The sequence below is a fragment of the Arachis ipaensis genome, chromosome B8 (assembly GCF_059453495.1).
Source record: "Arachis ipaensis isolate K30076 ecotype BB chromosome B8, ASM5945349v1, whole genome shotgun sequence".
NCBI lineage: Eukaryota > Viridiplantae > Streptophyta > Magnoliopsida > Fabales > Fabaceae > Arachis > Arachis ipaensis.
Window position 1 is genome coordinate 3,484,452 of NC_142443.1, and position 64,397 is coordinate 3,548,848.

Genomic DNA, 64,397 nt, shown 5'->3' on the forward strand with positions numbered 1-64,397 from the left:
TATTAAGGACTAATACTAGTATTAGTCAACACTTTATTATTATACTATCAAGAATTAAAATTTAATATTTAGAATTTCAAATTTAGTATTTAAAGTATAAAGTGTTAGAATCAATTTAGATTGATGGGTTTAGTAATTAGCTCACTAATTTATTTAAATAAATATCAAATGTTTAAATTTTATCTTGTGCGGCAGTAATTTCTTAAATAAAATTTAAATTTATAATAGATTAATTTTTTATCTATTAGACTAAAAAATATCATAAAAAATAAAAAATATATTAGCCAAATATTAATAAAAAAATAACAAATTTTGTTAAGCATGTAACATTATATTACTCAATCATTTATTAGGCCATAAAATTATATTTTGTTAAGCATGTAACATTATATTACTCAATCATTTATTAGGCCATAAAATTATATCTTACAACATTTGCAATATAAATCTTACTATATTTGTATATGAAGTTAAGAACAATTCCAATAGAATTAATTTTGAGTATCACTATAAATGAACTGATATAAAATTAAAATTTGTATTGGATGTTATTTTTAAAATGCTATTGATATTAATAAAGAAATAAAAGAAGAGTTGCCACCTGTTTAAACACATTAAATGAATACTAATGGTATTATTGTAACATTATTTTATTGTAATGTTGTAATAAAGACTCGGCCAACATTTACTCAAATAAATGAAATGCATTCAGTTGTACTCTGTATTTTATTACTTTATTTTTTTTATTATTTTCTTATCAATTTAATAGAAAAATAAATCCAGATAAGTTGAATATAAATTTTTATCAATTTTACTCTATTTTTTATTATGTTTAATTAGGTAATATTTTAAAATTTATTTTTATTAATGTGTAATATTTTTTAAATATGATATATAATTATTAATTTTATAATTCTATTTTTTATTTTAGTTAAGTTTTTACAATTTAATTAAATTAATTTAAAATAATTTAAATTTTAAATTAAAATAAAATTATACGTTAAAATAACAAATTTTACATTAAATTTTAAATTAAATATTCTAATATATAACTCCACAAATACTTATACTATATCTTGTGAATCCAAAATAAAATAAAACATTAGAGATGCTTTTAAATCTCATGACATTTATTGTCACTCTTATATATATGTAAACATAATAATTAACCTTGTAAAAATGGTAAGAATATATATCGCCTAATAAATTTGACGATACTATTCATGACTAAGAAATAAAAAAACGAACATATATGATATAGCTAGTAAATTTTGAATAATATTTATATTATTCTTAGACAAAGAATATTAATATTAAAAAAAATACTGAGAAAAAAATATATTATATAATAATTTTTTTAATAAAAATAGTTAATTAATAAATTTTGAAGATAATAATCTAATTATTTGTCAAGTAATATAAAGTAAAATTTAATTATTTATACTTTTATATTAGAATTTAAAATATTATTTTAATATTATAAAAAATTTATTGCATAATAATTAATTTTAATGAATAAAAAATGCTCATAATTTTTGTATTATGTACTTTATATTTATTTATGTATTGAGATATTCTATATTTATTAGGATTTATCAATGTTCTTCTTTTATATTAGTATTTAATTTTTATTTAATAAAATATGATAGTTTATATAAATGTGATATATCTAATACGCACAAAATTATTGTGCTCGTTTTAGACCTATCCGTCAATGAGTACATGTTATGAATAAAAGAGAAAATGACAAATCTATTCATAACTTTTTGGTCCGCGAACATTTAAGTTCCTGACCTCTTCAAAATCTGGACACATTTATCCCTAGGTCAAATTTGTCTGATTTAAAAATTTTTCTCACGTGTGCATTCGTATCAACCAAGTCAGTATAATGGAAGTCACGTTTGATTTTGTTTATTGGGTCTGACATACCCAAATAAACATGAGGAATCTAGGGGTGGCAACGGGGTGGGTAGGAGCGAATTTTTACTCTACCCAATCCAGTCTCACCTTACAATAACCCGCATAAAACCCTATTCATGGGTAGTAAATGGTTGAACCCTAACCTACCCCGTAGGTATCTGTTCCTATAATTGTTAAAATCTAATAAATAAAGTTAAATTTCAAAATTTATATAACTTTCATCACATACATAACATAAATTAAAATAAAATTTTAAATATGATAAAATATTATCAATTATTTTACTAATTATTTTATATATATTACACATATTATATATTAAAATTATATTTTATATATATATATCGGGACGAGTAGTACTTAAATCCGGTCCCGTCCCGCCCAAAAACTCGTTTTACTAAAAATCTGCTCTGGTGCGGAACAGATAATTACCTGCTCCGAACGGGTAGGTACCTACAGATTTGGGTGGTGTTGCCATTTCTAAAAAAATTGATATGTTTAAATTTAAAAAAAATAAAAAATTTAAATACATTTTCAAATTTTTAAAAATTTAAATATTCGTAAATCAAGCCAATGAGTAATAACTCAAATGACATAGTCTCTCCATACTCAATTAAGAGGTTGGGGGTTCGAGTCTCCTATCTTTATCTTTGGTTAAAAAAAAAAAATATTCGTAAATCAAAAGTTCAAGAGACCTGAATAAAATGTTTACAATCTCTTTCAAGAAATTCTTCAACTAAAAACTTGGTAACTCAAAACTAATTTAAAGATAAATCAACCCAAATAAGCAATTAAGCACTCTATCAAAGACCTAGGGGCATTCACGTAAAAATCACAATAGCCGCATCAAAGTAAATAATAGACCCTATAGTCTATGGTTAAGGCGCACCGACTGAACTCAACTCTTTTTAATTTAAAAACAAAGTGGCGTTTACCTTTTGATAAACAAATAAAATGAATTATACATAAGAAAACAAAGCGAAAATTAAATCAAGGGATCATAAGGACAAAACCAATAGGAAGGAAGGGACAAGGGTCCTGAAAGAGTGGGAGAATTTTGGGATTTTAGAAATCGGGTAATAGAAAAAAAAAAGGAAACTATTTAATCTTTTATTTTTGTATAGAAGTTTTTGGACACTATCTAATTTAATTGTCATTTATTGGAGGATATAGGACTTTGAATCTTGGACCACACCACGTTCTCCCTCTACTCTTGTGTCTTGTCTTTGTGTGCGTTAATTCTCTCTATAAATAACACCTAATATCCAATCCTCTAATCCTCCCAAGTCTTCTTCACTCACTATTTGTTTTTTTTCCATTATTTCTCTTCCTTGGCTTTTTGCAACATAACATGGAAGACCCCTTAGGTTCCATATTCAATTCCCATCACGAGGTGGGTCATTAATCACTACTCATTTTCCTTCTCATTTTTCACTACCATTCACTCACTACACATTATAACTAACCTCTTTTTCCTTTTAATCACTTGCATTTTCATTTTTTTTTTCTGTGTGTTATTGGAGGCTTTGTTTATTTGGTTAATTAGTTTCACTCTCAAGAATAAATAATTTTGTTGAGAATGGAGTATAGTTTAGTTCTTTCTGCATTTTGTTTCTCATAAAGCGGGTTTTTGTTGAAAAAAATTGTCATTTATATGCATGATTGTGACTCACAATATTTTGAGCCTATAATTTTTCCTTAATTTTGTGTTCCTTGATTCATTTCTCAGATTTTTTTAAAAAAATATCTTTTTTGCTTCTGAAAGAAGAAACTATTTATCTTTGACCCTTATTTTATGTATTATGATTTTCAAACTATAAATAGTAAATACCCATATTACCGCTGTTTCCAAATAAAACCAAGTTTATTATTTCCTTTTTTATTCAGTTAATTAATGCAAACAAAATAAGATTTCTTAATTGTTTATGAATTGAAGTTCCATTTTTGTTCTTCTTTTGCAGAGTGCTGATGAGTTGAGACAAAAGTTGAGCCTAACAAGAATCGAACTGGAGACTTTAAGAAGCGAGAACGTGGAACTGACGAACCTTTTGAACATGGCACAACAAGAGAGAGACGAAGCGAGGAACCAGCTTCAGAAGATGATGAAAGCACTGAAAATGATGAAGGGATTTTGTGTTGACGACAACAACAACAACAAGAACAACAACCTCGTATCACTTGCCGCCATTGCTAACAACACTAAAGCAAACTCAAGCATCACAGAATCAAACAGCCTCTCACGTGTTTCTTCTCCCGTTGATGCTGTTTCTTCATCACCAGAATTCTCAAACATGAACGTTAACAACGTTGTTGACTCTGGTTGTTTCTTCTATGAGAAGCCTGATCTTGATCCTGCAGATGCATTGATTGAGTGTCTCGCCAAGGGGAAAGTGTTGCCGCAGCAGGGGAAGCTTCTTGATGCTGTGGTGGACGCAGGTCCATTGCTCCGGTCTCTCATTCCGGCGGGGCCTCTTCCCACGTTTCGAAACCCGCCGCCATTACAGGACATCAAGGTTCCACCACTTTCAGTCAAAGGACTTGATTCCAGTGGGATCATTGAGTTGGGAAATTCCTTTGCAACAACAACAAACACTTGTTCTTGGAATTCACCTTCCTCTGTTCTCAACTTCGGTGGTGGTGGTTCTTGGAACAATGTTTTGCCGTTGACTTCAAATGTTTCTGGAGTCATGAAGTGTGCCCCGTCAAGGGTTGTGAGACAAAGGATTTGATTTAGCGAGTCTTTTTCTGTAAATGGAATTTAGAAACGATTGGTGTAAATGGCATACCAAGGTTTTTGATATAATGTAGTCCCACTCTGAACCTTTGAGTTTATGGAGACTTTTATTTTGATATATATTATTACTTTAGTTTCAAACTTTTGACTTGGAGTTATATCAAAGTAGTATACGGAAATAACAATGTTGGAAAACAACATTTTAAAACGGTGAAATCAACTAAGACAAGGCGAGTTATTATTTCCTGAAAATTATCTCCCACATTATACGTCCACATTTGGTACTTAGACATTATCTCCCGCATTTTTACTTAAGCTCTCTATTAAGTTCAATTGAAGGCCTTTACAAACTCATCAAGTGTTACTAATCTCTCCATTAAAATGTGTGATGGAAGGGAAGGATAGGGAAGTACTTTGTTTATTTATAGGCTGCTGTATTCTTTTCCTTGTAGTCAATTTCTCCGACATTCTCTTGTGTGTCTTCTTGAAAGCATACCGTTTTCTCATTAGGTGTCCTTCCTCCTCGGAAGTTAACCCTTCAAGCTCCCCTAATGATCTGCAGCATCATCAAGTTGTCATTGAGTCCTTCCCTGATATCTCTTCTCTACAAAGCGACGGCTTAGACAGCTCCGTGATAAGTTCTCTTCCGGTGTCGGAGTTCGAAAATGTGGGAGACCACAAGTCTATTAACGCAGATTGTGTCATTTGTCTCGGGGAATTTGAAAAAGGGGAGAAGCTTAAGCTGCTTCCTCAATGTGCTCATGCTTTCCATGTTTCTTGCATAGATGCATGGTTTCAGTCTCATTCAAATTGCCCACTTTGCAGGTCCCAAGTCCATCATGTTGAAGATGCTATCGCCGGGTATTCAGTGTCTTTGTATCCATTGCTGGAAACTCTGAGGAGGGAAGACTTTTCCCGAGACAGCGATGAACTAATCCGATCCGTTCGGTCCGAGGTCATACAAAGCTGGGCAAGTAGACCACACACACTGTAACCACCAGCCAGCCACCTTTGATTTGGATGGCTCCAGGTACTCAAACCATTCGGATTTGTTTGTTTGTTTATCAAAGTGTTGTGAGCCTCTTACCATGGTATCAGAGCCTACTCCTTGACTCATTATTGCTCAATACAACAAAATAAACATATGTATTCCAACCTTTATATATTTACGATTAACATAGTCATCTTTAAATCATGGTTAATCCAAACTCTACTTTTGACCAACATGTGACAACTCAATTTATAATTTTTACATTTTAATTTAAGTGTTTTTTTTTACCCTTGGAAAATAAATTTACATAGTCACAACTAGCAAGAATGATATGACGAGGATAGCAAACTTCTTATAATAAGATGTGTAGAATAAAATATCCCGAAAATTGGAAAATGATCCCTGCTCATTTACTCATCGGAATTGATATTGTAACGAGTAACTTAATTCAAACTGGAACAAAGTACACCAAATAACAAGCAGCAAAAATTTAGAACTAGGTTTTGTTTCAATAGTATCCATCAATTACCACCATAGCTAATATCTAAATAAAAAGTGATCCGGGTAAAGCCAGGAAACACCTTAGATGATTCCAATCTTGTTTGCTACATCCAAGGCATCATAATCAGGTGTCAACCTAACATAAGCCTTCTTGGTTCCATCAGGCCTACAACAAAGTAATACACATAAATTTATATGAAGATAGGTGATTTGATTATAAACAAATTTCAAATTACTAATGACTGCATAAAGGCTCACCTGATCAAAGTGTTTACTTTCTTGGCCTGGATGTCATACATTTTCTTCACTGCATCCTTGATCTTCTTCTTGTCAGCACGCAAGTCAACAATGAAAACCAAAGTGTTGTTGTCTTCAATCTTCTTCATTGCCGACTCGGTTGTGAGAGGGTATTTCAGAATTTGATAATGGTCAAGCTTGTTCCTTGGTGGGGCACTAATGCGGGGGTATTTGGGGTTCCTATCCTTCTTCAAAGTCTTAGGGCGATGGAATGTGACCTTTGTTCTGATCTTCTTGGCCTTCTTCTTAAAGGTAGCACCTGACTTCACTGCCTTAGCAGTTTTCAAGGCCTGAGCCTTTGGATCAGCCTTCTTTGAACTATCAACTGCATATAAAACAGAGTTATCAACCCATTGTAACATTCTTAATCTAAATCTCCACTTAAACTAAAAGCCTCAATGTAACTTTATGAAGGTAACCACATGATAATACAGCATAATGTAGGACCCAAATTAACGCAACAGAGTATTCTTTGTCACTAAAACTTCAATCATAGTTGCCACCAAACAAGTTCTAGTTATAATTTCATTGTAAATATGCAATTTGAAGTAATGCTCCAAGGTTAGAATCTACTATAGAAGGGGGTAAATATGATTCCCTACGGTTGGACACAGCTCATTTCATTTCCCCGAAAAAAATTGCATTTTGAAAAAGAAGCAGCAAGGCACAAATCTATAGCGTCAATTCGGTACAAAATAAGAATATTGATTGCTCAAGAGAAAGTAATGGTGACGAAGAAAATACCTTTAGCTGGGGCCATGGTTCTGCGGAAGATGAACGAACCTTACCTGTGGTGGAACCCTGAAAGTAAAGAAGAAAATGAAGTTAAGGTTCAGTGAAAGATGTTCAACAAAGCACAGGATAAGTTATGGTGTGCGGCAAGGTGAGACGCACCTGCAAGTAGTAGCTAGGGTTTGAATCGGGGAAGAAGAAGAAGAAGAACCACCCGACTCTTATACGAGTATCCACTACCCCATTTCTGGTTTATTTTTTATTGGGCCAATTTTATTTGGGCTACTTTGGGCTTTACTCTTGAACTATGGGCTTAGCCTATATAATGGTATACTTAACAGTCCAAAAAAAACGGGTCTGCTTGTCCAAATCCAATAATAGACGATGCTTGGGACCGAAAAAAAAGACAATGCTTGACCGAAAAGCAAGACCAAGAGAAAAAAAAGAAGCATTATTATTTTTCCGAAAAAAAATAATCATTAAACAGAATAATAATGATAACTAACTTGGGTTGGGTTGGTTGAGTGGTTAGTTCACTTGTTTTTTTAAGCAAGTATCGGAAGTTCGAATCCCACTGCGCGCGCAGTATTTGTGTATATGTTGCATACTTTTTTGCGAGGTTATCGTAGCTTAACAATGGTGGGAATAAATTTAGAAATACCAAGTAGGAAACTGTTGCATTATTTTTGAAAAAAAAATATATATGTCTATCAATGAAAAATGTGTTTATTTGAGTAATACAATGTATACAATCATGAGAGATGAATGCCATGAATAATTTATTGTTGGGGGTGACACCTTTGAAACAATTTTGTAACAATGGCATAAAAGACATCTTTTGTTGCAATAAATTTTGTGTAGACTATACTATGTATTCTCTTGTGAGTCTTGTTTATTTACAGTTGAATCATGGTTGAATCCAGGTAATGATCCTTGTAAATCAGAGGCATAAACATGACCCATCTTTATCCTTTTAGTTTCGAGGTATCGCTTGTTTTCCTCCGTGATTGGTGTCAACACAGGAACACGTCCTATGACTGCCAAACCATACCCTTTTAGACCAACAAACTTGGCTGGATTGTTAGTCATTAGCCGCATAGTTCGAACTCCTATGTCTCTCAGAATCTGCACATTTTTTTTTTTCATGGTATTCAATAAGTTTTTCATGGTTTTAGATACAGTATCCAAACAAGAAAAGTGAATGATGGACCTGACCTGGGCTCCAATCCCATACTCACGAGCATCAACGGCTAAACCAAGTTCAATGTTGGCTTGGACAGTGTCATGTCCTTGGTCCTGTAAATTATAGGCTTTAAGTTTGTGACCAAGTCCAATGCCTCTTCCTTCATGACCTCTAAGATACACAACTACTCCTCTTCCTGCTTCTTCTATTAACTGCATTGCCAAATCTAGTTGGTTTCCACAGTCACACCGAGCTGATCCAAATATGTCACCAGTTAAACATTCTGAATGCACTCTCACTAGCACATCTTGTCCATCTCCTATCTCTCCCTGTGTTTACTTAATCACTCAGTTTCTAACTATATATATTCAACATGTTCAATCAACTTTCTTACCTTCACAACAGCCACATGTTCAGTTCCATCTAACTTTGAGCTGTAGCAATATGCTTCAAAATCACCCCATTTCGTAGGCAACCTTGAAACACAAGTTCTTACAACCAATTCTTCGCGCTTTCTCCGGTACCTTGAGATGAGATTAGTTAACACACACAATCACATGATTAAAAAATTAACTGGGTTTAGATAATGCTAAATGATGCCTCTATATATTACCTTATCAAATCAGTGATTGAGACAATAGGAAAGTTGTATTCCAATGCTAAGTTTGTTAGAGTGGGCAAAGAAGACATGGAACCATCCTCATCATTAACAAGAGCTGAAAGAACAGAAACTGGTGGCAATCCAGCAAGTGAAACCAGATCAACTGAAGCCTCAGTGTGACCTGCTCTCCTTAGAACCCCACCATTTCTGTACTTCAAGGGAAACACATGACCTGGCTTTCTAAAATCTTCTGAGTTAGACTCTGGAGATGATAGAGCAAGAACTGTTTTCGCTCTGTCCGCGGCTGATACGCCTGTTGAAGTTCCAAATTTTGCATCCTACTCAGGTGAAAACAACATTCCTTTTAATGAAAAGCATAATGTTATGGTTTGCAAAGTAGAATTAGGCCTATAAGACTATGATAACACTTTACCACTGTGATAGTAAAGGTTGGGGCTGAAGAATCTTCATCTTCAGTTTCTGGTGACATGAGAGGAAGGTTGAGTCTTTGAAGATCCTCTTGTTTCATGCCAACAGAAACAATCCCTGATCCATGCCTAATCAAAAAGGCTATATCCTTGGTACTAGTCAGAGATGCTGCCATTACAAGGTTTCCTTCAACATCACCATTTTCATCATCTACCACAATCACAAACTAATAGAAAAAAAATAAAAATGAATGAGTTAGATTAAGAACATTAAACATAACACTTGATATAAATCTGTTACCTTTCCTTGGCGAAGTGCATTAAGTGCTTGCTCAATGGAAGAGTAACCCTTAGAGGGACAATCTGGATCACCTTCAGCATCACTCACAAAGAAATCAGTAGTTTCCTGTGTTATTTCAGCGTTCAATGTTCCAAATGGTGCTGAAGAAGAAGAAGAAGACGAAAACTGTTTTGAAGCATCACCTAAGAGGGACCCATTTTCATTGTTCCTTTTCAAGTTACCATTTTCATCAAAGAATTCATATCCAATAGCACAAGAAGCTGAATTCAACAACCTGTTGTTCCTCCATATGCCAAATCTCCCACTGTGATTATTATGATGGCTGCTATATGATCGTTGTTGCAAGCTGCAAAATAATCAAGAATAATAGTCAAGCTTATTTCAACTTTGAACTCAGCAAATTAATCAAGAAAAAATAGTGACACACATACCTTGAGCTGGTGATGACGTGGCCAATCAAAGGATGAGGGAAGAATGAAGCTGAGTCCATAGACTCTGTTCTGTGACTTTAAAAATACACAGATTAGTGCTCTTGTTTCGCCATGCATAATAATATATAGAAAAAAATATATATACATATATAAAAAAAATGTGGACCTCTAGTTATGGATGTGTTCCAAACGTAACTATATTATCCAACAAACATTTTCAACTTCTGCTTTGGAAAAGTATAGGTAATCAACAATACTTTTGAACAATGTGTAAAAAATGTGAATTAATAGAGTTAAAAGAGTAAATTTAATTAATAGCATTAAATTAGGGTGTAATGTATTTTTATTTGATTGGTAATTGTTCATGTTGTTTAAGATAGTCATTGTTTACCAAACACTCGCTTTGTGCTTTTATCAATCATTCAATACTAATAAGAAATCACACCGCGTTGTCTTTTTTGTTCATCATAATAATAGAGGAGAAATACCTACATATTTTTAAGACACATTAAACATGTAGTTAAAAAAATATTTATAATCACTTATTCATATTTATAGATAAAGAATAGTGAAGAATCTATTTGCTGTAAAAATTTTTTAAAAAGATACATAATTTGCTATAAAATATGTTTTATTTTTTATTTATGAATCAAACAACAATTACATGAGATGAATTATGTTACATAAAATATCACATCCAATTCAAAATATTAAAATGAAAAATTTTAAGGAACTATAGAATTTATTATTTTTAGTCATCACTTAATTATTAACTCAAATTTTTTAGTCTAATAATTTAATAACATATTTTATCTCATATTTTTAAATATTAACTGAGGACCATTTCTCTAACATTTCTCTATTAAAATATTAAATTTATAAATCTTTTCTCTCAAACTTTTCTTTTCTTTTTGTCTTTGATGTGGAATTAATCTTTCACATTTATTGTTCAACAATTATAAAAAATATAAATTTTTTTTTTATCGTATATCCTTTAAATAAAATAAAAAATATATAAGAAAAGATATTGTACGGTAAAAAAATAACTTCTTATAATATATAAATTGTAGATAATTTCAAAGTAAGCAAGCATGTGGACACCATTAGTGAAATATAATGAGCAGCAATCTTCCAAGTTGCAAGCATTAGTGTGGGCCGTTGGGCCTTTGAAGAAAAGAAGCAGTAGGCAAGAGGGGGCCCAATGGTGGGTAGGTAAATAGGGTTGACGAGACAGAATGGGCCCATGAGGAAGTCAGAGTTAGCAAAGGGAAAAGTACCATGTTGTTGCCAAATCCAATGGTGGAATGGTGACGTGGCATGTGATTGAATATTGCAGAATACTTTGCCGGGGAATGCGACTCTCTTGAGGCTCTGCAAACACCATCTCCCTCATCTCTCTTTCTCTCAGCTCAAACTGAAAACAACGAATCAGAAACCAACTAAACTCGCTTTCTTTCTCTCTCACTCACACACTTTGAGTTTCTCTGTCAGTGCCACGCGGGAGTGGATGCCGTTTGATCCCCAACCTTAGAGGGGGTCCCACATTCGCTATTCTTATCTCAGTCTTCTATGTTCGAGTCCCACTCCGACTTTGGCCATGGCGGAAGAATCAAGCTCTTCTATTTCAGCTGATTCCAGAGACACTAACAAATTATGGAAGGGCACTTTTGCTGTCTCTGGTATCATGGTTACCCTTGTCACCTATGGCGTCTTGCAGGTTCCCCCATCAACCCTCTTTTTTCTCTCTTTTTTCTTTCCCCATCTTGCACGATTTACAGCTCTAGGATCTTCGTATCCCTGCAAAAAGTAATCATTTTTACTGCGTAGCTATGTTAATTTGATTTATTATTATTATTGTTCCAATTCAATGAGGTAGTTTGAAACCGATTAAGGTTAATTATTTTGTCAAAAGTTGGTATCTTTTTCCCCAATGAATCAGATTTGGGCTTTAATGGTAGCTGTAATTAGTTTGCATATGCTGACAATCGGGGGTTTGTAAATCAGAATATCATAGCTGCTATTGTTTGAATACAAAACTTGAATTGGTTTAGTATTGTTGTAGAAAGAAGAAAAGAGAAAGAGTAGCATAGGTAATCAACATAAGTGGGTTGCCAAGTGATTAAGTCATTTGGTTTTAGTATTTTTATTTCCTTGTAATTTGAGGGTTACTGAGGGTGAGTGTAGCTGTAGTCTACGTAGTATGAACAGATTCCTACACATTAGACTACAATTCTTCTTTTTTGTTTGTTTGTTTTCTCAATCGATGCTATATTAACATCAAAGCGCTCTCAGAGCCCATCATTTATCAAATGAGTTAATAGATATTTTTTATTGCAGGAAAAGATCATGAGAATACCATATGGGGCAGAAAAGGAGTACTTTAAGTATTCACTCTTTCTTGTTTTCTGCAATCGTATCACAACATCTGCTGTTTCCGCTGGTTCTTTGTTGGTAAGTAAATGTCATATACAAAATCAACAGATGCAGCTCTGACACATTTTCTTGTGAATGCATTTGCTTAGCCCCCAATTATTTGCAGTTTCATAATTTTCAACCTTTCTTTCAGGCAAGTAAAAAAACAATGGACCCTGTTGCTCCCATTTATAAGTATTGTCTCGTCTCGATATCAAATATACTGACCACAACTTGTCAATATGAGGTATTCTGTGTTCCTGTTATCTCATAAGAAGCTGCTAAGATGCCTGGTAGTTAGTTGCTAATCGTGTTTTCTTGAATGTGCATATTTCTTACCCAGGCCCTCAAGTATGTTAGCTTTCCTGTTCAAACTCTTGCAAAGTGTGCAAAAATGATACCAGTTATGGTAGGTCAAACTTTCACTGTACTCAATCATATCAATTTCTTGTGTTCATTACTGGCTAATTTTTATATTCATCAGATTTACCTTCTGGTATTTGTCTTGTATGATGGATTTGTAACTCATTTTTCATTTTCTCAGTGATTGCAACTTTTTTATTTGATGATGTGTTGGCAAATATTGAATATTTCATGCTCTATTTTCTTTCTCTCTGTCCAATTGCCATCATTGGTGGCTGTTTTCATTGTTCTGATTGTGAGAAAGCCATGAATACTAAAAGTCAAAGATATGGTGAGATAGTAGGAATTTGTTATTTGACATCACAGTCCTGCAATTATTTACAAATCCTGAAAATTTGGCTGAACATAATTTTTTAATTGATCGAATAGTTCTGCTGATATCATATAGCTACTATTGTGCCATGTTGAATTGGGTATTTCACGATTTGTGTGTTCAACAGGTTTGGGGTACACTCATAATGCAGAAGAGATATCAGGGACCTGACTATATGCTGGCTTTTTTAGTTACCCTTGGCTGCTCAGTATTTATCTTATATCCGGTAATTATTGGATCTTTGACCCTAATTATTTTGATATCCTTCTAATAATTCGGTTTCTGTCTTGTGATTCTTTTCTTCGTAGAAGTTAGAACTCGCAATGAATGTTCACCACTACTATATTAGTTTTGTTCAGTGACTGATGTTGCATGTGAGTGGTCCTGTGATTTCTTTTAATAGCAGAGGATTAGTTTTATTCCGGACATGACAAGAAGGTTGCTTGAGATAATATATTATTATCCTTTAGACAGAAACAAAAGGAATGGCAGGGCCCTTGAGTTATCTTGAACTGGTGTAGACAGTCCTAAGAAGGCCGCTATATCCACTATTTTGTCACTAAGTCCTTGAAGTTCCAAACTAATTCGTAAAAAGAGGGCATTCTTGATTACTTAGACATACCAAAGCAAATAAACTAGGGCTTGCATTTGCAAAATTTTATCATTATAATGAATTCTTAAACTAGTTCTCCTGAGTCCCAAGTGATATTCAAGCTTGTGTCGATGTTTTCTGCAATCGTTGTTGACTAATGACTACACATAGTTGGCAGCAGGACCCGATCTCGACAATTACAAGTTCACACATTTCTTTAATATGTTGATATGTAATGGGACCTAGAAGGGAGAGAGGTATTGAACAATTGAGGTCACATTTCTTTGATATCTTGATATTTACATGTGCCTACTGACACTGCCTTTTTGTTTTCACGTTCCCCATAGAAAGCATACCATATCAAATATTGTTTTCTTACACTTGATTGATCAAGCAGTTACTGATACTAATCAGCAGTGGCAATATTATGTAATAAGTTAAATTCATTCTTGCATGTCTTCATTGTAGGCAGGATCAGAAATAAGTCCATACAGTAGAGGAAGGGAAAATACGGTTTGGGGCGTTCTTTTAATGGTTGGCTATCTTGGGTATCACTACAGAACTTCAAGCCTTATTTTGAACTTTTTTCTTGTTGATTTAAGTTGTACTGGATGTTCAATTTGCACATTAAAAACCTTATTTTGAAACACTTGCAACTTTTTAACTTGTGAATGCACTAATTGGTGCATTTAAAATTTTGTACTTTAACTTATTATTTTAAGAATTTATCTTCAACTTGGTTCATCTACAAGTCTCTCATTGAATGAAGTTGTAATTTTTGTGTAATAGGTTTGATGGCTTCACAAGCACATTCCAGGATAAGCTGTTTAAAGGCTATGACATGGAGATACACAATCAGATATTTTATACCACATTGTGTTCTTGTATTCTTAGCTTCACAGGTAGAGTTTTTGGAAAGTTGCTTTTATTTTAGCATCCTTTGATTCTTTAGGCTAAGTTCTGGTTCTTTTCCAGCTTCATGGGTGGAAAATACATTCTTTTGACATTGTGAACATTTTAATTTAGGTCTTATCTTGCAAGGACATTTAATACCAGCAATAGAGTTTGTTTATCACCATCATGATTGTTTCTTTGACATAGTATTGCTTTCAACGGTAAGCAAAGTTCTTCCCTCTGTTATAATATGAATAATGTTGCAATGAAAATTGTTTTCACTTCTCTGTTTTTTTCTGAGATTTTGTAAGGAGTAAATTGCACTGTCCTCTCTTAAGATTTGATTAGGTGATATTCCATACACTGTTGTAAACATGACTACCTTTGGAAGGTTGTCAGCAAATATTTGACAAATTGAGAGTGGGTGTATGTAGTATAATTTAACTATAGGAGAGGTCACTGTAATTTAGCCTTTTCAAATCTATAACAATCCCTAATGTTACATACTTTTGTTTGAAAAAGAGGGAAAATAAAACAAGATTAAATGTTACTTCTTTTCTTCATCTTGTACTGAAGAATTTGTCATATTGTTGTCATAGGTTGCAACGGCTAGTCAATTTTTTATATCCTACACAATTCGCACTTTTGGTGCTCTAACATTTGCTACCATAATGACCACAAGACAGGTAACCATTGCATACAGTAATCTAGTCTTCAGTTTCGCTAGTACCGTATATGTTTATATTGCTTGGCATTTTATTCGATTTTCGTTTTTCCTAATATTGGCAGTTGGTGAGCATTATGCTTTCATGCATGTGGTTTTCGCATCCTCTTAGCTTGGAACAGTGGATTGGAGCCGTAAGACTCACTTTTACCCTCTCCGGACACCAAAAGTTTACACATTAAATTTTGCCATTCAACCATGTTCTTAATGATTGTGTTTTTGAGAAGCATTCTAATACCACTGCATTGTCAGGTCATTGTCTTTGGATCCCTTTATGCGAAAAGCTTCATGAAGAAACCACCTCCAAAAACAACCTCATCTGTAGCACTTGTTCAAAATGGAGAATCGAGTAATTTGAAAGTTAACCCTTGATTAAGATGAAGTTAACTTGTGCTGAACTGACACCTGTGCTTTCTTAAGTGACGAGGTAGCGTCAGAGCTGCACATTCAACATTGAAGGTTCATGGATAATTTCATTATACAGATGTGGCTTTGACTTGAAATCTGAACAACACCAACTACAGCTTGATTCCGGATTTTGGTATCACTGTCATAACAAGAGAGGAATTAAAAGGATATTGTCCCCTCTTTTTTCCATAGGGGAGATCAATTATAGATTGACTATAAGGCAAGAGAATGTTTATAGATTGAAAAAATGTGCAGAGTTTGCACAAAGTTGTTTTTATTTAGTTTTCGAGAAATGTGTAGGAGTAGGATGGAATTCAAGTATTCAACGATGGGTTTATGGCAATTTCCAAGGCTCATCATTCACTTAATACCATAACTAGCAATTTACTATTACGAAGAATAATCCTACTACAAAAAATTATAATCAGTTTAATAGTCAATTACAGTAACCTTGATTCACAATTAAATGCCACAAGCATCATTTTGGTGACCATAAAATGCTAGTAACAAAGTTGGCAAAAAACATATCCAGCATCGTTTAGCTAATAATAGATTGGCACTCCCTGTTTGGTTCGTTATCCAGAAGAATGATAACAGACTGAAGCAGGTAGCAAAGTAATAGCTGCAGCCATAGAAGCATCATGAATTCATTCCGACCATAAGCTGGAAACTCTGTTCAAATCCCATTGCACTCTGACAACACCGACCTTCAATTCGGCCTCCGCAAATGTGTTACCAGTGGCAACTGACGGGTAAGGTAATCGCAACCCTTTATCAATCTTAAGCTCACTAACATCCACAACACAGGTTGATGACTCCTCCAAACTTTTCTCATACCACTTACCATGCATCTGAAACACCTTTCCCTTACCAACCTCATCTCCTGCAGCATCTACAATCACCACAACTTGACCTGCATTGCATGGAACAAATTGCAGAGAACCAGTACTAGCAAATCCGGCAACTGAAGGCCCCGAATTCTCGCTGGAAGCTATTTTTGCGAGACTGTGATCTCTTGTATCCAAGGCATCACCTGGACTGTCAGGTGAGTCAAAGGATCCAAGTACTAGCTTTGTTGGCTTGTCTAAGATTGGATTGTCAACATTTGCAGCTGGTGCCGCTCGAACATCCTTAGCTGCTCGAGCTAATTTAGCTTTTCGATTGTTCAACCTGATATTGACAAAAATTCCAGCATGGATCAAACCAGATGAGAATAAATGGACCAATCTATGATGCACAAGCAGGCACTTGATATATTGATGCTCCTGGACCAATCAAAATTTTAATGTAAAGATACTAATATAAAATTTTCTATATATATAAAAATCTTGATATTCCGAATAACAAGATATTATATTTTCCCTATCATAGACCAGGTTCAGAAAAAAAAAACTCGACACCAAAAATTTCTTACATAAAAGCTTAAAGAAGATACTAGTTAATTTTGGCAATCAAACCTAAATGATAATGTAAAATGTTAAGTATCCTATATTGACCCCAGAGGCAAATGCTAAATATCCTGGATTGCTACATAAGAACATGTACAATGAGAAGAGCTCACCAATTTTTAAGCTGTGAAGGTGTAACCTCAGAACCCTGTAAAACATAAAGCAGGAATGTTTTAGAACAAAAATGTCAGCAAAATATTACTCAGGGTTTATTTGCATTTCACCTACATGAAAGCATAATTTTTCCGCCCATGATTGAAGTGAAGCTGCATTTCGATGCATATCAGGCTTATCCAAGAGAGCACTCTCAATCAATGCCACCTGTTTATCATTCATTATATTTCGCTTCCGTTTCCTCTTCTGCACAGTGGCAAGCTTTTCATCCTCTTTATTTTCTTTAACTGCAACCTTTTTACGATCCTCATTTAATTTTGAAAGCTTGCCATCATACATATGCTCAAAAGAATTCTTTCCTTTTGCAGAACTAGTATCTGAACTGCTTGTATCAGTGTTTAGAGCATCCACATCGATTTCTCTAGTTCCTGATGCAGATATGACGTTATCTTCTTGATCTTGCATATTTATGTCACTGCCTTTATTTATGTCTTCAGCTCTGGTATTAGGTTGGTCTATGTCTGGAAATGCAGCATTCTTAGACATTCCTTCCTTTGAGTTACCACGCTTATTAAAACAAGCAGGCTCTTTTCCAGTTAAAGGTGATGGGCATCCCCCTGCATTCTGAGCCACCTGTAGGAAATCAAATTTTACATTAACATCACCATGTTGAGGAAAATCTACATGGTAAAGAACAACCGAATTTGAAAAATGGAGTACTTTTGTCATTTAACATTTAATGGCATTCTCTAGTTCTAAAATAAAATCAATTTTACATATATTTGTGTTAGCACACTGTTAGCCAAAAATAAACAAGTTGTGAGCTTCGAGGTAGTGACCAGCTTCATGGGAGCTATCGAGGAAAGCTAATCGACAGAAGTGAGGATCTCGATAGACCAGGACCCATCGAGAAAAAGTGAGGCAATCGAAGATGTTGGTTTATGGTATAACCAGAAATATTTAGGACAGAGATATAAGAAAAATACGTAGGTGAAAGGAATGGGAATCACACTTTTTTACTTTACTGAAGCAGTACATTTATAGGATTTTAATCCATGACACTACCACATCACCACTAAACTAGGAAGTGGGATGAACAGAAACTGCCACATACCCACTAGATAAGGAAGTGGAATAACACAAACTACTTTTCTCCTAAAGTGCAGGAACCACTAATTGACTAAAACAACAAACTGAAACAATAATAAAAAAAAACTTAATGCAGTCCAAAAGCAAATAATTAACACTCCTCCTTGCTTTAGGATCTGCAAACTCCAATTTTCTGCCTCAATAGCTCAAACTTGCTGACAGGAAGTGGCTTTGTAAACAAATCTGCCAATTGATCTTCTGACCTGCAATAAACCAAAGTTATTTCTCCATTTTGCTGCATCTCTCTTAAGAAGTAGAGCTTGATGTTAAAATGTTTAGTCTTGCCATGACACACTGGATCCTTTGAAATCGCAATTGCTGCCTGGTTGTCGATAAACACTTCTGTCTTGTGATTCTGTTGGAGATGTAAATCACATAAGATCTTTTTCAGCCACAAAACTTGATTTACAGCTGCTGTTGCTGCTATGAATTCAGATTCTGCAGTGGATTGTGCTACTGTCTCCTGCTTCTTTGTGCACCATGAAAAAACTCCTGAGCCTAAACTGAAACAATATCCGGAAGTGCTCTTCATGTCATCAATGGATCCAGCCCAGTCACTATCAGAGAATCCACACAACTTGAAATTTTGACAGCTCTCAAAAGCAAACAAAATGTCCGGCCTTGTTGCAGTGAGATACATTAAACATCCAATCAAGCTCCTGTAATAGCCTTCATCAACTTTATCAGCACCATCTTCTTTGCTCAGCTTCTCCTTTTGGTTCATTGGTGTGCTAACCGCTTTGCACTCCTCCATCTGGAATTTTTTTAAGATTTCCTTAGCATATTTTTTTTTGACATATGAACACATCATCCTCATTTTGTTTGATCTCAATTCCAAGAAAATAAGACATAAGACCAAGATCAGTCATTTCAAAAACTTGCATCATTTCTTGCTTGAATTCTTCAACCAAACTTGTATCATCTCCAGTTACTAAAAGATCATCAACATAGAGGGAAACTATGAGAAAATTTTTTCCCTTATGTTTTACATAAAGAGTGGCCTCAGACAAGCTTTTTACAAAGCCTATGCTCAATAGGTGTTCATTTATCCTACTGTACCAAGCTCTTGGTGCTTGTTTTAATCCATAAAGGGCTTTTTTTAGTAGATAGACTTTATCTTCTTCTCCATGCATAACAAATCCCTCTGGCTGCTCCACATATATCTCTTCTTGTAAAACTCCATTTAAAAAAGCTTATTTGACATCTAAATGGAATACTTTCCAGCCTTGTTGAGCAGCAACTGCTAACACCAATCTAATTGTATCTAATCTGGACACTGGTGCAAACGTGTCAGAATAATCAACACCAAAAATTTGTGCATACCCTTTTACTACAAGTCTGGCCTTGTATTTATTGATAGAGCAATCCGCATTAAGCTTTGTTCTGAACACCCATTTAACTCCAATAACTTTTCTGTCTTGAGGCTTGTCAACCTTTTCCCATGTGTTGTTTTTTTGAATCATTGAAATCTCATCCTCCATTGCCTTTTTCCATTTTGGATCCTTGAGTGCTTCTTCACAGCAACTAGGTTCGCATACTGCTACATTGCATCTTTGATAAATGTCTGACAGCAGTCTTGTGCCTCTGATGGGATGATCATCTTCTAATTCATTTTGACACAACTCTGTTGTTTGGTTTCCGCCATAATCATCTTCAATATTGTTACAAGGTTCAATTGTTTTTCGTGGGTTCTTCCAATCCCATTGTTGATCTTCATTGAAATGCACATCCCTAGACACAGTCAACTTTCCAGATTGAGGATGATACACTTTGTAGGCTTTTGAAACAGAACTATAACCCACAAAAATACCCGGAATTGCTTTCTTGTCAAGCTTGTCGCGCTTAACCTGTGGAACATGTGCAAAACAAACACAACCAAACACTTTAAGAAAGGTTAGTGAAGGCTTATATCCATACCAAGCTTCAAAAGGAGTTTTGTCTTTCAAAGCCTTGGATGGAAGTCGATTTTGAAGAAAAACGGCTGTGTTGGCCGCTTCAGCCCAAAATTCTTTAGGCAATTCCTTCTCATGCAGCATGCATCTGGCCATCTCCATTACTGATCTATTTCTCCTTTCACTAACTCCATTTTGCTCTGGAGTGTATGGGGTTGTGAGTTGATGTACAATACCAGCTTCTTCACAAAATTGATCAAATTGTGTTGAGGTGTACTCCTTCCCATTATCTGATCTTAGAAATTGTATCTTGCACCCACTTTGAGTTTCCACCATATTCTTGAACTTTACAAAGACTCCAGCCACTTCATGCTTGAATTTCAAGAAAAAAATCCAGCACATTCTTGTAAAATCATCTATGAAAAGAATAAAGTATAGACTACCTTGTAACGATGGAGTTCTTTGAGGTCCTGCCACATCAGTGTGGATGAGTTGCAGCTTTTGAGAGGCTCTCCAAACTGTTTTGGGAAATGACACTCTGTTTTGTTTACCAAATTGACAGGCATTACAATTTGGCAAATGATCAGAGAGTATTGGTAGACCTTCAATCATATCTTTCCTCTTCATGTTCAGCATCCTTTGAATATGACAGTGACCAAGTCGCTTATGCCAGAGTTCAGTGGGACTGACTTGGGTGATGTAAGCTGTCTGCTCCTCCACAATTGGATCAAATGAGAAGCTTTTTCCTCTCATTTTAACCCTTAAAATCTCCCGACCGGTAGTGTCAAAGATAAGACAATGTAGATTTTTGAAAAAAACTTTAAATCCCTTTTCTAACAATTGACCCACACTAAGCAGATTTTGGTCAATGTCAGGCACATACAGAACATCTGAAATGGTTTTCATACCTGAGCTAGTTGAAATTACAATTGTTCCTTTTCCTTTTGCAGAAATATAGTCACCATTCCCAATTCTGACTTTTGAGAATTTAGCAGGCTTCAAATCCTTGAAAAGAGTTTTATCATATGTCATGTGGTTTGTACAACCACTATCAATCAGCCAGCATTCAGAACTACTCCTTGCTGAGAAGCATGTTGCCACAAAGATTTGATCTTCTTCATTTTGCTCTACAACATTGGCATTAGCTTCATGTTGTTGAAATTTGCCTTTGCAAATTACAGCTTCATGTCCAAGCTGATTGCACTTGTTGCACTTTGCGTCTGGTCTTCTCCAACATCTGAAGGGTGGGTGACCCATTTTGCCACAATGCTCACAAGGTGGGTAATTTTTCTTTTTACCTTTGTCTTTGCTTTGGCTGCTTTGACTACTTCCAACTTCATGATGCTTGGCTGGTAAAGCACCTTCAACCACGTGATCTTGTCTCATAAGCCTTCGCTGCTCTTGGGCCTGCAAGGCATGTAACACTCCTGCTAAGGTGATTTTGGACAGATCCTTCGTATTCTCCAAAGTAGTTATTGATGCTTCATATCTCTCTGGCACTGTAACTAGAATTTTTTCCACAATTCTAGAATCAGTGAATTCAGTGCCGAGTAATCTAACTTTGTTTGCAATAGAAAGCAACCTGTCAGAGTATTCTTTGATTGTCTCAGAATCTTTCATTCTCTGCATCTCGAATTCCCTCATCAAGTTGAGCACTTGCATGCCTCGAATCCTCTCATCCCCTGCGTATTCTTCCTTTAAATAGTCCCAAATTGCTTTTGGTGTTTTGAGAGTCATGATTCTGGTGAAGATTATTGATGAAACACCAGTAAAGAGACATGATCTTGCCTTTGCCTTCCTTGTTTTTTTCTCCTTGTGCAATTTTATTTGAGCCATGGTAGGATTGTTTGGCAGCGGAGGAATTTCGTAATCCTCTTCCACGGCTTCCCAAAGGTCCAATGCCTCCAAATAAGACTCCATTTTAACTGCCCAAAGGTCATAGTTTTCTCCATCAAAGGTGGGCGGAGCAATTTGTGAGAGACTTGCTTCACCTTCCATTTTCACAGGCCCCATAAGAAGAATGCTGTGATACCAATTTGTTGGTTTATGGTATAACCAGAAATATTTAGGACAGAGATATAAGAAAAATACGTAGGTGAAAGGAATGGGAATCACACTTTTTTACTTTACTGAAGCAGTACATTTATAGGATTTTAATCCATGACACTACCACATCACCACTAAACTAGGAAGTGGGATGAACAGAAACTGCCACATACCCACTAGATAAGGAAGTGGAATAACACAAACTACTTTTCTCCTAAAGTGCAGGAACCACTAATTGACTAAAACAACAAACTGAAACAATAATAAAAAAAAACTTAATGCAGTCCAAAAGCAAATAATTAACAGAAGAAACGAGGAAGTTGACAAGTGAAGTTAGTAGCAGTTATAGACAGCACCCAAAGAGCGGGAGCGGTTACTCATAAATTAATGTACGTGGAAGCTACATTTCAATTTGATTGGTTGAATGTTCTTATAAATAGGAGAAGACTCGAAGGAATAAATGTTGGAACTTTGTTACAGAAAATCACTCAAGCACACTCACATCCCCAGCAAATTTATGAGTCTGCTTAGAGCTTTCTTTTCTGTAGGGTTCCTTCCATTGTCTTTACTTTTCATTTAAATTTCTTGTAATCTTTATTTTTCTTGCAGATTTATCTTTCAAGCAATTTTATCATTTCTGTCATCTTTTAAGATTCAATACTTTTCATTTCGATTTCAAAGTCCTTCGATCTCATCGAAGGCAATTTCTCTGCTTTCTTTAAAGTTAAAGTCATTTCATTTATTCTCAGTCATTTCATTTTTAAATTTATTTACTTTTCTTTTCAGATTTTTCTTTATTATTTTATCCAAATTGAAAGAGATTTTGATGCACTTCGAAAACTGGTGCTCACAAGAGGAGTAGGTTTCGCTCCTAGATTATTAGATATCGAACCAACCCAAATTTGCTAAAAATCGAACCAACCCAGATTATTAGATATCGAAATCTGTATTTTATTTGCCACTTTGAGGAATATTGCTATGGTAACTTCAACCCTATATTATGCACAGGCTAATGGTCAAGTTGAGGCGGCAAATAAAAGATTGATTAATTTGATTAAAAAGCAAATCGGTCGTAAACCTCGAACTTGGCATGAGACTTTGAGCCAAGTATTGTGGGCTTATCGAAACTCACCTAAAGGTTCAACGGCACCTCTCCGTATAAGTTGGTGTATGGTCATTGTTCATACCCTAACCCAAAGCGACGGCCAGGCCTAATTGAGTCCAAAAAGGCCTAACCCAAGGGGTTGGCATTCGCTGATCCATTCGACCTCTTCTCTTCCAAGAGGTCGGACTCGACATGAGCTGGCAAGTGACACTTATTCAGATAAGTAACTGCCTCCTTAAATCTCTCACCCACTTCTAGAAGAGAGATCCCAACAACTCTAAGATAAAGGGACGGTTATCCACCATCAGAAGTGGAACTACTTCAACGGTGGTTAGTGGTTCATCACCTATAAATACACTGAAGTACTCAGGTAAAACTAAGTTCCACTACTTTAAACATGCTTAATCCCTTGCTGACTTAGGCATCGGAGTGTCTTTGCAGGTACCACCCCCTATTCTTCAAAGCATACAACTTAGACGGCGGCTCCCTGACACGAGGCAAGTTGGAGACCACCTTCCTTGAACGCTTGGGTCTCACAAACAAGTCCAATCATCCGGTTCTAGGTAAACCCCGAAACATTGGCGCTGTTGCCGAGGACTTGGAAGATCAACGCACGATGGCAGACGACCAGCAGGAAGACGGACACACCGCATCGAAGTCCGAGCAAGAGCACCAGGATACGGTCAACAATGATAAAGCAATAATATCCCTACAAGGAACAGAAGGACAGCATGACGAAGGTCCCTCCAATACTCAGGGATCAAAAAGGATCTCCTCTGAAGTTCATCAGCTCGGAAAAGATGGACAACCTCACTCTACTGACCTAATAGGACTACTACATGGCCACCAAAGTCGACTCGAACAATTGGAACAAGAATTGGAACGACAGTGTGAAGCAGAACGAAGCCTAAGAAGAGAGATCAAGCAATGAAGAGAGCTCGAAGAAAAGCTCTCAAGGCTGGAATCCAACCTCCAAAATAAGGATTCCCGCAGAGATCGAGAAGACACCCCGTTAGGAGAAGAGGATCCATTTATTGAGGATATCATGAGGGTTAAAGTTCCCAGAAACTTTAAGAGCCCTGACATGGATCTGTACGATGGGACGACTGACTCGAAGTATCACCTCAGTAACTTTAAAAGTCGGATGTACTTATCTGACGTATCGGACACTACTCGCTGCAAGGCCTTTCCGACGACCTTGAATAAAGCGGCCATGAAGTTGTTCGATAGCTTTCCCCCCAAGTCGGTCACCAGCTTTGACGACCTCTCGCGAAAGTTTCTCGCGCGCTTCTCAATCCAGAAGGACAAAGTCAAGCATTCACCCAACCTATTAGGAGTAAAACAGGAGGTCGAAGAACCCCTGAGAGACTACATGGAAAGGTTCAACAAAGCGTGCTTGAAAATCCAAGGTTTACCCACTAAAGCAGTGATAATGGGTCTAGTCAATGGGCTCCGAGAAGGACCCTTCTTCCAATCCATCTCAAAGAGACACCCGACTTCTTTAAGTGATGTACAAGAACGAGTTGAGAAGTACATCAATATGGGGAAAAACGCCAGGCTAAGAGAATCAAGTTGGCGGATAGGGCATTCCCACCAATCGAAAGAAAAAGAGAAAGAGCCCAAGAAAAGGGAAGAATTCGGATCTGAGAAGCCTAGAAGATATCACTCTTACACTCCTCTACGAGTTTTCCTTGTAGATGTATACAGGAAAATTTGCCACATTGAAAAGCTTCCTCCTCCGCGACTCATCAAGAACAAAAAGGGGAAAGACGTAATGAATACTGTGAGTATCAAAAGCTGTACGGGCATTTTACTAATGATTGTTACGACCTAAAAAATGTGATAAAAAAGCTAGCCAGGGAAGGTCGGCTAGATAGATATCTCATGGAAAGGTCGGACAATCACGGGAAAAGAAAAAGAGACGATGAAGGTCACGAACGAAGAAGTCCGCCCCCACAGACCTCCGAGCGACACATCCATATGATATCGGGAGGATTTCATGGAGGAGGGCTGACCAAATCATCTCGAAAGAGGTATCTGAAAGAAGTCTATCAAGTCGGGAGTGAAGGGCCCGACCTCCCGACTATCTCATTCACCAAGGAGGACGGACAAGGCATTGTGCCTGGACACGATGACCCAGTAGTAATCACTATGATTCTCGCCAACGCTCATCTACATAGAACTCTGATGGATCAAGGGAGCACGACTGACCTCTTGTTTAAACCAGCATTTGGCAAATTAGGGTTGGACGAGAAAGAGCTAAGGGCCTACTCTGACACCCTCTTCGGATTAGGGGACACTCCCATTAAGGCGCTGGGTTTCATTTCCCTACACAACTTTTGGAAAGGGGAGAAAATCTAAAAGTTTAAACATCGACTTTATTGTTATCGATGTAGCTTCTGCTTACAATGCCCTGATAGGCAGAACAACCCTAAATCGGCTGGGAGCAGAGGTTTCTACACCCCACCTCTGTATGAAGTTTCTGACACCAGAAGGGATTGCCACCATCAGAGGAGACCAGAAGCTGGCGAAAAAGTGTTACAATGAAAGCCTGAACCTGAGAGGTGGAGGCAAAGAAGTCAATGCCATCAACTCGGAAGAGTCCGAGTTAAGGAAGAGCTACGACCATAGCCCGGAATAAAAACCGAAGAAGTACAAATCGGACAAGAGGTCGAAAAGAATACCAATGTAGGAGCCAATTTAACAGAAGATTTGAAGCAGAAGCTAGTGCAGCTCCTACAAGAGAATTTCGATCTCTTTGCGTGGAAAGCTTCCGACATGTCGGGAATAGATCCAGAGCTCATGTCACATAGATTGGCTGTCCATCCAGGATCCTGACTTGTTCAGCAAAGAAGACGGAAGCTAGGACTTAAACGGGCTCAAGTGGTCGAAGAGCAAGTACAAGCCCTGCTTGAGGCAGGCTTCATTAGAGAAGTCAAATATCCAGCCTGGCTGGCAAATGTGGTGTTGGTCAAAAAACATAACGAAAATTGGAGGATGTGTGTCGACTACACCGACCTAAACAAGGCATGCCCTAAGGACCCATATCCTCTACCAAATATTGATACCCTAGTAGATTCCAGCTCAGAGTATCAATACTTGTCATTCATGGATGCTTACTCGAGATATAATTAAATCCCGATGTACAAGCCAGACCAAGAGAAGACATCATTCAATACTTGTCATTCATGGATGTTTACTCGAGATTTGACCTCCTTGCACTCGAAATAACTTTTCTGGAGCTATAGAAGTCCAAATGGAGCGTTCTCAACGGCTATGGAAAGCTAACATCCAGGGCTTTCCAGCAATGTATAATAGTTCATACTTTGCTTTAAAATTGAAGGCCCAAAACTGGCGTTCAACGCCAGCCATCTGCCCTATTCTGGCGTCCAATGCCCAACGGAGGATTAACCAGCGTCCAACGCCCAAGAAGGTGTCCCTAGCCAGCGTTCAACGCCCTAGAGCCCTCCTAGCACGTGGCTTACTCTTTTGCTCAGCCTAAACACTCACCAAGTAGACCTCGGAAGCGGATTTTCGAACTACAAGCCTAAGCCTATCTTATTTCTGTAATTTCTAGTTATTAGATTAGTATTTAAAGGAGAAAATCACCCTTGTTTAGGGGATCTCCTGGCATTTTTCGAACCTTTTATTGTATTTTCTATCAGTGTGAGTCTCTAAACCTCCTAAATTGAAGGGAGGAGCTCTGCTAAGTTTTATTGATTAATAAAAGTATTATTGTTCTATCTTCAATCCGTGTTTAATTCTCTATTCTAAAATGTATCTTCGTTCTTCATCCTTATGAATGCGTTGAACCGGCACAAGGTTATCTCATTCTATATGGGTTCAGAGTGAGTCTTTCATCGGACAATGATGAACCACTAGCTTGATTATACATCTATTAGACGGCTAATCCACGACTTCGTTGGGGACCTCTCGAGACACCAGTTCAGCCGAGGTATGAGGAGATTAGGGTCTTTGTGGTAGAGGCTAGAACCAAAGGCGTAGCATTCTCTGATCCGGAAGATCCAATCTTGTCTGTGGCGTTTTGAGTAGAATCACTAAGGAGAATGGAGTGCAGGAGCTTCACCCTCAATCAGACTAGATGCGCACTAACCCTGGTGTTCAGCTCTGAAGGAGAATCGGCGACCTCTCAAGAAAAGCGTTGATCACATACAGCCTACCATAGAAGAAATCATTCACAGTTGGAGGAGACAGTAAAACCGAATTGATCCAGAAGAATAAAACATCTCCAAAGCCTTAACCATCTTCTTATCATTGCATTCACCATCAATTGAGTAAGGTTATCTTTATTTTACTTTTATGCGTTTTAAACAACCAACCAATTTTTCTATCCGTCTGACTAAAATCTACAAGATAACCATAGCTTACTTCAAATCACAATCCTCGTGGGATCGACCTTGACTCACTCAGATATTACTTGGACGACCCAGTGCATTTGCTGGTTCAGTTGTGCGAAGTGTAATTCCGTGCACCAAAAACTAAATGCATCGCAAGAATAACCTAAGTCTAAAAAACGGTTCAATAAGCACAGCAAAGTTGAAACGTAGCCGAATAGAATAATGCATTGTTCTGAAAACCGAATCGGACCGGCCGGTTCGACCGGATTAACCGAGAACCGGTCATTTGTCCGGTTCGATTATTGTGAAGAATCGTTCTGCAAAAAACCGGCGGTTAACCGGTGAACCGTCAGAACTGTTTGGTTTTTTTCCGATTCAATGATATATATATATGTTAAAAAAAAAATTTCAAAGGTTCAGAACCCTTACCCACCCCTGCCCCTTTCTCTCCTCTCTCTCTCTGGGCAAACCCAAACCCTAACGGTGGTAGGAACCCAGCCCCATCCCATTGCCGAGCTCTTCTCTTCCGATAGACGGTGTTGTCGCTGCCGACAGAGACAGACTTGGGTGCCGTCTTCGCTCGTGGAAGGTCTGCTCGCTTCTCGATCCTTTTCTCCTCGACGTCGAGTGCTTGCTCAGAACTGTTGGCGACGCCGCGGCGAAGGCTTCTCCATCGTTGTCTCTGCTCGATTTGTTGGTGCTCATCTCTCTCTTCGAGTTCTCTCTCTCTCTATTCGAGGCTCCAAGCTCTCTCTGTCTCTCTCTTTCTCACTGCGACGTGTCTCTCTGCTCGGCTGTGGAGTATTCACCGCGCCGTCACCTTCTTTCCTCCCTCGCCGCCGGTAAGCACTACTGCCTCAATTTATTTTTGGTTATTTTGTTAATTTTTATTTATTCTGATTTTTGAGTTGTTGGTCGTTGATATTTTTGATTCTGCGTTGTTGATGAACATTGTTAATGCTAGAATTTTTTTCTGATTTGTTTATGTTAATTCTGAGTTGTTTATGCTGATTTTTCTGATTCTGAGTTAATTTTGGTTGCTGATTTTTGCTGAATCTAAATTGTTGATGGTGGTATGGTAAATTATTTTTCATCATTTCACATCTTTCAGGAGCACAAATTACATTTCTTTCTTGGACATTTTTTGTTCAAATTTATACTCTTCTTTGAACTTTGAAGTATGCTGGAAAGAGTGTTTCAAATTGTTTTGCATTGAAAATTCCAAGCAAGTTCCTTTGTACTGGGTTTGTCAAAGTTTCTAGTTGTTTTGCATTGAAAATTCCAAGTTCCTTTGTACTGGGTTTGTCAAAGTTTCTAGTTTCAATGTTGGTGAAATTCTCAATGCAAGTGGATAATAATAATAACTCTTGCTTTATGATTATGAATATTTAGTTTATTTGTTGTTATTCTTTGTTTTTGTACTGATTTTTCCAATTGATGTGGTTTGAAAATTTGTAGGAGAATGAGAAGGAGAAATCACAAGCAATTGCATTCAACAAATCTGATATTGCTATTGTAGAACATTATAATTTTTATTGTTAATTTTTTTTTGTTCTATTGATATTTTTTATTTTTATAATTTTTATGAAATTGGAATAATTGTTTGTGGTTGAACATTATTTCTTTGTCATTTAAGGGCATTTTGATTTTTATTAGCTATAAAGATTGATGTTTAAAGTTATTTATGAACTTTTAATTATAAATTATGGATAATTTATTATGTAAAATTATAAAATTTTAAATTTAATTAGTTTAAAAATTACTAAATTTAAATATTTAAAATTATATATTAAATTTTTAATAATTTTATTTTATATTTAATTATACCGGTTGAACTCCGGTTAAATCCCGGTTGAACCTTTGAACCATTGAACCAATCACTCGACCGGTTTAGTGACCGGTTCGGTTCTCGCAACCTTGGAATAATGAAATACGAGAGACACAAAAGCCCATTAAAGGTTAAAAACGACAACATTCCCATAGGAATCTAATCAAAAGTTGAGATTACTTAACTTAATAGAAAGCTTCTCAGAAGTCACAGTCAAACTATCTTAGAAAAGTTTTTCAAAAAGCTTCACGAAACTAAGGTACAAAAAGGTTTTTTCGAAAAACCTTAAGCCATTCAAGGTTTCAAATAAATAGTAAACAAAGCATCCACATGAATAATAAAGCAACCATTTTTTGTTAAAGGCCCTACCCAAAAAGGACCAAATAAGCAAAAGTAGTTGTTTATGATCCTATTAAAAAGTATTAAAAAGGATCAAGTGTCACCAGCCATCAACACAAATATAAAAAAAAAAAAAACAAATATAAAGAGTTCATTAAAAGACCCACAAGCCGGGCCTTAAAAATAGCTTCAATTACTGAGGACCAATAAAGGGGTTGGAATCATCGGCAGGAGAAGTCGATTCAGCCGCAGAGGTCGAATGGGTTGGAGGAATCTCTTCGGCATCAGGAGCGCGAATCACCTCGGGAGCCGAGAAAGAAAACGGCATATCAACCTCACGAGGAGGGGATTCAATTATACGCTGTCCCGCCGTCTTCAACTCGGAATCTGTAGCAGGGTGAGGAGGAGATACTATGGCACCATCAACGACGACTTTGTCAGGGTGCAAAGGCGACAGATCCAAGTCGGGGGCCAAAACCCGAATTTGCTCCTTCAGCACCTCAAACAACACTTCAATCCCCTCAGTCATAGACTCCTCCAACTCCTGGTACCCCTCCCTAAGCTTGTCCAATTCCTCCTTCAATTCTATTTTATCCACAAAAAGGCGAACATAATTTTGTTCAACCTTCTCCTTTAGACCCTCAGTCATTGCACATTGGCCCATCAACTTTTTCTCCCTCTCCCGGATCTGGGCAAGTTCTTCCTTCAGCTGAGCATTCTCCTCCTGCAACTTCCTCTCCTCTTCTTGATATAAAGCAATTCTCCCTTTAAGGTGCTCCACAGAAGACTGGATAGCACTCAGAGGGGTTTTTTCTAGTATATCAAGAAGGGAGGTACAGACCCCAGCAGTCCTAATTCCTTCTCGGATTAAAATTTGGAGATGATTACGGATAGCAGCATCATCCATAGCGATTTGGCTATAAGGAAGGATGTGCTTCCTAGAAAATTTCACTCCGTCAAAGCCGGTGTCCCCGACATTGGAAGCACCAGCTTCCGAGATCTTACGTTTCTTTTTCTCAGGCTCCGAGGAAGAAAGGACTGAGGGAACATAGGCAGAAGGAGGAAGAGGAGGAGTAGGAATCGGATTTACCAAGACTGGCTGAGAAGAAGTTCCCAAACCCAAGCTTTGGCGCCGAGGAGGAGTGGTAGAAGTCCCGACCTCTTGCGCGGCAGCTTGGGCGCGAGCGTTCCTCTTGGCTTCCTGCACTTTTTGGTAAGCTACTCTCGAACCGCTCTTCATTTTTTCTAGAAAAAAAAAAAACGAGATAAAAAGAGTTACTACACAAGTCAGAAGTATCAGCTATCCATTCATGAAGACAAAAGTAAAAACTAGAAGTAAAAGCTACCTAGCTCAGTCCGAACAAAACTCGGAAATTCAAGAAGAAATTTTTTGGTGTCAAGATTGGGAGCTCGTCCCCAAGCCTCTCGAAAGAACCCTACCACAGCCTCCTCGATAGCGAAAACTTTGAAGAAAAAATTTTTAAGGTCATGAAACGACTTGTCAAAAATAGAAAACACCTTCCGACCCTGAATAGCTCGAAAAGAGACCCACTGTTGTTTGTTCTGAGCACTAAAGGGCTTTGTCAAGTGAAAAAGATAGAAAATGACTTTTAAAGAAATTGGAAAGTCAAGCTCTTTGCTAACAAGTTGGTAAATTTTCAAAAAACCCCAGGAATTAGCGTGAAATTGGGTAGGAGCTACTCGGCAGTGGGACAAAACCTCCATCTCAAAATCAGAAAAAGAAAAGGTAACCTCTAAACGGGTGAAAAGACAATCATACATGAAAATGAAATGAGGATCAGACTCAGTAAGCCTCCCACAGCAAACTCTATCCTCCGGGTCTGAGGCTGCTAACTCATGCTTGGGTTCATCAACGTCAAGGACACATCCTATGATACTTCCTAAGTTCAGTTATAAAAACATCATCTACTAAGGGGCGTTCAGATAAAATGGAAGAATCTACCCATTGCAACAAAGCCTCAGGAATACGTGAAGACATTTTCAAAAGTGAGGAATGAATGATAAAAACCTACATTGCTTCATGTATTTTTCAAAGGGACACCTACATTAGTTGATGAATTGGCTCGAAGACAATCAACTAAATGCCCAAGTTCATCATACAAATGTCCCAAAATTAATTTGGCTAAATTGAATGTGTGGTCTTCATGCAAAAGAGCAGCCAAAGGAAGAAATAACTTTTGCATTTGAACACTCCTCGAACAGAAAACAATGGCATTCAACCAGTAGTACAAGAACGCCACACTCTCCTCATCAGTCACAGGATCGTCCCCGTGTTCCATATGGTGATTGATGAAATCACTATAAGAAAATAGAGGAATCTTGTATGATCGATTTGGCTGCATATCGCATGTCACTTCGGAGAAATGCAAGTGAGTTATTACCTTTGTTGTTTTGGTGGTTTAAAGGAAGTTTTCTGTGTCTTTCGTTTTGGTTGCTTTGAGGTCTCAGTAGCCTCGATTTTCCTTTTTATGGTTCTTTTCGGAGAAACCTCAAGAACACTTGGGAGAGTCTTAATCGAGTCCCTCTTTATTTCGTCTAGTGAATGGGTGTACCGAGAATAGTAGTTATTCCACTATTCGACGAAAGATTTTGTGACGAAGTCACTATAGTCAAAAGGGAGGGAGAAATAGTGACTTTGATTTTTGTCACTGACATCAAGACATCTCCGAATTTTCTCCATTGATTTGAATTCTATGTGGCTGAGAGCCTTGCCTTGTTGAGGAAAAGGTGCTGAAAGAGCTTGAGAAAAAACCATTTGTCTAGTGACGTAGTGGGGAACATGAAGGGTCATTTTGAATTGTTCTTTTTTATACTGGGGAATTCCCGTAGGGAATATTTGAACTGCAAGAAGGTTGGCCCAAATGGTATTGCTTAAAGCGTTATCATCACCTTCATTGGAGAGGAGGCGTTGAAACCAGGTTGGACCACAGTTTCGATTCGCAAAAGGGGCAAGTATTAACTCCTCATTTCGAAAAGTTTTACATGAATGAAATTTGGAGAATGCTTCCAAGAAAAGTTCCTCAATCGAGTGGGCATTTTCAAAATTTGGTTGAAGTGTCACTAATCGAAAACCTTCGATGTTTTGTTTGTCCGAAGCAAAAACCCCATCTTGCTTCATGTGCCTTCCAAAGATGGCATTTAGCCAAAGTTGGAGTAGGCAAAGGGGACCCTGCATTAATTGAAGTTCTTTTTCGAAGGCCATCGACCAATTGCCCAAGCTCATCATAAAGATTTCCTAAGAGCAACTTGGCCAAATTGAATTTGTGCCCTTCATGTAGCAAAGCAACCAGAGGAACAAAGTTTTTGCATCGAGATACTCCTCGAGCAAAATATAATAGCGTTTAACCAATAGTATAAGAAAATCACGCACTCATCATCAATAACGGGGCTGTCTTCTTTACCCATGTTGTGTTTGATGAAGTCCCCATAAGAATTTTTCTAAATGATGTTGTAGGATTTGGAGGGCTTGGTATCAAAAGTAGCCACAATATTGTTTATCGAAAGCCCAGTAATGGCGGCAACATCGAACAGAGTTGGACCAACCATCCCAAAAGGCAGATGAAAGTTATTGGTGGTCTTATTCCAGAAGCAGAGAGCAGTGTCAATCATCCAGTGATAAGTGGTAGGTGTGAAATGGGAAAGACGAAGAAGATTATGAATACCTTGCGTTCTCCAAGCTTCACCCTTTACAGGTTCGAGCCTTTGGTACCAGGCAAAGAAGTCAGCAATTTTGAAGGAGACTTTAGGATTATTCCAAAAAGGCTTTTTACCATCGATGAAGGGAGTTATGAAAAGTTTTTGTTTGATAAGCAAGTCTCCCCCTTTGGCGCCAGGGAAATAATGGGCATTGTCCTTAGCTTGTGTTAGAGTTTGCAGTGGACCAAGAAAACAGTAAGTATCATCATAGACGGTGAAAGGTAAGAGGATCTTTTTGTCATCCACAACGTGCTCAGGGTCTTCAATGATAGTCCCCGAGCCGGGATAGTATCTTCAAATAAGATTGAATGGAAGTTTCAGTGGCAACGTGTTTGCCTTTATCTTTGGCAATTGAAGAAGCCATTGATGATTTAAAAAAAAAGTGTTGACTTGGTTGCAGATGAAAAGAGCAAATGAGAAACTTGGAAAGGATTGGGGATAGCTAAAGGTAGAAGATGAATTTGAGAGGAAAAAGACGAAAAGGTAAAGATGAAGAGTTTATAAAGGGATTTGAATTTTGAAAATCAAGGAAACTTCCTTGAAAAGCCATGATTGAAGGAAAGAGAAAATGGCAATTAATGAGAAGGTGAACAATCATGGGCGTTGTTTTTGGAGTAATGGAAACGTAGGTAATTAATGGGCCGCATCTGAAGTAATTGTTCAGTTATGGGTTTTAATGTCTTTGAGAAGAAATAGGATTGAGCGTTTTATTAATAGTTCGATAGACACATCAATCCTAAGGAGGTAATTTGTTAGCCAAAAATAAACAAGTTGTGAGCTTCGAGGTAGTGACTAGTTTCATGGGAGCTATCGAGGAAAGCTAATCGACAGAAGTGAGGATCTTGATAGACCAGGACCTATCTAGAAAAAGTGAGGCAACCGAAGAAATGAGGAAGTTGACAAGTGAAGTTAGTAGCAATTACAGCACCCAAAGAACAGGAACGGTTACTCATGAATTAATGTACGTAGGAGTTACACTTCAATTTGATTGGTTGAAGGTTCTTATAAATAGGAGAAGACTTGAAGGAATAAAGGTTGGAACGTTGTTACAGAAAATCACTTAAGCACACTCACATTCCCAGCGAATTTCTGAGTCTGCTTAGAGCTTTCTTTTCTATATAGTTCCTTCCATTGTCTTTACTTTTTATTTAAATTTCTTCTAATCTTTATTTTTCTTGCAGATTTATCTTTCAAGCAATTTTATCATTTCTGTCATCTTTTAAGATTCAGTACTTTTCATTTCGATTTCAAAGTCCTCGATCTCATTGAAGGAAATTTACTGCTTTCTTTAAAGTTAAAGTCATTTCATTTATTCTCAATCATTTCATTTTCAAATTTATTTGCTTTTCTTTTCAGATTTTTCTTTATTGTTTTATCCAAATTGAAAGAGATTTTGATGCACTTCGAAAGCTGGTACTCACAAGGGCAGTAGGTTTCGCTCCCAAATTATTAGATATCGAATCAACCCAGATTTGCTAAAAATCGGTAAAACACACACTAGAACTTGTAACAATAGAAAAAACAGGCTTTGTGATCATTAAATGAGTAAAAGATATAGAAAATACCTGATAATGTTCATTGATGTTGAGTTTAGTAAACTTATCCTGAGACAATGACAGCTCAAATTTGCTATCCTGAATTTTCCAGATGATAAGGCCAGAGTCATATAAAAGTTCCAAAATGGACATGAACAGAGGAGAAAAGATATAGAGCAAGAACAGGCAATAAAAACAACTCAAACCAAAGGACAAAAATATACTTGAATATGATTTCCCTCGAACCCAGTAGAACTAAAAAGTGATTGTAATTTGCTAGAAAAAACCCTGCAAACAATTTATATAAATAAGCTATTTGTTATAACATGACACTGATAAAAAAAGATCATGTTAAAGTGTTAAAAGTACATAGAAAATGAAGTGAGGGAAAAATAACCTTAGAAGTTGCAAATCCTCTGTATTTAAGTAGTTTGGAATCAAAGATTCTGCATGACTTAATAATGACCCTACAAAAAGGCGTTAACTGTGATAAAGTAGCCACATATTGCTCAGAATTTCACAATAAGAAGTATATGAGAAGAATCATTACGCAGGTTCTTGCTAGCAATGGCAGCTTTAGAAGCATCAGAAGCAAAAGAAAACCCAGGAAGAATGTCAGATAGATCCATTTGCAGGCACTCCAGGACCTTGAGAACAAAATGATTTTCCTCCATCTCTGAGGATTAAAATAAAAAAAGTGGTTACTGATACGAAGAACTATATATATGTGAAAACACTAAAAACTTAGTGAACCTTGACAAATAACCAACCTTCACATATGTTGGGAACAAAACAATGAAGATTTGCAAATAACTTGATCAGTAATGATGTCTTATGATGTGCATAAGAAGCCCTGGGCATCTTGTTTGGTATTTGGATGAATTCCAAATTTGTAGCATTTGTTATATCTAGTGAAGTATAATCCAAAACCCATCCAACTGCAGCCAATGTATCATATTCAACATTGCAATCCTCCTCTGTCTCCAGGAGATTAGATGAACACCAACAGGATAAAAAATCTCCATGGGAGAGAGAAATTATTGCTGTCAGAACTTTAGTCTGAAATCACATGCAAATAAAACGGTAAAACTTTTCATATAATAGGAATTAGAGGAGAATCCACACATTTTATATTTGGCCATATTTTATGAATCAAATTTTGAGCAGAGAAAAGGGGGAAGAAAAAAGAAAAAAAAAAGGAATGATGTTGGTACCACGAAAAATATTTTACTATACCACAATTGATCATAACTTCAACTTAACGCCATTCTGGAAGGGATAAACTTACAAAACAAAGCATCACGTAAGATCGGAAGTTTGAATCATCTGACAAGATGTCAGCTAGACGCATTGCATTGAGCTGTACAAATCCCATTGGATGGCATCCATCAACATTGTGATGTGCAGAATCTCTTCCAAAAGCAATCTTCAACAGATCTAAAACCTATATCATGGGAAATATGTTAATGGATCAAATATATACTGCATACCACCACAGAACATTATGATTTCAAAGATCTCCTGAAAACTTGTACTTCTACTCAACAATCCATATTATACTGTAATCAACGGTTTAATCCCATTTGAGAACCAAAATAACTGCAGATGCTAATGGGGTGATCAGAGGGACACAAAAAGTTGATAATTTCAAGATCTCAGTTTGCATGGTAGGCCAACTGGAGAAACTAACCTCAGATGCAACAGATTTAGCCAAAGCCAAACTTTGTGGTGAACTGGCTACTTCATCAAGATATGAAATGCTCTCCACTTCACACAAACCTAGCAGCTGATTAAAGAGAGTGATGATAGCATTGTTAATAATATGCATCAATTACAAAGTAGATTAAAGTTAAAAGCAGAGAGTTATAGCAAAATTTGACATCAGACTCACAATGGATAGTATTTTAGATTTTAGCCTTGATAAAGCTGCCTTAATCCTAGTTGGAAGAGATGGCTGAATCTGTAACTTCAAGATGGACAGAGCCAGAAAGAGAACACTTCCCTCTCCACATATTTCCTGTAAGAAATAATAAACATAATCCCTCCTATTGATCACTCAAATCAATATAATAAGTTAATACACTAAGCATCTTCCTGGTGGATAAGTACACAATCTACAGATGGAGTGTCTGCTATGTAAAATAAAAATATCTCAATTCTCACCATAACTATATCCATTTGCAGGTTCTCTCCCATTAGCTTTGAGATAATAAATTGGTCGGCTTTGGAACAGGGTGACAAAAAAAATGGATACTCAAATCTATATTCAAGTTGGAGGGAGAATGATACTTTCATATAAATATGGGTATAAATGAGATGCTTGTTGATCTATCTTACAAATGGAAAATATGAACATCATAGTCCAACAAGAACTAGAATATTTTAATTGGAAATATTTAACCATAGTCCATGATCCTCTATTTTTTATCTTTCTAAAAAAAGTTGCTTTAAAACTACAATGAAAACCCGGCACCAAACAGAAGCAAACAAACCCATGAGAAGGTGGGCTCTGAAATTTATTTTTTCCTTTATCTTTTATGTTGCAACCAAACTACTTTTTAGTCCTAATCTTTAATCTAAAGTTAAACGGATTAGCTCATACAAAATTTCTGGGACATAGCATCACCCCTGCATGTGTTGCTACAAATTTATAAAGTCAGTCAAATTTAGAAAACCTGATTCATAAGGAGGCATTCCTTAAACAACTTTTGTTGACACAGGGATTGAAGAAACTGAAGTGAAGCTTCACACTGCTGACAGAGATAATAAACTACTTGTTCAGCTGTCAAATTTGATTCCATTGAAAAATCGTTGTAATAAGCTAGCAGTGTGATCTCAAGACACCTAACAACCATGCGAACTGATCCAAAAGCAGCATCCATAAATATGTCAATCTGTGATCATAGAATTCATGGTTAGCCAAAGACCGATGTGTTATCAGAAAATATGAGAATCCATTAAGTCGATTGAAAGAAATGAAACTTAAATTCCTTCTTTCTTTCTTCTTCTTCTTCCTTTTTTTTTTTTTTTTGAAATTGGTATCATCCTATTTGGGATAAGGGTCATTATTTGACTCCGAAATACCTTGGGATGGGCAAGCAGTACATGGACAACATCTTGCCATTTAGTTGAGATAAACCCTGTTAATAGATAGAAGGTACATGGCACAAGAGTTGAATGCACAAGGTGCCTATGACAAAAAGCATGGTCTTCCTGCAACATAAGTGTAAATCTCAATACAAATAAACAACACAGAAGAACAAACTACAACCTGAAAAAGAATAGAAAAGAGTAAAACCTGTTTGCAACCACCAAGAACAATAAGCATGTAGAAAACAAAGTCAAGCAGCTGGTCAAACAATTTTACATCATCTAGAAAAATCTGTAATCATATTGGGGATACAAAATTACAAACTAGTGTTATTACAATCTTCAAATGATCAAAATAAATATTCACTATTAATATTAACCTGTTCGAGTTTAGAATTTCGGGAGGCTAAATCACACAAGGAATACAAGAGACGAATGGCAGATAACAAGTATCTGAACAGGGCTTCATCTCTCTTAAATGATATAAGCATCGAAATGAGGTGCAATGGAAGTGATCCTGCAAGCTTTTCCATATCAATCTGTACATAGAATAATTAGGAAAAATAGTATGATAAAACAAGATATAAAAGAGCATGATGAAGCTGACTATGAGACAACCTTAAGCAATAATCCATTTTTGGTACAGTATTGGATAGTAAGATTTTCAGAATCCCTCAATAATTTATTTAGATCCAGAGCTTTAAGTCCTTGCAATTCCTTCACTGCCACTATCAAGCCTATTGTCTGTTCAATTCAATAAATAAAGGGTTATGCTCCAGCCACCCAAAAAGGGTATCCAGGGACAACAGAATCTCAAGGATCCAAGTTACAAAGCAAATGGAAATGCTTGCCTGTGCAGCACTGCTTGATGGTTCTCCCTCAGAAATGGTCATTTTTCAAAATTAGTGGGAAGACTGAAGAAGCAATGAAGCATACATCAGCGAGAAGCATAAAATATGTCAAACAGACGCATGGTATAAGTTATAAATTAAAACATGAAAACATCAGAAGTTTTAGCTTTAAAAACAATAATAAACTTAATGGACTTGTAAGATTTCATATTGATGATAAATACATGTACTAAAGAGATTATAAATAACAATATATAACTATATATGGCCATATTTATGTCAAACATTAGAAACCCTTCATGGAAAAATGTAGGAATGATATATAAAAGATATTCGGCACCAAACCCATTTCAGCAAGTCGCTAAAACACATAAACACTTGGTATTGAAAGCAATCATACTTTTTCCAATACTGGGCAATACTTGTAATCTGTGATCAATAAGATAAGATTCAGGTACATACTTATGGGATACTAGTTATATACAGTACTCAAAATTGAATCAACTCGAATAAAAGTTACACAGAATAAGCAGTCATAAGACTTGCTTTGTTCCGTAAAACCATGACAAGTATCATATATATGTCTAATCTCTTAAGTCTTAACCAATCTCCATACACATTGACTTCCTCTCTAAAGTTGCTTAGTGAAGCAGCTCATGCAAAATATCCTTCTTTTGCTTTCAAAAAGAAAAGAAGATTGCAGAAAAGGAATAGAAGAAATACATTCATAATTGCTATTAGTGTCTCGTTGTTCCATACCATCAACAAATTCACGATATCACAATCTAAGTTACGAAATCCTAATCTTAAGAAGGTTCACAATCCCAATAAAAAAATCTACCAAGCTTAGGTCTTTTTAAAACAATCACAAGTAAAGTTAGAGTATCAATGAAGATAGAATATTGAACTGGACATCAAAGCTAGTTTCTTCCCAGTATCTGCCTGTGTTGATTTGCAGCAAACAAATGAGAGCAGCGACTGCAGGAGATAGTAGGGTTAGTCTAAATAGGGTTTAAGTGATAGGAAGACCGAAGACCGAAGACCGAAGACCTTATCGAGTTTTCCAGAATATCCCTTTTATTTTTAACAAAAAATTGACATTATATTTATATTTCACTCATGCTGACATATACATATTTAACATTCTACCATATTAGAACTTTGTGTTACACATAAAATCGACGATCGATATTAATAAAATATGGGTTTGTTATTTATGGTATCTCTAGTGCATAAGCCTGTCATTAATGCATGCTCCTCAGAGCATGTCAAGAGCTGGTTTAAGGTAAGCCTTACCTATGAGCTACAAAACAAGCATAAATCCCTCATTTTAAATAAGTACAAGTCTTTTTAATTAATAGTAATTATCCACAGCATATAATGGTCTCAATCAATTTTTCTTTAAGGGTATCCCCCTTAACAAAGCAACTGAACAACGAAGGAAAATCCAATATAAAAGAGAAGACCAGAAATCAATCCATCTTCATATGCACCAAATAGAGGCCACGAATACAATTTCCTCCAATAACAGGTCTAAGGATATCAATGATTTTTCCTGCTAAAAAGACACCAAGAAAATAGACACCAAGAAAGAAAATTATATTTCCACCTCCAATTTTCAGATGAACAAAAAATTGGGCAAATGTGGTCCCAAGATAGAGACATTTTACATGTTTCTGTATCTGCCTCCCTTCTCCAAACAAGTTCGTCTCTATATATTTCTCCTAAGACAATTACCACACAGGGTCATTGTGTCTTGTCATAAATGTTGATGTAACCAACATATAACATATGTATGCTTGAGAACATAATAGAATAGAGAGGAGATGAAATGATCTTTTCTTTCCCCATACAAAATATTAGATTGTTCACTCCATCAATTATCTTGGAAGACATTAGTTTTTGTTGCAAAACAAGCCTAGGGTTAACAGCACTGGGAACAATACTCTGAAAGAGTAATAGAACATGTACTGCTCGGGTATTAAACTTGTTGCTCAGCTTGCACTAAGAAACCAGGCCTCTAATTCCAAAGCATACAAAAAAATCAACTAAAACTTAACCATAAATTAAAAAAAAAGGACCATAATATAGATCATAGCTATAGATGCCAAATGCTAAAAATCATTGACTTGAAGTAGAAGGCACTACAATAAGCATTTTAGCTCTAGAATGGAAGCTATAGATTAAACCATATAGCAATTAGTTTGAAGAACTTAGGTTCAGCACGCTGGTGCAATAACTAGCAGGAAGTTCAAGACCAATATTATCAATGAAAACTGTGTGAAAACAAGTAGAATATAAAATCTCACACAAGCCAAAACAAAACAATATGCTAAAATCGGACACAACTAAAGAGTAAGCAGTATTGAAGATGTAGCATAAGTAGCTAAAGAGTGATGAGGAGCGAGAGAGAACCTGGAAGTATAATAGTGATGGTTGAAGGTGGCAGCCGCAGCGGCAAGTTGCCACCACGGAGGAGCAGCTGAAGCATATATTGGTTTCTTATTTTTCATAAAAAAAAAATGCAAGAGAATGAAAAGGGAAGGAGGGTTTTGTTTCAGTTTGGTTTGAGAGCTGAGTCGAGTTGCCTGTTATGATGGGAAGGCGAAGAGGAGAGAACGGAAGTGAGTCGTGAGTGACGATCGGTCGATCACACTCCTGAAAGCCCGATCGGCCCACACAACCACCCAGTTAAGGGCCCCACTCAGGATACTGCTAGTCTGCTAGGCCCACAAAACAAGCTCACTGGCCCCACTGTGAATTCTGGTGGATAAGATTAATCAAAAAGAATGTCCAAAAATAAAAAAGATTAATAAAAAAAAAAAGATTGAGGCTAATTCTTGTTAGGTTTAGCTTCTACATGAGTTAGGCTTAGTTTGGTAAAGTTTTTTAAATAAGTGCTTGTACTTTTTAAAAGGTCAAGCTCCTCATTTTGTATTTAGGCTTGGTTTGGTAAAGCTTTTGCTTTTTAAAAGTAGCTTATGAAAGCTGTATTTTAAAAGATAACTTTTTAAAAGCTTGCGTTTGATAAAATTAAATTAAAAATGACTTTTAATAAGTACAAGCACCACAATTATGTTTGGTAAAACAGCTTTTAAAAGTTGAAAAAATTATAACAAACATGTTTATAACAAAAAAATTAATTTTTTTTCAAATTTTTTAAAAATTTATATAATATTTTAAAATAAAATAATGTTAAAATAAAAAATTCATAATAAATATAATAAATAAATTCTTTTATTTTTTAACTTTTAAATTTTATATAAGTATCATAAAAAATTATTTTATCCTAAATATCATCACTAAAAATAAAAAATAAAAAAATATATGAAGATTAGGTTAAAAAATAAAAAATATATGAAGATTGTGTTAGAATTTGTGAAGGTTAGGATGAGAAGTTAGAAATATATGAGGATTTTAATGGCAATATAATAGCGAGAAATATGTGCGGGAAAATGAAAAAAATTTGGTAAGCATAAGCCAGCTTTAAAAAGCTCTCTCCTAGGTGCTTTCAAAAGCACCCCTAACTTTTAAAAGCCGTAAGCACAAGCACTTGGGCTTTTTAATTTACCAAACGCAAAATGACGTGCTTGTGCTTGTGCTTTTAAAAAGCACAAGCACCTCTTGAAAAAGCTTTACCAAACTCAGCATTAGGCTTAGTTTGGTAAATCTTTTATTTTTCAAAAGTAGCTTATAAAAGCTAACTTTTAAAAGATGGCTTTTTAAAAATGGTAACATTTATGTTTAGTAAACCAAATTAAAAATTACTTTTAATAATCACAAGTAACAACAATTACATTTGGTAAAATAGCTTTTAAAATTTAAAAATACTATAATAGACATAAATGCAAGCATTAAATTTGAAAATTAGTTAACATATGAGGTTATATTAGACTTTTAAATTTTGAAAAGCACAAGCCAACTTTGAAAAGCTCTATCTTAGGTGCTTTCAAAAGTACCCCGATCTTTTAAAAGCTGCAAGCACAAGCATATGATTTTTTTTTTATTTACCAAACACAAAATGAGGAGCTTGAGCTTTTAAAAAGCACAAGCACATCTTCGAAAAGCTTTACCAAACCAAGCCTTAGTAAATAAAAAAGATTATGTGCTTGTACTTGCAGTTTTTAAAAGATTGGGATATTTTTGAAAGCACCTAAAATAGAGCTTTTTAAAGTTAGCTTGTGTTTTTCAAAATTTAAAAGTCTAATATAACTCATATGTTAACTAATTTTCAAATTTAATGTTTGCATTTATATCTATTATAATATTTTTAAATTTTAAAAGCTATTTTACCAAATACAATTGTTGTTGCTTGTGATTATTAAAAGCAATTTTTAATTTGATTTACCAAACATAAATGCTATAACTTTTAAAAAGTCATCTTTTAAAAGTTAGCTTTTATAAGCTACTTTTAAAAAGTAGAAATTTTACTAAACTAAACCTTAAACACACGTATTAATGTTAATACTAATAAAAATTTTTAAATTTTGTACTTAATAACAGCACAGCAAATATATAAAAAAATATATTTTGTATTTTGTTATATAAAAGTTTTTTAATTGATATTTTTAATTTGTGTTTATAAGATATATATTAACTAAACTTTTCTTTTTAATATGACTTTTTTTAATTAAGATAACTTTATCCTATTTTTTATATTCATTTAAAACTTAAATTTTAATTTTTAAAAATAACTTATTTGTACTAACTTCAAAATATATCACTTTGAACTTAAAAATTAAAACAAATATTAAGATCAAGAAATATATAACTAAACATTAACTCCAATTTGAAAATAATATAATTTAAAAATAAAACCATCATCAAAATTGATATCCATCCCAGATAAAAAGGAGTAGATGAATGTAACATTAGCCTAGACGAGTGCAGGCTAAAAAAAATTGGATATAAAAGTAGAATAAGTTTAACATGATAATTTTTTGTGTTTTCTAAAATTATAGGAGGTACATAAATTAGACTTTTTGATTTATATTTAAAAAATTTTAAAAGTTTAAAGTACATAAATCAGACTCAACGATTTGTGTTAATAAAATAAAAAAAATTTAGAATACATAAATAGGACAATTTCATTTGTTTACTCCAAATTCTTTTAATTTTTTTAATACAAATCAGACAGTTCGAATACAAAAATCGAACGATCTGATTTGTGTACCTAAAAATCAGACGATCTAATTTATATTTCGTATATTAAATTATTTTATATTTTAAAAAAATATGACAGTAGATCATAATTTAAAAAAATACCATTATTAATCCAATATTAAAAATAAAAAAATGGAGAGCGCAATGCTGTTATATTTAATAGAATATTCGAGTCACCAAAAAAAAAATAGAATATTCAAATTCAAAATTCAATTCAATTTAAAAGAATCCAATGATGGATAGATAAAGACGAGTGGGAAAAGCCGTAGATAGTGACTGTGACAGTGATAAGTAACTGATAAGGTCAGTTCCTGATTTGCCCTTCCGTTGGCTTCTATATAAACACCCTTCTCTGCTCACTCGGTTTTCATAATTCACACGCACTCACTTACTCATTCTCATACTCATACTCACAGAAGAAAACAAAAGATAAAGAGATGGACCTTGATCTCTCTCCACAGCTGCCGAAGAAGCTTTACGGCGGAAACGGTGGATCCTACTACGCATGGTCCTCATCGGAGCTCCCCATGCTCCGCCAAGGCAACATTGGCGCCGCCAAGCTCGCTCTCGAGAAGAATGGCTTCGCCCTCCCTCGCTACTCTGATTCTTCCAAAGTCGCTTACGTTCTCCAAGGTACACCACCTCCAATTCAATTCAATTCAATTCCCTTTATCCATGATCATGTTGAATCTTCAATTCGTTTTGAGTAATTTGCAATTTCCCCAATCATTGTCAGAATTAAGGCTAAGTTGTTGGTTGTAATTGTGTTATCCGAATCGGAATCGCTAACCAGATTCCTGAACTTATTCCAGTTTTTTTTTTTCGTAAGATTCCAATAATTCGAGATGTTACGTGACTGAATTCGAAATCAATTGAACAAATTAAGTGGAATTGCGATCCTAAATTTTATTTAATTTGCATGATTTGTGTTGTTGGAATCTGAACATTCAACGTGCGATCATCATTGTTTTAAGTGAATAATCTGCATGCTGTATGATTGATTTACATATATAATTTTTGTGATGTATTTGTCTTGTTGATCTAGGGAGTGGAGTTGCTGGAATAGTGCTCCCTGAAAAAGAAGAGAAGGTTGTTGCAATCAAGAAGGGTGATGCCTTGGCACTCCCCTTTGGTGTTGTGACATGGTGGTATAACAAGGAAGATCCTGAGCTTGTTGTTCTGTTCTTGGGTGACACCTCAAAGGCTCACAAGGCTGGTGAATTCACTGACTTCTTTCTCACTGGTTCTAATGGAATCTTCACCGGATTTTCCACTGAGTTTGTTGGCAGGGCTTGGGATTTGGAAGAGAAGGATGTCAAGACCCTTGTTGGGAAACAATCAGAGAATGGGATCGTGAAGCTGGATGGGAGTATAAGCCTTCCTGAGCCTAAACCCGATCACCGGAAGGGAATGGCCTTGAACTGTGAAGAGGCTCCACTTGATGTTGACATCAAGGGTGGAGGAAGGGTTGTGGTCTTGAACACCAATAATCTCCCCTTGGTTGGTGAGGTTGGCCTTGGTGCTGACCTTGTGAGGTTGGATGGAAGCGCCATGTGCTCCCCCGGATTTTCTTGCGACTCGGCTCTGCAGGTTACTTATATTGTCAGAGGGAGCGGCCGGGTTCAGGTTGTTGGTGTCGATGGCAAGAGGGTTTTGGAGACCACTGTGAAGGCTGGCAATTTGTTTATTGTGCCAAGGTTCTTTGTGGTCTCAAAGATTGCTGATCCTGATGGAATGGAATGGTTCTCCATCATCACCACCCCTAAGTAAGGCTTTGGTTTCTTCTTATTACTGTCTTTGCTTTTATCTTTGCGTTTAGAAACCTCACACTTCTATTCTTGAATTAAGCGATATGGTATATGAAAATGTGTGTCCATCAACCATTATAACAGTTGGAATCCAAAATTTGAAGAAGTGCATTATAGCAGTTGATTGTTAATGCTAGTTTCACCCATAAAAGGTTTTTATGACTATCATTTAGAGAGATTTTAGTTTGTTGTTAATTGTTAACATTGTAAATGTTTTTCATTTATTTGGTTGCTTGCAATACTGTTTTATTTACTTTATCATGGTTGTAGTTTCTGATAATCCTTAATGATTGTTATTTTGGCAGTCCTATATTCACCCACTTGGCTGGTAGTTCTTCGGTGTGGAAGGCTCTGTCGCCGACTGTTCTGCAGGCTGCTTTCAATGTGGATTCAGGAGTAGAGCAACTCTTCCGTTCAAAGAGGACCGCTGATGCCATTTTCTTCCCTCCGCCAAAGTAGAAATGAAATTTAACTCCCTTATTTGTATAGATTTCCCCATCTCTATTTCGTCCCATCATAATAAAACAAATAAAATTCCCTATGCTATAGGAACTTATTATTCATAGGGGAAACGTTTTAGTTTTTACTGCAGTTGCTCCTTTCTTTTTCTTTCGTTTAAACAGAGATTGCAAACTTTAACTTATGATCTTTTTTCTCCTTTTTTACCTATACTTAATCCTTATCATAGATGCGTGGTTTCTCCTTTTGCATGACGCGCGAGATCGTATCTTTGTTACGTAACTATCTTGTACTCCTATTACCCTGGGTAAATAATTAAATTAGAAAATTAAATCCCGGGTTAACACTTGGAATGAACCTCGCATGATGATATAACCATTTTATTCTCTAATCACTTCCTGGTTCCCTCCTTTTTTACACTATTCAAACTTCTGCAACTGCTGAATTCTTAGAACATTGTCATTGGTTAATAATGACCCATGAGATAAGTTCAGTGTGTCTTTTGGACTAATTCTTGTGTTTTATTTACCTTTCAAGAGCGGATTCCAAGATATAGAGTCAAAGAAATTGAAACAACCACCCTGCTTAGGAAAGCAGATCGAATAAAATTTCAAGTTGGTTGTTAGATTCTCTTGGCTAACATACACTCATAATGTCTCTCGTATAATTATTAATTGGATTAGACTTTAGACCCACCACCTTCGAGTTTCATCTAGATTATGCAACCAAAAGTGCACTACTTTGCTGTCATCGTTCATTTGGTCATGTACTGTAGGGTAGATACCACATTGACAACAAAATCGCATTGATGAAGTCAGCACCAATAATGGGGTCTTGTCGGGGTAACCACCATTGCACTGACCACCTTCATGTGAAAGTGAGACTTTTGAGTTCGATGATTCCATCTCCATGATAAAACATAAACAGTTTCTTGAAAATGGTTTGGAAAGAAACATGAGTAAGAGAGACTGATACATGTAAATTTAAAAATATCAAATTATAATGAGCAGGAACTACATGTATCCTCATACGAATTTCACATCATATCCAACAGTTAAAAAATATGCATGAACCACACTTAAGAAACAACTCATTTTCTTATAAAATCTTGGTGGCATACTATTTATGAACCCTCCAAATTAGGGTGAACATGTATGATTATTCATCACTAGAGCTGAAAAGAGAAAGAGAAAAGAAAGTGGGGTCAAAAACAGTGCAATATGTGCTGCAAGTGCACAAGGTTCACATGCACATGCTTAGAGACAGAGACCGCGGAGGAGACCCATGAATCATTCATGATTGTTTACTTTACCCTTAGTGGTTGGAATTTCTAAATTTTTTTTTTTTATATCAATAGTAAGTTAATTATTTTGGAAGGGGATGAGAAGAAACTTTGCAAGTTGATGCGTTTTGACTGATTAACACCTTAAGTATTACATTAATGGAATAGGCCTCTCTGGATTCTGGTTTAGTGAACAAGAAAAAAAGAAAGAAAAACATTGGCAGAAGAGTTGTCAGCATTGTGCCATTTTCAGGAAGACGAAGAAGATGCTTGGGAATTTGATACAACAATTCAGTAATCAGTGAACACAGTATTACTACTTAACAAGAACAAAAATCTGCATTACATTAACCCACATACATCAAACAAATAAAGATAAATTCTTCCGATATCACATTAAAATTTAAAAACAAGCTAACACAGGATGATGATCATATTAATGATGATGTTGGAGATGGCCACAGCTGTGCATTCTTCTTGACCTTGGAGAGACTTGCCAGAACTCCTAACGGCGTCACGTGTCCCATGATTGTTACTTTCTTTGCCTCCATGTCTATGTTAAATGATTTCACTCCTGCATTAGAGTTTAGACCATCATAAACATTAGTCAAGCAATGCAATATATAATTTTGATTTAGACTAACAAGTTGTAATTAACTAACTGACCTTCCATTTTTGAGATGTGTTTTCTAAGTTTTCCTTCACATGCCTTGCAGTGCAATGACACCCTCAAAACCACAACCTGTGTTGCGTTGAATGAGAAATTTAAAGTTGTAGTCTTTCATAATATTTTCAGTTAACCAATTTTCTGAAATACCTGGTCATGCGTGGTAGCAACGACTGCAGTATCATCTTGTTTGTTCATGATGAAGTTGCAAGCATCCATTGGTGTGGTGTCATCAATGAGTAGATATCTTGTGGGTGAATCATCAGCATAAGAGCAATGCTGACCGTACAGTTTCTTAACAGAGCTTTTTCTACGTAGCTTATGATCATCTGATGATGAGCTCCTTCTGATCTTCTTCTTAGGAATGATTGGCAATTGTGATGAGCAATGGCTGTACCTTTTGGAACGAGGGTGCACACTAGAGGCTATGGCTGTGGATGCAGAGGAAGAACACAACAACTCCATTCCCTTCATCATGTCTGTGAGAGAGGAAAAAGGGGAAAAGGGAAAGATGGAAAAGAGTTGTTCAAGGTACTAGTGTCCCATGATCATGTGTGATCAAAATATGGATCTTTTATATTGTTATAATATTATTACCATCTCTTACTTTACAACAGTTGAGATTGGATTAGATGCTGACACATGATTACTGCCACAATGACATTGTGGTATCTGGTATGGAATCAACAAAGAATCTACGTAAAAATATTAGAGGACTATCAGAATTTATTATTTTCAACTATCAGTTAGTTATTAATGTTTAAAAGTATGGGATAAAGTATATTATTAGATTATTAGAGTAAAAGCACTATACTAAAAGAATTGAGTTGATAGTTAAGTGATAGCCAAAAACAATAAATTTCTGATGACTCCTAGCTTTTTTTTTTCTTTATGGATAACCTTCATTATTAACCAATAATTGTTTTGTTTCACTTTGGCCTCTGATTGATCTAGTAATCTGTGATTAGTTGGAGTTTCGAGTTTGCCATTAATTAATCTATTGTTTTGTCTTTGCACTCAACGCTAGAAGCCTAGAACTACTACAAATATTAGTTTGATACATGAATGATTTGCACTGGCGTGTGTGTCTAACATTTTAGTTATCTGAGGAAATCAAACTAGTCTTCCCTCCATGCTTGTAAAAAAAAACTCACTAATAAATGATTTGCACATGGATTCTCCCTAGTCTTGCTTTACCAGCTACTATCGTTTTGAGGCCTTTATCCCATCTATATTTAATTACATTACATTGCTTTTGCTTTAGCTGCTTTTCAGTTTCAAATAGTCTCTTCTGTTGATTCTTCCTCTATTTAAATATAAAGTTTAGCTAATATGTGACTGAAAAACTTTTTCATTCAATATAATATAATCACGCGTTTAAACATCTGGCCTTTTTTTTGTTGGTCTTAGAACATGTATGTAGCTTGTGTTGGGCTTCATGGTAATGTTTTTAGCATACGAGCCCATTTAACGGGCAGTGAAAAGACCGGGCCCAGCGAATGATCCACTATGTTAATGCACTCATAGCGAATGATCCACCATGTTAATCCACTATGTTCATAGAGAAAATATGCAATTAATTAACGTCTAATGTTAGTTAGAACTTCATGGAAGGATTATAATTTTGGGGTTAATTACTATTTGTTATTCACACTCTTTTAATTTCACTTACAATAACGTTTTTATTATGTTGATACAGAATTATAAGTATTCATGATCCGTGAACTACTAAACTCGATTAACTCCACCTCAAACCTCAGATTGTGTATAGCTTTTATCATTTAAAATCGAATTGAAAACTTAATGCATTCATGCTGAAAGATCCATGTTTTATGAATAATATATTGATCTCGTTAGACTAGGATAAGGTCACGAACTATTTCACTCTTCACACCTAGGAAAGTTGATGAGCGTTTTAGTAATATTTTCGGCCTCTTAAGTCTTAACCCCACACGCTCACCGACTTTCAGTATGTTTTGTAGCGCAAAATTCAATTAACAGAAACACAACAAAATCAAATGTATACATATATGCTCATGGGCTCATGGGTCACTTTCAACCTTGTCCATTCTAAGGTTTGAACGAATCTTCTTATGATAACTTTCTGTCGCAAATTTCATTGCTTCACATTCGAGAACTTCGCACCATATATAGAATGGCGAAGAATATTTCTCTCCCGCGCTATGCATTTATTATTCATGTGATATCAACTCTGATTTAGTCGCTAAGATTTCACAAAATTGTTGACCTTCGTAGATATAAGAAGAGACAAAAAGCTAAGAGAGATTGACTTGTTGAGTGTTAGATTTTTAGGTTGGGTTTGATTATGATACAGGATATTAAGAACAAGATACAAAAAATAAAGACACAAAAATTAATATTTTTATATTTTATTTGGTGATAAATTAAATATATAAAATAAATTATAAAAATTTAATTTACTATAATTTTTTCATGCAAAAATAATAAGAAAAAATTATTAGAAAAAATAAAAGAAAATATAAAATAATTTAGGGTTGAGTTTCTTGAGAGGTACGTATATTATGGTGATAATTAAACTCCGTACCTAAAGAACACCAACTCCCTAACTACTTAATAGCCATTAATTATAATTGTTTAACTTCACATCATATATTGTTGATCTTTAATTTATGAGAACAACTAGGAACCAAAAGCATATCAGCCAAAAACTAGTCAAAATGTGTTTGGGCTCCATAAAAAATTGGGTTTTAGTTTGTGCTCCGTAATCCCAAGAACAGTTTTCAAACATATTATTCAAAAAATGATTCTAATTAAACGGTTTTGTTTACTTTTTTTATTTGATTTTGATCAGCTATATTTACAAGGTTCATATACTTTTCCTTAATTTATTTGATTTTGATCAGCTATATTTATTTGTATTTACGTGCATGCAGTGGTAGGTATTACGTAGTAGCCATTAGACATAAATTCTCAACTAACATTCTGCCCCTATTAACCAGCCATTAACTTTTAAGTCTTTTTTTTTTTTTTTGGGTCATTGGATTAGACAACTCCTAATCCTAGGTACTCCAATGAATTGAACAACCTCCAATCTTAAGTACATAACACATCCACACATTCCTCACATATTTATCATATTTTTCCCTCAAATGTAATTTTTAGAGTTTGAACTCTAAACCTGAGTGGTGGAGAGAGGGTGAAATGCCACTTGAAGTAAGGCTCTTCGGCAACCTTTTAAGTCTTTAATCGCCACTTGTATCAGTGAGAAGAAGGGAGCATTGACCTTTGGGACTTGGGCTCTAGTCTTATTACCCATTCAGCAACTCACCTGTTTTTCGTTTTTACTTTTTATACATTTGACTCCGTAGTTGAGGAAAATGCATGATATATATTAAAAAATAAACCTAATTATACATAGGTGTTTTTTTTCTTTTGTTTGTCTTTATGCTAGCTTTAGAATTATTATTTTAATTTTTATAGTAAAAACTCAAATTATCTTAAAATTGAATAAGTATAATTTTTACAGATGAATTAAATTTATTTAATTTTAATATAATATTATAACTTATTCAATTCCAAATTTATTGAATTACCCACTAAAATTTTCTACATATCTATCTCACATCAGGGTTTTCCTGACAAAAAATAGAACACTATGTTTATGGTACGATAAGATTATCTAGACTTTTTTTTATCGTGTAGTGAGTCATGAAATGGCGAAAATGTCCCTTATTATATAAGTATTTTGACATAAATACTCGTTGAAGTAAACAATTTGTAAACTCCTGGCTTAACAGTGAAGCAGCGAAAAATTCAGTTGTAAACTAGCAGAATTTTTACAGCATTCATCATACCCATAATCTATGACTTTATGTATAAAATGCACCTCCAAATACATACTCATATCCGTCTTTTATATTTATTTCTTCTCTCAAACTTAACCTAGTAACATTAAAATTTTCATCATGCACTCAACCCCAATTAATTCTTCAAATTGGGATGGAGACACAGAAGAGGTGGGAGAGGGAATAATCAATTACCAAAGGCCATGAAAATAACATGCACTCATCCACCATTAAAAAATATATATATATATTTTGACAAATTTGACATTTATTAGTATTATACATCATTAATTTTAAAAAATAAATTAATAAACAGGTTAGCATACTAATCTATTATATATAATCAAGATTGGAAAAATATTTTATATATAATTTTATTTTTTAAAAATTATGTTTCATTATATATATATAATTTATAAAAAATGTTTATAAAATTTGAATTTAAAATTTTCAATTAAAATATAAAATATTTATTATATTAATTAACCCAATAATTATTATTATATATAATTTTTAATTATAAAAAATATATTAACAGACACATTATATTAATATTTATTAAGTTGATTGTAACACCTGTTACCCTTATCAAAATTTTAAATTTAATTTTAAATAATAAACAACTTCAAAAATAGATTAAGAAAAAAAATGAGAAATTTAAATTTCAAATGAAAGAAACTTAATAATAAATAGAATCATATTAATCAAATAGCGCCTTAGTTTAAACTTGAAAATTTAAAATTATCTAACCTTAGAAAAACTAGAACTATTTGGATTTTAGAGAGAAAAAACTCTTAAAAAAATGGATTTAAAGCACATAAGCAAATAAATTATTAATTATTTTATTAGTTTTTGTAATTTTTTATTTTTTAATAAAAAATTTACAATTTTAAAATTTGTAATTAAATTTTTATTCTTATATTAAATAAAAACATATAATTAAGGTTTTAGTAATTGTTATTTCTTAAAAAAATATTAATTTTAAAATATTAATTTTTATAATTTTTTACCATTCATCTTATACACATATAAATATTTTTTTAATAAAAATATTTAAAAGGTATAGGAAGGGGAAGGTCACATAGCTGCAAGAAAAAGGAAGAAAGAATCGCAGGTTTGACATGTCAAATGACATTAATTACCGCAGGTTTGACTTGTATGCACTTTCAACTTCAACGTAGTGAACGTACTATTCTGCTAGTTTCCTTTACACCAGAATTGTTGTTCTATTTGTCTATAGGTCTAGCAGTTTGGCTAACATATGTTCTAATAAATTTATTATTAATAAAAAATTTTAAATATTTTTATTTAATAAAAATAAAACAAAATATATTAAAAATTAAAATTTTTTATATTTTTAATAAAAAATTTTAATTTATAAATTTAATTTATTTATTCGGATAATAGACAACTTAAAGGAAATAATTCTTAACCAAAAAAATCTTAAAATTGGAGGGTTATTTGTGTAAGAGTAGCTAGTGTGTATATACACACTAAAGAATCATTAAAATTTATTATTTATTATTATTATTTTTAATTATTAATTTAATTCATTTAATTTAATAGTCTAATAATATATTTTAGTCTATATTTTTAATATTAATAATTAATTAATAATAATAAATAATAAATTTTGATAACATCTAATATTTTTTATATATATAAAGCTATTTAAAAAACAAAAGTACAACTTTAAGGCCATTTCATATTTTACTGAACTAAAATAAGAAAATGCATTAGTTTATAAACAATTATGTTATGTATATATTTAAAATTAGCCATCAAAATCAATCATTAATATAAAATATATATTAAAATATAAATATATATTAAAAATAAATTAAATTATACATATATTTATATACAAATATATTAGTAACTAATTTTAATAATAGATTTTTGTGTACGGATAAAATTTTTGGTCTGACCCAAAAACGAAAACAAAAAATTATTTTCCTTTTCTCTTTTAAGCATTTAAGTCCTGTACTGTTTGACCTAGCTCTTGGTTACTTATTATTTGTTGGAAGATATATAGAAACTAGAAATACTCAAAATTAATTGCGCATGCCTCCTAGTTAGCTAGACCAATATAATAAAATAAAATAATATGATGGCTACTGAGTACTGATGAATCCATGACTTGATCAAGGAGAAATAAGCGATGCAACTAGCTGATGACGTATATATTAGTACCGTGTGGTAGAGAAAAATAAATAGTGAAGATGCATGATATATGCTAGCAGAATATTCTAACTAATTAACCACATAACTTGGCACAATGAGGATTTGGTAGAAGAAAAAAAAAAGCCATGACAGAGCGAGAAATGGTCCAACTAAAGTAATAATTAACGTTAGAAGTATTAGGAGCAAACAAGTTTTGTAATTTATAGTTATTAATTAGTTGTTATTAGTATTTTCAATAGTATAAAATTATATTTAATAGTATAAAATTATTCATTTTTTTTATAATTAAATATTGATCAAATTTTAATAAAAATACTGGTTGTTCGACTTTTTCAATAATTAGCATGAAGCGTAGGCATGCTTAACTGTAAAATTGGAGTTACATGTATATATGATGACACAAATGAGTAAACGCCATCTAAAAGATCCAAGCCATATACTATTAATAACAAGAGTTACTCAACATGCATTGAATTTGAAATATACTGAATTATTATTTTTGACATCTTCAGGGGACACTATTTGACTCGGTTACTCCGATCATTCCAAATTATATATGCGAAGACTAGAACATTCTATATATCCACCATTATCTGAATGTCTTTGCCAACCTGATCGGCTTAGACCTAACCAGACAGATTCATATCATATATGTTGTCTTCTTGTGAACAATAATATATACATTAATAAAAAAATAAAATAACGAGTAATAATAGTTATAAAAAATTCAATAAAAAAATAATCTTAGGTAGAACCAACAACGTCAGGATTAGGGACTTATTCATTCTTGCTTGCAGATTGACCGAGTTTAAGTTGGAAACCAGATCAATATATAATATGTAGTATGGACCGCACATTTATATAATACACCAAACTATTTAATTTGTCCATGAAAAATAAAGGTTATCTCATTTCTATTTTCCTTACCCAACCACATATTAAACAAGGAGCCACTCACATCAAGTTGTCAAAAATAATTTTTTTTCAAAGACATTTTATATCTATCAATTATATATAGACATATAGCATAGAAATTAGATCTGATTTAATATGGTCAGTTTTTTTTTATCAAAATCAATGACCTAGACCGATTTATATAAACCGAATGGGGTCATGCTTAAATTTTTTTTTTTTATTTGAAAACCCTATCCATCTTTTCTCTTTTATCCCTCTCTCTCACTCTCACTATCTCGCTGGAATTTGGCTTTTTGGCTTTAGACTCAAGCTCTCTTCCACTTTCATTTTCGGCCTCTCTTACTGTCTTTGATCTCGCATTCAAGCTCGTTATCACTCTCTGGATCATTAGTCACCACTGTCTCGAACTCAATCGTGCTCGTCGTCGCCGGCGGCAGAAGCAGCAGATCCTGGAACTAGTCATCGTCACCACTCCCTATCTCGTCACCGTCTATATGTAATTTTATTTCTTTTTTGAATTTCTTTGTTTTTCGAAGGACGGAGACTTGGTTATTTCTATGTTTTCATAAGGACACTGATATTTTTAGCGGTGTTTAAAGCATGTCTCTAATTTTCTTATAATTAATCTGTAGTCAATACATTATCAGAGTCACATTTTTTTACTATATGATTTTTTTACGATATGTTACTCTTCAACTCTACCAATCCAAATAGAAACCACCTTTTCTAGAGTCTATCGAAAAAGTATACTTTAATGTGATAAATATTATTTAATGTACAGAGAAAAGGTCGCTTTGTAACACCCTACCATACATAATCTTATGCTTAAGTCATAAGATTGGGATAGTAAGGTATTACGACCTCTAATCATAAAAATATATATATAATAATAGGAAAAAAGATACTTAACTAGGAGCCTTGAAAAAGCAGGTAAAACAAAAGTTGCAAAATAAAAAGCGCAACACTTAGAAAACGAAATTACTTGCGTGCTAAGAAACCTAAAGGTTGTAGATATAAATAAGTAGAAGAACGAAAAGAAAGTCAAGAATACAATGAACTAGCTCCTGACTCAGCCTGCGAAACCAAGGCTGGCCGGAGAATATTTACATATATATACAAATATCCCAAAATACCCAAAATACAGAAATAAAGTCCTAACTCTCCTGTAACTTCTACGAGGAACAAAATAATCAAGTTTCAATTTCTTACATTACTCTCTTCTTTCATCTTATCAAATCAAATACTATCTTCTCCAACTATTAGTTATCTTTCTTCATCTCTAAGTTACCACCGTTTAACTTTAAATGTCTCCTAGAGATAACTTACACACTTTTAGTTACCTACCTTCATGCATACAGTCAAATTTGGACATACCCTTTGGATCTAAATCAAAATTTTATCGCCTTTGGATTAGAATTGAATTTGATAACAAATTCAATAAAAAATCTACTGCTGCACTTAAGAAGATTAAAAAAAATACAGCAGGCAGCTCTGTTTTTGCAAAATCTATAATAAATTAAATTCTAATCTGTTACTCCTAGATTTTGGTGAGGATACACTTTACACCCCTAAGTTTTAGGAAAAATAATTTTCAGGTTCATAGCACTTCGTTTGGTTAATTAAATGTCAATTGAAAGTGCTGCCCCGTTTCTAGTAATTGGTTCTGAATTTTCTGCGAACAGCTCAGCTTCCAAGAGATATAACTAACTCTGCAAAGTAGCTATGAACATGAAATTAGTACTCAATTAAATTAGACTCACAGATATTCAAAATTCCTTTGGAAGCAACTCAAAATTCCGTTTAAATCAAAAGTTATAGCATCTGGAAGTTGGTACTACAGAACCATAAAACCAGAAAATTCTGCAACAACCACTAAACTTCAAAAATTCGTATCTTCCAAACCACATGGCCAAATTTCCTGAAATTTTTATGCGGTAATCTTTACTTATATAATTGGTTAGGAAAATGGGTTGGTTTGAAAATCATGCCCAGATTATTCCCAATTTTTGTTTTAAGTTGCTGTCCAAACAGTTTAGAAATTTCTACAGCAAGACTTCTCAATTTTACTAACCAAATTTAATCCTCTAGATTTCCAACTTATACTAATCCACCATTCCTCTTTTTCATCACCTTATCTACTTAAATTATATCACAACCCTACCCTGAAACTTTAGTTCCATGTACCTATCAGAAATCACCATGATTTATATCATACAAGCTCACTTTAAAGCATTAAAATTCTACACTTCTTTTAACAATAATAAACCAACCAATCAACAGAATTTCAGCAACAACAACAATCTTATTAACTCATCACCTTCAATCAGAAATTACATCTAACAATTACCCATTATTCATAATTCTAACCCTTACCTCAACCTTCTTAATCAAGTCAAACTTCTGCATCCCAATCAACATACGCTTAGCTCACTATATATATATATATATATATATATATATATATATATATATATATATATATATATATATATATATATATATATATATATATATATAAACATCACGCTTCAACTTCGGCAATCAACCTTCACAATTTAATTCACTTTATTCTCTCAATAACCCAACATCAAACATTCAACAATACACAATTATCCATAATAAGTCATCACAATTTATCAATTTTCATCAAGGTCACTATCATTAGCGTAAACAAACATTCCAGCTTATCCTATGGTTATCTAGCCTAAGTTTTTACAGGGCATTACATATTAAATAATCCCCTTATTTTTGGATAATTAGGATTCTTGTGGCATATAAACTGGAATTTGATCATACAGCTTCTAATTGTAATTAATTGACCAAAAAATTGGCAGTTAATGAATTTTAGAGGAGACTATGAAGGTCTAAGGAATTAGGGTCTAGTCACATATAATTTGTCATGAATTACATCTTGCATAATTAAAATAGTTAATAAGAAAAGTCAATCAAGAAAATAGATAACTCTAAAGCCTTAACTGTTTTCTCCCGTATTTTATTTTCAACTTATTTACTTGCGTGCTTGCCTTCTGATATTTTGAAGTCACTTCTTAAACCTTTTGAACATCTCAAAACCATTTTCTGCTTGGCTAACTAAGTAAATCATTTAACCATTATTGCTTAGTCCATCAATCCTCGTGGGATCGATCCTCACTCACCTGAAGTATTACTTGATACGACTCGGTGCACTTACCGATTAGTTTGTGAGTTATAAATACCGCACCAATAGCCTATATATAATTCACAATCAATTAAAATAAGCATAACTACCAAGATGTATATACATTTTTTTCTTATGAAAAGTATGATACCTTTCCAATAAATTCAAGCAACATCTTAAAGTTGAATAGTGAATGGTTTTACTGAAAAACACTAGGACAGAGAATCCTACAACAATATGAAGCAAAGCATTTAATTTTAGGTGCATGATGAGAATTTAAATCTACAATGTCTTCAGACTTCTATTAACATATTCAAAATCTTTTCGATCTGTATTACCTACTTTGATGATATGGGTAGTGATCATGTTAAATGGGTGCTCAACTAACATTTCATGTGTAACAATGTTAATATAATATAGGATAAAGTATACTTTTTCTCACTGAAATTTGGTAAAAATTTTAAAAATATCACTAAGTTTTATTTTATTTCAATTTTGTTCCAAAAGTTTTCGATTTGCATCAAATATATCTTCGACGGCTAAATTTTTAAAAATTTAAGACCAATTTAATAATAATACATAAAAATTATGCTTGATTTGTTTGTGTTGATGGTTGTTCTTATGAAATTGTTATTGAATTGGTCATAAATTTTTTGAAAAATTAGTCGTTAAGGGTATATTTGATGCAAATCGAAAACTTCCGAGACAAAATTAAAACAAAATAAAACTTAGAAGTATTTTTAAAATTTTTATCAAATTTTAGGGACAAAAAATATACTTTATCCTATAATATATTTTTGAAAATAAGGCATTTTAATGAACCCATGTTTGATGCAGTCGCCTACAAACTAATTTTATGACTTGATATTTATTTACATAAACAAACATATCTTCAGGTACATTAACTTAAACAATAATGATATGCTGTAAATCACCTGTAAGGGGAACAAAATAATAAGTAACAAACTTTTCTAAACCTATTTGCAAAATCATTGCATTTCTTCTCTTTTGAAGTAGTTTTACAAACTAGTTTAATAGACACTAAGCCTCTACATGACATAATTAAACAGTAATCCAGTACAAAGACTTGAATGAGAAAAGAATAGACAATATATATGCACATAAATGAAAAAAAAAAACATAATATTTAGTTAATATTTTCATTGTGACAATAAGAAAATTAATAAAAACATCACTGTCTACATATAGAATAGGGACATAGACATCACCTCAGATCATCCTCAAGAATACGAATAAAATAATTCTGCAAATTCAGATCCTTGAAAATAACTAATCCTAATAGCACATGAACAAAACAAAATCTTCTAACAGAACATAAAAAACCCAAAGAATAAACAAAATTATCTAAAATATTACAATAGAAATTTTTTAAAGAATAGGGGAGTTAGAATTTACCAAATTAGGACCAGCTTCTTATGGCGCGAAGCTGGCTGACGATAGGAAAGAAGCTGACGGCGAGAATCGAAGAAAGAAGACGATAGCAACGACAACCCCCGGGACCTGGGGCTTCTGCAGCCGGCGACGATGAACGCAACAAAGGCACGGGACTGAGTGCGAGACAGTGACGAGATAGGGAGCAATGACAACGACTAGTCCCGAGACCTACTGTTTCTGCCACCGGCGACGACGAAGGCGACTGAGTTCTAGACGATAGTGACTGACAACCCAAAGAATGACGACGAGCTTAAGTGCGAGACCGAAGATAGTGAGAGAGGCTGGAGACAAGAGCGAGAGAGAGTTTGAGTGTCAGAGTCAGTAAGCCAAATTCCAGTGAGAGAGATGAGAGCTCAAGCTTAGTGAGAGTGAGAGAGGGACAAAAGAGAAAGGGAATAGAATTTTCAAATAAAAAAAATTTAAACAAGATCCAGTTTAGTTTATATAAACCGGTCCGGGTAGTTGATTTTGGTAAAAAATCGATCATATTAAATCAAATCTAATCATTATGCTATGTATCTATAGATAATTGGTAGATATAAAGTATATTTAAAAAAAAAAAGTATTTTTGGCACCTTGATGTAAGTGGACATAAGACACTCTTTAACTAAAGCTTATCATAGTTAACAACTCTTTCAAAAAATAAAGATAAGTGAAGATGAGTATATACTAAATCAAGTAACATTATTATATGTACATGCTAATGACATTTTTTACTTGTTTATTTTTATCGTATATAATCGTACAAAAATAAATATTAAATATATTTTAAAAAATAATGCTATTTGTATATTAAAATTAATCACTAAAATTAGTGATTAATATATTTATATATAATATGTGGTATAATTTATTTTCAATATGTATTTATATTTTAACATATATTTTATACTGATGACTAATTTTGGTGGCTGATTTTGGTGTACACGTAGTGATTCATACCGAAATACTCGGCTTCAAGAGCTTTGACCGAGCTTATCAAAAACAGAAAACATAAGAGCCGAAACTTCTGGACTAACCGAGTTCCAGGGAATCTTCCCAACTTACCGAGATTTTGGGACCAAATAGATAATATCCCTAACAGACCCATTAGTAAGCTCAGAGTAACGGTAAAATGACTAAGCTCTCTCATCTATATAAGTCACCACCTAACCCCACTCAGGGATACAATTTTCTTCTTCTGAATGCTTAAGAAGAACACTACAATTCACAAAACACATTTTTTACTGCTCTCTTTTAAAGTATTCTCTTTTATTCAGGAATATTACTGACTTGATCGTCGGAGTCTTTTTTGCAGGTTTCACGCCAGTTTCGCCCCGGTTCCAAGGAGCAATTTCCGAGTTATAAAAGAACTGCCTAGCCTGCCCGCAGATGAGCTATAATTCGGAAGCTATTATCCAGAACGAAACATTTGGCGCCCACCGTGGGGCCCGTTATAAGTGACTAACCCCATATCTTTTCTCTACCTTGCTCCCTTTCTTTGTTTTGCAGAATTCTCACCTTCAATATGGCGGATATTGGAATACCTCAGCACACACAGGCTGAGCTATTGGCCATGATAGCAGAGCTCCAAACTGAAGTCAGAAAGATAGCGGAGCAATCATCCAAAAACTCGGCCGAGAACAGCTCACACACCAAAGGAGCTGAGTCTTTGGATATTACGCCACCAAAGGAAAAGCTTACACTCGACAATCCCTTCTCAGAAGAGGTCATGAGCGTTCAGATGCCGAAGAACTTCGTGCTCCCAACCGGGCTAAAATCGTACGAAGGGTTCGGTGATCCTCGGGTGCACATAAAAAAGTTTCAATCCATGATGTTTTTTAATGGTGCCTCTGACCCTGTACTTTGTCGTTCTTTTCCCACTTATTTAGACGGGACAGCTTTACTTTGGTTTTCAAAGATTCCTGCAGGTTCAATCTCTAGCTTCGAGGACTTGGCAAGATCCTTCATTGACTATTTTGCAGCCTCCCGAATATATGTCCACGGATCTGACTATCTCAACACCATCAAACAAGGATAGCACGAGAGTCTAAAGGACTACATGACCAGATTCGCCAAGAAAACAGTGGAGATACCTAACCTCAATCCCAAGGTACATCTCCACGTGCTTAAAAGTGGTCTGAGACCAGGCAAATTTCAGGAGACAATAGCTGTAACCAAACCAAAAACCCTGGAAGAGTTTCGCGAAAAAGCAGTAGGACAAATGGAGATTGAAGAACTCAGAGAAGCTCGAAGGGCAGAAAAGCATCAAACTCGGCGAGAGGACGAGAAGCATAACAGGGCCTCCAACCAAAGGGATAGCAGAAAGCCTTTCAAACTGACACCTAAGTATGACGCCTACACCCAGTTCAACACCACAACCGAAGACATCCTCAAAGAAATATTGAATGCCAATATCATCAAGCCACCCAGCCGAGCAGGTGCATATCAAGACCAAAGATACATCGACAAATCAAAGCACTGCATGTTCCATCAAAAATTTGGCCACACAACCGACGAATACGTTATCACCAAGGACCTCCTCGAAAGGTTAGCCAGACAAGGACACCTCGACAAATACATAGGCAGCAGAATGAAACCAACGCGACAGAACACTAATGATCCACAAAAAGAACAACGCCTGACCGAAAAAGCTAAGCTTCAGCCACCCCCAACAAGAGGAGTCATAAACTGCATCTCGGGAGGATTTACAGGAGGGGGGCACACAAACTCGGCCAGAAAGCAAAACTACAGAACGATGTTAATGGTACAAACAACAAAGACACAGGCACACACCAACAATCCCCACCTCGCATTACCTTTGAACAATCTGACTATCAGGCGCCGGCACCAAACCTGGATGACCCTGTGGTTATATCGATTCAGGCGGGAGATCTCCTGGTCAGGAAAGTACTGCTCGACCCAGGCAGCAGCGCAGACGTGCTCTTCTACTCTACATTCCAGAAAATGAAATTAAGCATAAATATGATGCAGCCATACTTAGGAGAGCTAGTCGGCTTCTCAGGGGAACGTGTTTCTATCTTAGGAAGCATATGGTTAAAAATAACATTAGGAGAGCATCCACTTTGCCAAACGAAAGATGTGCAATTCCTAATAGTCGAATGTCCCAGCCCGTATAACATGATCATGGGTAGACCATCCTTAAATTTCTTTTGTGCTATAGTTTCAACTGTTCACCTTTGTGTTAAATTTTAGGTATCCAGCAACACAACAGCAACAATACATTCTGACCAAACAGAAGCTCGCAGATGTTACAATGAAAGTCTGAAGAATAAGTCAGCACACAACTACAAGGACGAGCAACTAAAGGAACCTCATCAAGTAGCAAACATCTCATCAATGGCCGACCTAGATCCTCGGGAAGACCAACAAAACAGACCCTCACCAACAGACGACCTGGAACAGGTACTCTTAGACAATAACCATAACCATATTACTTACATCAGTCATTCACTTCCCGCAAGAACCAAGCAATACATCATCAGCATACTTCAAAAAAAACGCTGACCTCTTCGCATGGACCCCAGGAGATATGCCGGGCATAGACCCCAATCTAATATGCCACAAACTACAGATAGACCCAAAGACCCGACCTATATCTCAGAAAAAAAGAAACATGAGCAATGAAAAAAGATCGGCCTGCCAAGAAGAAACACAAAAGCTACTCGAGGCAGGGTTCATTCGGGAGCTGCGCTTTACAACATGGATCTCCAATGTGGTTATGGTAAGAAAACCCTCAGGTAAATGGCGAATGTGTGTAGACTTTACAAATATAAATAAAGCATGTCCAAAAGATGCATACCCCCTCCCTTGCATTGACAAACTAGTAGATAATGCATCAGGATACAATGTCTTAAGCTTTTTAGATGCATATTCAGGGTATAACCAAATACTAATGCACCCCAAGGACCAGGATAAAACAGCTTTTATAACTGAATTAGGAAATTATTATTATAAGGTTATGCCTTTCGGCCTTAAGAATGCAGGTGCAACTTACCAACGCCTAATAGACAAAGTTTTCAGAGACCAAATTGGAAGAAATATAGAATTTTACGTAGACGATATGGTGGTAAAAACCAAATAACCACAACACCACGGAGATGACCTGGAAGAAATATTTGAA

At 34.9% G+C, this 64,397-nt stretch overlaps 7 protein-coding genes across 7 annotated transcripts; 3 read left to right on the forward strand and 4 right to left on the reverse strand.

Moving 5' to 3' along the window:
- Positions 1 to 3,201: 3,201 nt before the first annotated feature.
- Positions 3,202 to 4,799, forward strand: LOC107611905 (uncharacterized). The gene is made up of 2 exons (XM_016313777.3): positions 3,202 to 3,313; positions 3,882 to 4,799. The coding sequence occupies exons 1-2, from the start codon at positions 3,272 to 3,274 to the stop codon at positions 4,647 to 4,649; spliced, it is 810 nt and encodes a 269-aa protein (XP_016169263.1). The 5' UTR covers positions 3,202 to 3,271; the 3' UTR covers positions 4,650 to 4,799.
- A 1,232-nt stretch (positions 4,800 to 6,031) lies between these two features.
- On the reverse strand, positions 6,032 to 7,429 carry LOC107613986 (large ribosomal subunit protein uL23). The gene is made up of 4 exons (XM_016316198.3): positions 7,338 to 7,429; positions 7,188 to 7,244; positions 6,405 to 6,768; positions 6,032 to 6,312 (listed from the first exon to the last, which is right to left on the reverse strand). Exons 2-4 carry the CDS (start codon positions 7,201 to 7,203, stop codon positions 6,228 to 6,230), a joined length of 465 nt encoding a protein of 154 aa, XP_016171684.1. The 5' UTR covers positions 7,204 to 7,244; positions 7,338 to 7,429; the 3' UTR covers positions 6,032 to 6,227.
- Positions 7,430 to 7,881: 452 nt separating this feature from the next.
- Positions 7,882 to 10,266, reverse strand: RIBA3 (monofunctional riboflavin biosynthesis protein RIBA 3). The gene is made up of 7 exons (XM_016316525.3): positions 10,120 to 10,266; positions 9,689 to 10,034; positions 9,393 to 9,614; positions 8,972 to 9,297; positions 8,753 to 8,882; positions 8,391 to 8,687; positions 7,882 to 8,300 (listed from the first exon to the last, which is right to left on the reverse strand). The coding sequence occupies exons 1-7, from the start codon at positions 10,176 to 10,178 to the stop codon at positions 8,043 to 8,045; spliced, it is 1,638 nt and encodes a 545-aa protein (XP_016172011.1). The 5' UTR covers positions 10,179 to 10,266; the 3' UTR covers positions 7,882 to 8,042.
- A 1,096-nt stretch (positions 10,267 to 11,362) lies between these two features.
- On the forward strand, positions 11,363 to 16,278 carry LOC107613001 (UDP-galactose/UDP-glucose transporter 5). Its single transcript, XM_016314816.3, has 11 exons — positions 11,363 to 11,836; positions 12,457 to 12,570; positions 12,686 to 12,778; positions 12,875 to 12,940; positions 13,395 to 13,493; positions 14,328 to 14,407; positions 14,649 to 14,761; positions 14,886 to 14,974; positions 15,353 to 15,439; positions 15,543 to 15,611; positions 15,730 to 16,278. Exons 1-11 carry the CDS (start codon positions 11,717 to 11,719, stop codon positions 15,847 to 15,849), a joined length of 1,050 nt encoding a protein of 349 aa, XP_016170302.1. The 5' UTR covers positions 11,363 to 11,716; the 3' UTR covers positions 15,850 to 16,278.
- LOC107613002 (nodulin homeobox) lies at positions 16,256 to 42,038 on the reverse strand. Its single transcript, XM_088496572.1, has 18 exons — positions 41,773 to 42,038; positions 39,358 to 39,420; positions 39,125 to 39,250; positions 38,887 to 39,045; positions 38,715 to 38,798; positions 38,501 to 38,629; positions 38,092 to 38,310; positions 37,308 to 37,433; positions 37,107 to 37,202; positions 36,705 to 36,860; positions 36,187 to 36,475; positions 35,967 to 36,092; positions 35,814 to 35,883; positions 35,641 to 35,704; positions 35,447 to 35,515; positions 17,562 to 18,080; positions 17,447 to 17,481; positions 16,256 to 17,055 (listed from the first exon to the last, which is right to left on the reverse strand). The coding sequence occupies exons 2-18, from the start codon at positions 39,397 to 39,399 to the stop codon at positions 16,533 to 16,535; spliced, it is 2,832 nt and encodes a 943-aa protein (XP_088352698.1). The 5' UTR covers positions 39,400 to 39,420; positions 41,773 to 42,038; the 3' UTR covers positions 16,256 to 16,532.
- Positions 42,039 to 44,743: 2,705 nt separating this feature from the next.
- LOC107614133 (glutelin type-A 1) lies at positions 44,744 to 46,999 on the forward strand. The gene is made up of 3 exons (XM_016316359.3): positions 44,744 to 45,153; positions 45,566 to 46,286; positions 46,634 to 46,999. Exons 1-3 carry the CDS (start codon positions 44,958 to 44,960, stop codon positions 46,785 to 46,787), a joined length of 1,071 nt encoding a protein of 356 aa, XP_016171845.1. The 5' UTR covers positions 44,744 to 44,957; the 3' UTR covers positions 46,788 to 46,999.
- Positions 47,000 to 48,365: 1,366 nt separating this feature from the next.
- Positions 48,366 to 49,268, reverse strand: LOC107612222 (uncharacterized). Its single transcript, XM_016314026.3, has 3 exons — positions 48,887 to 49,268; positions 48,736 to 48,811; positions 48,366 to 48,643 (listed from the first exon to the last, which is right to left on the reverse strand). Exons 1-3 carry the CDS (start codon positions 49,211 to 49,213, stop codon positions 48,501 to 48,503), a joined length of 546 nt encoding a protein of 181 aa, XP_016169512.1. The 5' UTR covers positions 49,214 to 49,268; the 3' UTR covers positions 48,366 to 48,500.
- Positions 49,269 to 64,397: the final 15,129 nt, after the last annotated feature.

Excerpts from the sequence above, each read along its gene's own strand:
- LOC107611905 (XM_016313777.3), top strand. The coding sequence starts at position 3,272 with ATGGAAGACCCCTTAGGTTCCATATTCAATTCCCATCACGAG. Across the intron at positions 3,314-3,881 it reads TATTCAATTCCCATCACGAG|AGTGCTGATGAGTTGAGACA; the intron begins GTGGGTCATTAA and ends CTTCTTTTGCAG.
- LOC107613986 (XM_016316198.3), bottom strand. Across the intron at positions 6,313-6,404 it reads AAAGTAAACACTTTGATCAG|GCCTGATGGAACCAAGAAGG; the intron begins GTGAGCCTTTAT and ends ACTTTGTTGTAG.
- RIBA3 (XM_016316525.3), bottom strand. The coding sequence starts at position 10,178 with ATGGACTCAGCTTCATTCTTCCCTCATCCTTTGATTGGCCACGTCATC. Across the intron at positions 10,035-10,119 it reads CACGTCATCACCAGCTCAAG|CTTGCAACAACGATCATATA; the intron begins GTATGTGTGTCA and ends ATTATTTTGCAG. Across the intron at positions 9,298-9,392 it reads CAACCTTTACTATCACAGTG|GATGCAAAATTTGGAACTTC; the intron begins GTAAAGTGTTAT and ends TCACCTGAGTAG.
- LOC107613001 (XM_016314816.3), top strand. The coding sequence starts at position 11,717 with ATGGCGGAAGAATCAAGCTCTTCTATTTCAGCTGATTCCAGAGACACT. Across the intron at positions 11,837-12,456 it reads TCACCTATGGCGTCTTGCAG|GAAAAGATCATGAGAATACC; the intron begins GTTCCCCCATCA and ends TTTTTATTGCAG. Across the intron at positions 12,571-12,685 it reads TTTCCGCTGGTTCTTTGTTG|GCAAGTAAAAAAACAATGGA; the intron begins GTAAGTAAATGT and ends CCTTTCTTTCAG.
- LOC107613002 (XM_088496572.1), bottom strand. The coding sequence starts at position 39,399 with ATGACCATTTCTGAGGGAGAACCATCAAGCAGTGCTGCACAG. Across the intron at positions 38,630-38,714 it reads TTCTTGGTGGTTGCAAACAG|GAAGACCATGCTTTTTGTCA; the intron begins GTTTTACTCTTT and ends CTTATGTTGCAG. Across the intron at positions 36,476-36,704 it reads CTTACGTGATGCTTTGTTTT|ACTAAAGTTCTGACAGCAAT; the intron begins GTAAGTTTATCC and ends ATGTGATTTCAG.
- LOC107614133 (XM_016316359.3), top strand. The coding sequence starts at position 44,958 with ATGGACCTTGATCTCTCTCCACAGCTGCCGAAGAAGCTTTACGGCGGA. Across the intron at positions 45,154-45,565 it reads AGTCGCTTACGTTCTCCAAG|GGAGTGGAGTTGCTGGAATA; the intron begins GTACACCACCTC and ends TTGTTGATCTAG. Across the intron at positions 46,287-46,633 it reads TCCATCATCACCACCCCTAA|TCCTATATTCACCCACTTGG; the intron begins GTAAGGCTTTGG and ends TTATTTTGGCAG.
- LOC107612222 (XM_016314026.3), bottom strand. The coding sequence starts at position 49,213 with ATGATGAAGGGAATGGAGTTGTTGTGTTCTTCCTCTGCATCCACAGCC. Across the intron at positions 48,812-48,886 it reads TTGCTACCACGCATGACCAG|GTTGTGGTTTTGAGGGTGTC; the intron begins GTATTTCAGAAA and ends AACGCAACACAG. Across the intron at positions 48,644-48,735 it reads ACACATCTCAAAAATGGAAG|GAGTGAAATCATTTAACATA; the intron begins GTCAGTTAGTTA and ends ACTCTAATGCAG.